The sequence below is a fragment of the Ambystoma mexicanum genome, chromosome 1q, assembly GCF_040938575.1.
Source record: "Ambystoma mexicanum isolate Mex_15411 chromosome 1q, UKY_AmexF1_1, whole genome shotgun sequence".
Classification (NCBI taxonomy): domain Eukaryota; kingdom Metazoa; phylum Chordata; class Amphibia; order Caudata; family Ambystomatidae; genus Ambystoma; species Ambystoma mexicanum.
In genome coordinates, this window is record NC_090922.1 from 216,720,410 (window position 1) to 216,792,498 (window position 72,089).

Sequence of the window (72,089 nt, forward strand, 5' to 3'; positions counted from 1 at the left end):
TTATTTCAGTTGTTCCCCTTAAGTTTTCTTCAATATGTATTTCTTTGTAGTACTCATTATTGTCTTTTAGATATTACAAGGCTTGTCTAACTTTATGTAAGTCGATGAGTTGTTGCCAAATTCCTTTGTCTTTTGTTGGTACACCATTTACTAAGATAATTAAAGATTGTTCTATTGGATGTTGCACTCCTAGAATGTGTACATTTTCTGTCAGATTTAATGGTAAATAAACTACTTTGCCACGAAAACCTTTCACCAATTCAGAGGGAGGTAATTTTGCTGTTTTTGGTTGAAGACGTATTATTGCTTGAAATGGGTGTACTGTTTGAATTATGATGCTCTCATATAAATTGAGTTGTTGCAGGGGTTTTGGTAGAGGAAATAATTCCAAATTATTTGTGATAGCATGTGAAGGAGTTTGGTTGTTGTCAGTTTTGTAGTGCAGTAACTGCAAAGTATTAAAGGGTCAGTTATTTGATATTTGTTTTCTGCTATAAGGTAGAGAGCTAATTCAAACCATTTAGAATCTTCATTGTCGTCTATTTTATATGTTATGTCGATAGTTTTTGTATTAGTTTTATACAAATTTCTGCGGCAACACACACACACATGGTTTGGTATTTCAGCGGATGTACTTTTAAATTTTTGCATTTCTTTTTTGTATGTGTGTAGTAGAAGGTTTCCATGTGTACAATTGTTGCTAGTTTGTTGTAAAGGTATTGCATTTCGTAAGTGGCTTTCACTTCTAAAATATTTTTTCTGCATATGGTCAATTTCTTCAAGTAGTTCTTTGGCTGTACCATGTAGAAGATTGTTATTTGAATTGGCTAGTGCTAATGCAGGACTTTAGCATAGTACAGTTTAGAGACTAGATTTCTTATAGTTGGATGATGTGTTGATATCATTTTGATATGATGGAAGGTGCTTTTGCAAATTGGTCCTGAAATGCAGGCTAATGAATGTCCTTGTAGCCCTGTGTATTTATGCACTGGACAGGTATCCATATTTTGCAGCAGTTTCATATTGTTTTTGTCTTTGCCTTTCACATATTGATTGAGAAATTGGTGTAAAGATTTCAAAGATTTTTTGGGAATGTTACACATTGACGTGCATGACCATTCGTATACCGGATGTTTTTGTCCAGTCGAATGGAGAGGTAATTCTGAGTTTTCAGGGGATATTTTTGTAAGCAGTATTTCTTGTTCCATTATGGTATTATTAATTTTTTCATAACCTCGTCCACTGCTATGTATAGCAATCGTATTTGTTTGCTTTTGTTTGGATGCTTCTTCATTAAAATATGGTTCTGTGTTTGTGGTGTGACTCCATTCACCTCCACAGATATTTAAGAAGTTATTTTTGTTGACATTCCGTTTACTGAGAAGTCTTTTTTGTAATTTACTAATTAGTTTTGTTAGTGGTTTCATTCTTTTTAACACTAAAATAAATAATTTTCTTTTGAGTAGGATTGCACTGTCTTGCACTGTCTATCAAAGCTTCTAATATTACATTTCTACGGTAGGTTTTAAGGGTTGTGTATGATTTCTCGCCTGTTTTTAGATGATTTTGAAGGACTCTGTGGTGGAACATTTTTGCGAAAATATTGTTTTTGGTATGTTTACTTGCCATTGTATCAAGATTTATAGGAGCAGTTTTAGTAGTAGTGGTAGCTGAATTCTTGATAATCGTTTTCTGTTTCGTTTTACATTTCGATAGAGGAGGCCAAGTTTCTGTACTTGAAGCATGTTTTGTTTTGCTAAATGACTGTATTAGCTGTTTTGTTTGAACTTTTTGTACAAATTCTGCTAGAGATGGATGCTTATTTTGGATACTTCATTTTTTCATTTGCTCTACTTCTACGTTGTTTTCTATGGACTTGCTTTTTGGTAGGCATTCTTTGGGGTCTGTTGAAAAAAATAAAGACGGTATGGGTTGGGTTGTTCTGCGATGCATGTGTGCTGTGTGCATGAGTGTCTGAGTATGATGGTAGAGATGTATGTGATGATGTGTGAAGGCTATTCTTCTATTTGTGTATTTGTCAGGGATGGCACTCTATTAAGAGTAGCACAAGACACCCAGAAAGGGTTTGGGTGGTTGTGCCAAAATAAAGTGGACATATAAGTACACACACAGCAGAGAGGAAAGAGAACAAAGAGTAGGCCAGAGTAGCAAGAGAAAAAGGTACAGAATGAATTCCCTCTTGGGGTGTATGCAGATCTAGGAAAAGAGTATTCCACGAACCTTAGGAAATACTCTAGCCTTCTACACAGTTTGCTATAACAGAGGCCCACGCTGTTTGCTCATGGCTTGGAACAGCAGCTATGGGTGTCTGTAATGTAGAAACGAAACAAGGGAAGGGGCAGAGGTTGACTGATGGGAACCAACAGACAAGCTCTGTACAAAAGGGTCTACAAACAGTACAAGAGAAGATACTACAGACAAATCCAGGAAAGGAGGTGATAGCAAACTAGCAGAAGGAAATGAAGGGAAAGTCGTGTAACAGGATAGGATAGCAGAGGACAGTAAGGAACAAGGTTGAGAGCTCAGAGGAGCAGGAAAGCAAATGAGCAAGCCCACAGGAGCAGGGCTGTAAGTTAGAGAGCCCAGATGAAAAGGGCTTAGGGCAGCAGAGTAAAGCAGGCTGCACGTTAAGGAACCCAGAAGGGCCGGGCGGCAAGGAGTGGGCCCTGAGGGGCAGGGCCGCTGACCGTAGAAGGTAGCAGAGGACTGTAGCGGGCTGCTAGGCCGAGAACCCAGCGGAAAAAGATAGGTAGTAGGCAGCGGAGCGTGATAAGCTGCAAAGTAGGAAGGCCAGAGGACAAGGGCCGTAGGCAACCGGAGTGAGGTAGGCTGCAGAGCAGGGAGCCCAAAGGACAAAGGCTGAAGGCAGCCGGAGTGAGGCAGGCTGCAGAGCAGGGAGCCCAGAGGACAAGGGCTGAGGCTGGAAAGCAGCAGAGCGAGATCAGCTGAAATGTAGAGAGCCCGCAGGGCAAGGGCGGAGGCTGGAAGGCAGCAGAGCGTGATCGGCTGCAATGTGGAGAGCCCGGCAGGGCAAGGGCGGAAGCTGGAAGGCAGCAGAGCGTGATCAGCTGCAATGTGGAGAGCCCAAAGGAGCAGGGCTGTGAGGCAGGGAGCCTGGAAGGCAATGGCAGGAGGCAGCGAAGTGTAACAGGCTGCAAGGCAGGAAGCCCAGAGGAGCTGGACTGAGGTAGGGAGCCCAGAAGGCTAGGGCTGTAGGCAGCAGGGTGTAGCAAGCTGCAAGGCAGGATCCAAGCAGGAGAGATGGTAAACAGCATACAAAGATCCGTAGAAAGACGCGAAAGGTGGAGGAAGGACTCTCAGATGCAAGAGGCTGAGCCACTGCAGGCAGCAGCCTTTATACTGCCTAGCCCAGCACAGAGGCAGGCTAATTGGTTGCACCTGGCTAAGCACACCTGCAGGCAATCGGCCACCTCCCTTTCTGTTCCTGGGCTGGTGGAAGCAGGGCAAGTCCCTAGGGCTTCTGGGGGGTGTAGTTCCTTTGATAACCAATAGGAACAGCCAGGAATCGATGCTTGTAGTCAGGTGCATTGTGGTATACGTAGTTTGTTGGAAAAAATAATAAAGCACCAAAGTCTTGTGAATGGGAAATAAAGTTCCCAAAGTAAATATAGATGGATCCAAGAGTCTGTTGTAAATAAATGATAAACAAATAGTCCATATTGAGCGTAAATGGATGCGCCCGTGGCGCAGGAGTGACAGTATTACTATACTGGTGTTCAGATGACAGTAGAAAGTAAGCTAGTGGTGAGGAGAAGCACAAATCCTAAATCTAATGTTATAGAATTAAAACAGTTCTTTGTTCTGCAATAATAACATTCTAGAGGCTGAGTTATGTCATTTGTGCGCCGAAAAATGGGGATTTGTGCAGCATTCTGCCTGCAAATCCCTGTTTAACAAATTGGCATTTGTGGGCAGAATGGTGCACTAATCTTTATTTTTGGTCCACAAATACCATGAAACAACTGCACGGTGTGTTTGAGTAACAGTAAGAATATTATGGTAGTATTGTACTTACTTTTTTTGTGTGGAAAGATTAGGTTTCTTCTGAGTTGTTGTTTGTACTTCGGATTCTGCTGCTTTTCAGGAGAGTGTTCTTCACTGTAATTGTAAAGCAAAGAAGTTAGTAATTTTGTGTGTATATAGTATGTAGTTTCCTTTGACTATGTGCAGCCTTCATATTTATTTTACATTATGTTACTTCAACATGCTATGCAAATAAGTAGAATAGAAAGTGTATGAAACACACTTAGTTTCTTAAGGCTGTTTATTGGATGTTAGGAGACAGGATAATGATATACTTATTTTGCAATTTTTATAAGGTAAATGGCAGATACTCTATTGAAAAGCATGGAATGTATGCATTTGTGAAGGTGTGGGTAATAAATCAGAAGGATGTGATGTACAGGTAGTGGTGTTAGTGCAGTTGGGATTTTTTTCAATGTTCGTGTTTATCTGTGTGGGTGTTTGAAGGTGCTTGACCTTATCCTGGCTGTGTGTAATTTTTTAGATATCTGTGTGTGTAAAAATTTGTTTAGATAGCAGACAGGTTTGGAAGTGACAGTTGATTATAGTAGATGGGAAAAATGACAATAAGTTCATTTTATAGGTTATACAGATTAAGTGACAGTTACTCTGTTTATATGCATTCATAAGATTTGTATTTGTACTGTGCAGAAAATATGCATACCTGTAGTTTGTATTCATGCATGTGGATATGCATGCAGCTGCAAGTAGAAATCTTGGAGACTTGTACAGTAGTTTTTGTAGTAGGTGCTTTCCAATGATATGAGACTTGTACTCAGAGTAATCTACAGTACATTTGAAGTGCTGAACTCTGATGATGCAGTTAGATGTAGAGGTCTTGAATGTGATTGGTGGATGGTTGTGTGACTGTTTAGCTGTATCCAGTGAGGGAATGGCACAGAGAGTGAAGTGGAAATGGTAGAAGGGCTGTCTAGGTTACGATATGTCTGTGGACATAACGGAAGTCCGCGGACACCGCAAATTACATAAGGGGATTTTGGGGTGGAGAGGCATGCAAATGAGAATGAGCAGAGGAATTGATTGGTCAGTAAAGTTTGGTGGGTGTGTTTTGTAAGAAGACAGTTTGTCAGAAGGTCTTTTTCCTGAGAGAAGAACAGTTAGCTATGGCTGTGTGTTTCAGAAAACAGATTGTCTGGATTTTGGGAGACTCATGGATACATTGGTTGGAGTTGCATGCACAACGCTGTGGAGTAGCTGCAGATCTTGGATTCCCTCATGTGGAAGTGCACTGGCATGGAGTACGTGGAATGAAGTGGCTAGACTGACTACCTTTCTGTGCTCGTTTGCAGACAGAGCACCATCCAGACATAATTATAATTCATTGTGGAGGGAACAGTTTGGGACATGTGTCAGGAATTTCTTTGCAATTTGCGATGAAAGAAGGACTTGGGAAGATCATGGATATGTTTCCAAATTCCCAAGAAACTTTTTCTCGTATTGCGCAAACACAAATGTGGCTGCGTTCTTCTTCATTTGGTCCACAAATGGAGAAAGCGAGGAGTAATTTTAATAAGGCTGTTTGTGCCTTTCTAAGAGATGTTGGCATGTCCTCTTTTCACAATGAAAATATTATGTTTCGTAGCACAAACATTTTTGGTAGAGATGGAGTCCATCTTACTTATGCTGGTAATCAGATTTTTCTGCTGAGAAATGTACAAGATGCATTGCGTCCTTTTGTGAAATTACAGCCAGCTTTTTTGCAGTAGGTGTTGATTTTTTTAAGTTTTTCAAATACAAAAAAAACCTCCCAGAGAAAAGTGCAATAATTTTGATAGGGCAACACCCCAAAATGTTTGATGTTCGTGAACTGTCCGCGGACTTCGAAAAAAAAAAAAACAGGAACCTGCTCAATTTATTTCCCACTTCTATTTTTTGACTGTGAAAGGTGGCTCTGAAAAGAGCCTTTTTTTAAATTTTTGTTGTTTTGTATTTTTTTTAGTTTTTTACACACGACACACTAGGAGAGGAGGGGAAAGGAGGAAAAGAGGCGGACACCAACCACAGGGATAAGAAAGGGCGGGTGGAGAGAGGAAGACATAGGGTGGGCCTTACTTAGGTAGTGAGCAGGTCTTCTCGTGCTCTGAGACCAGAGTCTCAAAAGCACTTCGAAGTCTCTCCCCCCTGCAGAGTACTGCTTTCGCAGTACATACACAAAACTGTGACCCTCGAAAGGTAAGGGTCATCAGCATTGTGAATGGTCTTTGAGGCAGCTTGAGCGATGCGCTCTCCCACAGGAGTGTCTCTTGTGGTGAGAGGAGCGGAAACAGAGGATGAAATAGAGGAACTCAACCTAATATGCTTGTTGCAAGGTACAACCTTACTAACAGGCCTACCGTGGAACGACTTTAGGTGACGCTTCATAGTAGTCGTACCAAAGCTGTACGAACCAGGCCTCCCACGACTCAGTACCATTTTGCACTTGTTGCAGGTGACTTTGTTCGCACGCGCCTTGGATACGTTACCATGATTGGTAAATACCCACCACACCCAAGAATCACGGCGAGTGCTGGTAGTAGGGACTTCCACTACCTCATCCTCATCATCCTCTTCATCCTCCTCTGCATCCTCACGCCTGTTCCCCTCTTCAGGCCCTTGGGGAGGTGGTGGTGGTGGAGGGGGTGGGGTGGTGCTGAGGCAGATGTAGCACCAGGTGGCAGTAGAGGAGCCATGGATGCCATCAGGATTCAGAAGAAAATCTTGAAAATTGGCAGCAAAATGCACCGTGTTCTGTAAGGTAGCCAGAAACACAATGAGGATGAGCTCTGGGGTGTGGCCTTTTATAGGGGTGCTGGTGCGCGGTTCGCTGACACCCGCACTGTCCACGGACAGGATGAACATCCAAAAAGTGCGCAAAAAGTTCTAAAATATGTAGAAAGTCAGGGTTATTGTCTGGGACATGTGCTATGGTGCATTTTTAGTATACAATACTGTGGATTGCCCGAAAAGGTACTTTTAAAATGTTCGGGGACCCGGACAGTGTCCGCAATTCAGGACACACGCTCAGCGTGGGTGCAGTCACATGATGGCGTCGCGAACATGTCCGCGAACGGAAGAGTTGTTCGCAGGACATCAAATGCACGGGAACTTTTGTGCGCATGCGCGAGGGTGTTCTACAGACAGTGTTCAGGTCCTGAAATTAATTAAAAGTGCGACACGAGCGACGCGAACACAAATGGACAGGCGCAATGTTCGGAGAACATATGGGTGTGGTTCGCATGTGCGTAGATGTTCTTTAGGCGGTACGGACAGGTATAGTGTCCTTAGAACACCTACATTTTGGTTAATTGGACATCCTGAACACCACGTGTGTTCTTAGAACAGTTTCAACTTGCCTGCGAACAGTACGGACAGGTGTGGTGTCCTTAGGACACCTCTGAAAGGGGCCCCTAGGGGTCCCTCGCGATATGGAAACAAGGCAATAACCATACACGAAAAGATACGCCAGACACAAGGTTCAAATTCCCAATGCTAGGGTTTATTGCAAGCAAAATAGTCCCAATTGGCCAATTCTGGTCTCACGCCCCGCGACGTGTATCTTCTAGACCTCGAGGGACGCAAGAGAGTGAATTACGTACATCAGTTACATATATACAAAATGCATATCATACAATCAGCTGTGTCATGTTTAACACCCCTCTTTATTAAGTTTCTTTGAACTTGGGATGACGATGGACATTTCCGACGGGTATGACAATTATGACACTTTCAATGTCTATTCTAATAACAATATGCAATTTAGAAAGTGTGGAGGCATCTTTTAGTTGTTGAACAGAACACGGTGGTTCTGTTCTTGGAAGCAAGCTGCACACGGGGGAAGAGCCACATTCCAAGCTTTGCTATCTATGAGGTACTATTCGTGTCCTGGGAGCCGACACGCTCTAAAGGGTTTTGCGAAGGGGGGCCGTGAGAAGAGCATAATTCAAGCCTTTAGCTGTTTTATTCTAACATATTCTACCACAGTACGAGACCGGCTGGCAGCTGTGAAATGATTAAATGCCCTGCAGCTCTCCCTCAAGGCTACAGAGAGGGAGCGTGGGCATTCCTTTCTGGGCTACTCATGAGGAGTTTCAACGAACTCCTCAGTCCCGCGGCCTTGCCCTTTTCATATTCAGACAACAATGTTAACAGTTGAGCAGAGTAAGCAGAATTCGCAAGAATTGTAAGCTGCAAAGCAGTTTAGACACAAAGCAATGAGCAATGGTTAACAAGCAAAATGGCGATTCTTGCTACGTTTAAAATGGCCGCTTGTTGGTCAAGCATAGCAGTCTGTATTTCTATAATTCTGTGCATAAGACGGTTGGCCTTCGGTCATCAAGATACGTCCGTCAACCAAATGAAGGGTATTCACTTTTCCAGATTGACAAACCCTCCTTTTGGCCGTATGCCAAACATCTTATTCATTTATTGCATCCTCCTCTGATGAGGATAAGTCTGGGGTATCTATGTCTAAACCTTTCATGTTATCATAAGCATCATCTTCATCATAAATGTCTATAGCCATGAATTGTTTTACTGTTTTTGTTTCATCAGTGTCTCTGTTATTCCGGCCATGCGTTTGTTTTCCTCTCGACACCATGTGCATACATCCCTTAGTACATCCATCAGGTATTTCAGTGCAAACTATTGGTAAGCATTGTATGCAACAGCAACATGTTATGAATATACCAAGTACCACCATTAGTATCGAAATTAGCTTCCATCCCCAGGACCACAACAGTCCCCACAACCAGGATCCTATCCCCCAACCCCCTTCTACAGTGGAGAGTGTGGAACTGAGGACATGTAATTTCCGGATTGCTTTAAATATCGTAGGAGAGTAATCATCTATATACACACAGCATGCAGTTTTTACGAGTTTGCAAACTCCCCCACAATCAACTAATATTATATCGAGAGCCATTCTGTTTTGTAGTGCCATTAGTCTTATTCCTTTTTCTTCTAACGTCATATTCAATAAAATATCCTTTATTGAATCTATTGTATTTTTTAATATTCTAGACAGTTTTCTTATATTATAGGAATTTTCTATTTGGGACAAGAATGGTATAAATGATTTGGCTATATCTATTGCTATCATTCCATCCTCGCTACTCCTTTGAGTTCTACCTTTTGTTCATCTGGCTACTTCTGCTGTTTCCAAGAGGAACACTCCTGGAAACAGTAGACCTAGGTAGCATGTACCTCCCCAGTTCCTAGGTAACCATGGATATGCTTTTTCCCCACATATAAAGTAAACAGGGTCCCCTACGTACACGGGTTCTATTTCGTGCTTTAAAACCACTGTGTTCAGACAGTTGCTAAATGTTCCTACTTTATAGGAACCTTTTTTCTTTAAACATAGGGGAGCAGTTTCAGGGCTGTGATCCACTGTATAGGCAGGGGGCACAGCATCTGTATTCCATTCATCCCTCATTCGAAATGTCATTACTGATGTTTCTTCTGCTGGCGGGGTTGGTCTATTCTGCCTATGTAATCTATCTAGTCTTGTTGTCTTTCGTGTATTTTTCCTCATGGGATCTGGTGAAAATAGGCGAGCTTTGTGGAATATGGAACAACCCACAGGTTTCATGATCACTTCCTCAAATTCATTCATATTACTCTTGTTCCATTTCCCAAAGAACATTGCACTCAACGATACTTCACATGAATAAACCAATGGTAACGGTTGTACATACCAGCCTATCCCTTTCCCACCGTGCTGTGGTAAATGGGCACAAACCCAGCAATCTTTTTTCTTTAAAACTGCATGGGTCATATTCATGATGAGCAACAATGTATTGTTGCCATATCCTTCTCTATGTCTTTCTTCCATTGGGGACAAAGTACCAGTGATTACATGAACCGGGCTTTCAGTAGCTGCTTTTGACAAAAGTGTTTCTAATGGGTGCGCGGACTCCAGGAACCATAGTGTAATAGCTGTTATTGTTGGTACTACCATACTTAAGAAACACAGGACCAATGTCCAAATCAGTACTTTATTCCTTTTACCATGCTTTTTCCCTAAATTTACAGTCTCTAAAACTATCATCTTTTCAGCAGGGGTGCAGGAGGAGGCTGAAATCGGTCTTGATTTGTTCTTCATCGTCCTTCTTCTTGCTGGCAAAGTTTGTCGCAAATGTCTTTCGTTCTTGATGCCAGAAAAGTTCAACGAAAATGTCACAGTTCAATTCTGCCAGCCCTTTCACAGCCTAGATCACTTATCCACTCCGAGCAAGATTAGTTGTTCTTTCTCCCACTGCTCAGACAATTTCTGAACAGTTCTTTATTGATAGAGTACTATGTGCATCCAGCTTGTCCTGCTCTGGCTTAGGACACATGTACTCTATCAGCCTTAGTACTTATGTGCGTCCAGCTTGTCCTGCTCTGGCTCCTGACACATGTACTTTATTATAAGCGCACAGAGGAGCCGTGAGTCTTGAATTGGCCGACTTGCACAACTCTCACACTTCTCTACTCTACGCCCCTGGTTCCTACTCCGTCCGTGAGTGGAACCAAAGGCAAAAGAAAAGCACCAAAGATCTGTGGATCACTTTGCCTGCCGAGGCCACAAATTATACCGCTTCACTCCTGGTATTGTATGATGCGTAAATAGTGCCATTGCACTTCCAGTATCAGTCTCAGTGTCAGCCTGCGGCACAATGATGGGTAGCGATGAGCGCCGTGGCAATGATGTAGTTTCTTTCTTTGGCTCTGGTGCGTTTGCAGAGACTGGCGGGCGCCAAAGGGGTTCACGCATTGTTTCTGCTCGTGTTTGCAATGCAGAGTTTGTGCCGCTCGGCAGTGATGTTGTTTCTGCTGGGTAATGTTGGGGAACTTTTCGCCCTTTCCCCTTTCTGGCAGCCTCCTCAGGCTCTGTTTCGAGTTTCACTTCTCGCTCAGGCTTTGTTTCAAGTTTCACTTCTCACTCAGGCTGATGCTGTGGCAGTGGACTGGCAACAGTTTCTTTCGTTTCCGAGACCGTTGTCTCTTTCTCGTCGTCTGGATCAGGCAAAGTTTTCAGTGAAGCTGGGAACCTTTTGGCATGGGTAGCATGGATCCATGCCTTGCGTCCGTCCACGCGAATGGCCGTCTGCGTCGCCAGCAACACTTGATAGGGGCCGCATCACCTGGGTGCTAATGCTGTCTTCCGCTCAAAGTTTTTAATCAGGACCCAACTTCCAGGCTCCAGCGCGTGTCCCGGTCCGGTGTATCGCACTGGTAACGCCTCCTGCACCTGCTGATGAATGAAACGCAACTTCTGCATTAAAAGGTCACAGTACGTGCTTAACACAGGATGCTCGATCTCACATCATTTTTTGGGCTGCGGTGCGCACCATACATTTGCCGGTCGCCCCATTATAATTTCATAGGGGGAGAGCCCAGTTTTAGCCTGCACAGACGCGCGCATGCACAATAGCGCTAGGGGTAATGCATCCACCCAACTCAACTTGCTCCCAGCACAGATTTTTGCTATTTTTGTCTTTAAGATACCGTTATGTCTCTCCACAAGCCCGGCAGAACTGGGATGCCTGGAACTGTGGAATCGCTTCTCTATTTGTAGGCCTGCACAGATCTGCAACACCACTGCGCCCACAAAGTGTGGGCTGTTGTCTGAACACAGGACACAGGGCAACCCAAACCGGGAGAAATACTCCTTCAACATTACTTTTGCCGTTGACATGGCAGTACAGTCTTTTAAAGGATATGCCTCCACCCACCTGCTAAATGCACAAATCACCACTAACACATATTTGTAGTTCTGGCACCTTTCCATTTCTATGAAATCAAAATGGATCACCTCAAATGGCATAGAGGGTGGGCCAAAACTACCTACTGGAGTCACGGTTCCCTTCGCTACATTGTGTTGCAGGCACGTAATACAATTCTGCACTAGCCTTTCTGCATTCTTTTTTATGTGCTCATTTTTCCATACTGTGGATAAATGCTGTACCATTTTCTTCGCGCAAATGTGGGAAGGGCTATGCGCTATTGTAACCATTGCAGTCACATAACAATTTGGCAACATCCAGTTCTTTGTTTCCTTGTCCACCCAACATCCTTCCAAATCTAACTCAGCAGAGCCCTCAGCCCACCCCTGAATCTCTTCAGTCGTGGCCTCAGCCTGCATTTCTTTGACTGTGGCAACTCCATTCTCTATCATACAAGGTACTTCCTCAGTCTGTACTGTCATCATTTTATTTCCCAAATCTGTGGCTGTTTGTTTCGCAATCCTGTCTGCAAACGTGTTTCCCTCTCCCACTTTGCATGTTACTTTTTTATGCGCCTCGCATTTTACTATAGCTAAGCGCTTTGGAAACGTGAGTGCAGACAACAATCGTACAATCAAAGGGCCATGCTGAATCCTGGCCCCATGTGATGTCAAGAAGCCCCTCTCAGCCCAGAGTCGGCCAAAGTTATGAACCACGCCAAAGGCGTACTGTCTGTCAGTATAAATATTCACGTTCAAATTCTCAGAGAGTTCACAGGCTCGGGTCAGTGCTATTATTTCTGCGGCTTGTGCTGAATTATATGGAATTATTTTACTTTCCACAACACTCTCTAGGGTAGTAATTGCATATGCGGCAGTTGACGTTCCATCAGGTAATTTAAAACAAGAGCCGTCACAAAACAACTCCCCATCTGGCTCTTTCTGCGGGATGTCGCTCAAGTCAATTCTTCCCTTTGTTTCTTCTTCAGTGACCATTAAACAATCATGGGGTGGTGATTCGTTGTCACCAATTTCTGCTATGGGCAGTGGCATTAATTCTGCAGGATTCAATGCGCTGCACCTCATAAATTGGATGTGGGGTGCAAACAAGATGAGCTCATATCTTTTTAGTCTGGCAGAAGTGAGGTGTTGCGTCTGTGTTCTATTTAATAGAACGTCTATAGCATGTGGCACCATCAGAATTAAAGTGTGCCCCAATACCATTCCTTACGTTTGTTTCACTGACGCAGCAGCCGCTGCGACGGATCGCAAACATCGTGGTAGTGTGCGCGCTACAGGGTCCAGCGCGGAAGAATAATAGCCGCACAGCCTATTTCTTCCACCTTGTTCCTGTGTCAAAACCGCCAATGCACATCTTTCACTCTCACTCACAAATAGTCTAAAGATCTTTTTATAGTTAGGAGTGCCTAAAACGGGCGCAGCACACAATGCAGCTTTCAATTGCTCAAACGCTTTCTGACATTCCTCATCCCACTGTAAAGGCATCACTGCATCCTTTTTAGTTAATTTTATCATCGGCTTCACAATCAATGCAAAATTACTGATCCACTGCCGACAATAAGAGGCCATGCCTATTACAGCTCTCACTCCTTTTTGAGTTTTTGGAATAGGCATACTAGAAATACTTTCTATGCGTTCTGGTGTTAATCTTCTCCCTTCTTTCGAAAGTAGGTAACCCAAATAAGACACCTCCTTTTGATTATACTGGAATTTCTTCAAACTTGCCTTGTGACCATGGGTCGCTAAGTGTGTCAATAGTAATATAGTACTTTCTTTGCAGATCTCTTTTGTGTCAGCAGCTAGTAACAAGTCATCTATGTACTGCAAGAGTACGCAACCTTCGGGTAATTCTAGCATGTCTAGCTGCTCTTTTAGCGCTCTGCTGTAAATACTCGGGCTTTCTGTGTATCCTTGTGGAATGCGTGTGAATGTGAATGATCGACCTCCTAGAGTGAACGCGAACAGATATCTACTGCTTTTATCCACTGGAATGCTAAAGAACGCGTTCTTCAAATCAACTACACTAAAGTATTCTGCAGTGGACGGTATCATTGTCAGTATTGTTGTGACATCTGGGACCAAAGGGAATTGTGGGTCTACCACTTTGTTTAATGCGCGCAGATCAATTATGAAACGATAGGGTACTTCATTGCCTCCTTTCTTGTAAACTGGAAGAATCGGGCTGTTGCACGTGCTACCTGCAATTTCTTCAATCCCCCCCAATCTCACCAGGTCAGTAACAATACTCTTTAATCCCTTCTCACCTTCAACAGAAATTTTATACTGGGGAATTCGTGGTAATGTAACACCTTCTTTCAAAGTTATTTTTGCTGGTTCTATTTTCAAGCATCCTACATCGTTATCATGCATTGCCCATAGACAGGTTGGTACTCTACTTAGCTCTTCTGGTAACGTTTCTGACATAAATTCCGTCACCGGTGCATCGTGAGGCCAAATCGTGAGGAACACCCCATCTGCCGTACAATGTATAACTGCCCCCAATTTTCTCAACAAATTTAATCCTAGCAAGTTCTCCCCACAATTTTCTGTCAGAAGAAATGGACACTGTTCCGTAAATGGTCCTATTGTAATTGGGACAGCTTCGGACATGGGGTTAATTACTGGTGTACCTGCGAACCCTACAGAAACATTCTTTTGCCCCGACAGTGGGATCTCCGGAACCAAGTGGTGGTCTATCGAACACTTTTGTGCCCCTGTATCTACAAGGAAACGGTGCTCCTTATTCCCGACTCTCATTTCTACGTAGGGTCCTCTCTGATTCACGGGAATAGACACTGGTTCCGACCCCTGCCGTGGGCTGTCCTATTGCGAAAATAACACATCGTCCGACGTGTAGTCACCGCTGCTGCTATAATACGTGTTTGGCTGTGTATCAAAAATATTCCCATTTCCCCCTCTGTGTCCTTCACTCTGATCATTTCTCTGTTGGCCCTGCCCACCCTGATTTTGGTTCGGAACACCTTGGTTCAATGCCTGGTTCTGTTGAGCTTGGTTTTGACCATAGGATTGGTTTTGAGTACCTCCATTGGTATATCCCTGCTGCTGCATGCTATTTCTGCTTGGGCCATTTGACCCCTGATGTCCTCTATGAGACCTTCTCTGGCCAAACCCACCTCTATTCTGTAGGTGCGGGCATTGCGCTCGCCAGTGTCCTTCCTCTTTACAGTACGCACATTGATTTAATCCCAATGACACCCCGTGCATATTATTCAAATTTCCTCTGCCTTGCGCATTTCCTCTACCTCTATTGTATCCAATTACCTGCTGCAGTAACACTCCTACTATCGTTCGCATCGCTTCTTTTCTCATCTCCAATGGGTACCCATTACATATCTCACTTACTTCCTTCACTGACGTTCTTTTCTTCGACATCCATCGCATTGTTTCCCCCACCCATGCCTGCAATCATTGTTTATCACCTATTTGTCCCGGTGCCGGCAAATGCTTTGCACCACCTGAAATAACTCTCAGCCACGATTTTTGCATATACAACCTCGACGCCTCCTTCCTACCTTTCTTAATACTCTCCTTACTATATTCAGGTGTAGCAAACATTTCAGCATATCTATCTTCCATTTCATTTTTCAGTTCAATGAGTTTGTACACATGTTTTCTTACATCCTCATCTCTTTGCTCACTGCGTGCTAACTTATTCAAATCTAACAATCGTTGTGGCGGTAAATTCCCAAGTATTTTTTTCCATTCTCCCACCAAAATTTCCCCCATGCATTCCAACACTACCTGTCTCTCGTTGCTTCTTCGGTACCCATACAATGAGGCCAATGCTGCCGTCCCATCATTTCCTTCTATGTACCTTTCTGCCTCTTGCTGTAATTCAATCTTTCTTTCTTTGCTGATCGCGCTTCGAGTTACCCGTACGAATCCTGTTCCTTCAGCCCCGCCTCTCGCCTCCCCGGTCTCAATTTCGACTTCGGGAGGTGCGGATGGGACAAGTGACACAGGTGGCATCTGTGAAGGGCCTTGCTGGGTGCTGGGAAATTGTGCGTCTGCGGTCTGCGCTTGTGGGAGGGCTCGAGCTGTGGGTGGGGCTTGGGTTAATGCTTGCGTGAGGGGAAGTGCTTGGGCTACAGGAAGGGGTCTGAGAGCTACTGGTTGGGCCTGCGGAGTCACTACAAGCGTGTTTGGTTTTGATCCTGGTTTTGGGCCTCGACCCGTATTAGTTAACAAATGTTCCATTAATTCGTCTGCTATGTGTAGTTCCCGCTGCGGGTATATTCCTTCTATGTTCATTTGGTCACGTCTCCCTTCCCGTCTTAGACTTGCCGTCCACTCCTCCTCCTCCTTTTCTTCTGCTACCTCAAGCTTCGTTTTGTGCCTACGCGCATGCTTCTCTCTACTCCTAAGTCGGAGCATTGCTTCCCTCCTCCAATCTTTGACAGTCTCAAAAGCTGCAGGTCGCGCTTTTTTCCTAATCAGCACCCTTTCTAGGTTATCTATCCTCGCAATCTCAAAACTGCCATTAATCGGCCACTGATGGTCCTGTTGCTTTCTAGTTTGCCTATGCCAAATTTCACAAAATATTATTGCACCCACACCATATTTTGCATACGTGTCATAAGCCGGCGTTCCCCCAGGCGGTGCACTTTGGCCATTTTCCAAGGACTGTCTACCGCAGCTGAAAAGCTCCGCTAAAGTGGACAGTACTCCAGGCATGTTTTTAACCTTCCCCTTGGTTATTATACTTAACCTGGACGTTTGAATTTGCAAAATCAACACTCTACCAAAAATCAGGGTTTTGTTTGAATCGGGGAATGACTCACCTGATAAAACAAGTCCCCTGTCCTGACGCAACCTCTCCCAATGTCGTGTCTGCGCTTCTCTGGCTTCTGCCTCGCTTCGGGACCCTCGCCTCCTTTGCCCTCTGGCCCGGTACGTCGATCAGGGATCAGATGTGTGCAGATCTGCGGAAGGAATCTCTCCTCACTTCTACAGGGCACCCCGTACACCTCTTGATCCCGGCTCGATCGTCCCATCCTCGCCGTTCTTCCGCCTTTACTCTGTTACAACGTATACGATAGGGCAAGTGGGGGAGGGTCCCTATTCGGGCGCCATCTTGAAAGGGGCCCCTAGGGGTCTCTCGCGATATGGAAACAAGGCAATAACCATACACGAAAAGATGTGCCAGACACGAGGTTCAAATTCCCAATGCTAGGGTTTATTGCAAGCAAAATAGTCCCAATTGGCCAATTCTGGTTTCACGCCCCGCGACGTGTATCTTCTAGACCTCGAGGGACGCAAGAGGGCGAATTACGTACATCAGTTACATATATACAAAATGCATATCATACAATCAGCTGTGTCATGTTTAACACCCCTCTTTATTAAGTTTCTTTGAACTCGGGATGACGATGGACATTTCCGACGGGTATGACAATTATGACACTTTCAATGTCTATTCTAGTAACAATATGCAATTTAGAAAGTGCGGAGGCATCTTTTAGTTGTTGAACAGAACACGGTGGTTCTGTTCTTGGAAGCAAGCTGCACACGGGGGAAAAGCCACATTCCAAGCTTTGGTATCTATCAGGGAGTCTTGGGAGCCGACACGCTCTAAAGGGTTTTGCGAAGGGGGGCCGTAAGAAGAGCATAATTCAAGCCTTTAGCTGTTTTATTCTAACATATTCTACCACAGTACGAGACTGGCTGGCAGCTGTGAAATGGTTAAATGCCCTGCAGCTCTCCCTCAAGGCTACAGAGAGGCAGCGTGGGCATTCCTTTCTGGGCTACTCATGAGGAGTTTCAACGAACTCCTCAGTCCCGCGGCCTTGCCCTTTTCATATTCAGACAACAATGTTAACAGTTGAGCAGAGTAAGCAGAATTTGCAAGAATTGCAAGCTGCAAAGCAGTTTAGACAGAAAGCAATGAGCCATGGTTAAGAAGCAAAATGGCGATTCTTGCTACGTTTAAAATGGCCGCTTGTTGGTCAAGCATAGCAGTCTGTATTTCTATAATTCTGTGCATAAAACGGTTGGCCTTCGGCCATCAAGATACGTCCGTCAACCAAATGAAGGGTATTCACTTTTCCAGAATGACACCTCCATTTTGATTAATTGCGGACATCCCGGGCACCGAGTGTGTTCTTAGAACAGTTTCAACTTGCCAGCGAACAGTACGGACAGGCATAGTATCCTTAGGACACCTCCATTTTGATAAATTACAGACATCGCGGACACCAGGTGTGTTCTTAGAACAGTTTCAACTTGCCAGCGAACAGTACGGACAGGTACAGTGTTCTTACGACACCTCCATTTTGGTTAATTGCAGATATCCCGGACACCAAGAGTGTTCTTAGAACAGTTTCGACTTGCTTGCGAACATTACGGACAGGCATAATGTTCTTCGAACACCTCCATTTTGGTTAATTGCGGACATCCCGGACACCTCGTTTGTTCTTAGAACAGTTTCAACTTGCCTGCGAACAGTACGGACAGGTATAGTGTCCTTAGGCAAAGTACAGTAATAAAAGAAAAAGAACTATCAGAAAGTGGTGATAACCCTACTGATTATCTTCATGCACAGAAACCATTGCTGTCTTTCAAGCCTGTGTCTTCCCTTATGTATATGTTTCATATGATATGACTGGACCCTAAGAGAATTACTGTAAGAACATACTTGAGAGATAACTCTACAAATATAGTACCTTTTCAATTGTTATTTCCTGCCTGTTACTGAAGAAAACCATGTGCCCTAGATATGTCAGTAAAGGAATAAAGGGGGAGCCAGACATGTGATGTAATGACATTTGTGATGTCATCTTTGATGTCCTGGGTGTTAGTCTTAGCAGTGCACAGTGGTGGCGCGAGTTATGGTTGTTTAATTTACCATAACTGGCGAATTTCAGGGGTTTTTCGGTTTTACTTGGAACCCTAACATCCCTTTAGCAAAGTTTTTTTTACTGAATTTCATAGGTTTTTAGTAGCACAACTTAACCATAACGTCCCTTTAATAAAGTTTTTTTACTGAATATATATATATATATATATATATATATATATATATATATATATATATATATATATATATATATATATATATATATATATATATGCAGGGGGTTAGTACAGTATAAAATGGATAAAGGGGGGGTGCGGGAGGTCTCTCCCGGCATATATATGGGGGAAAAGAGGGTTGAAATAAAAACAAAAGTCGACATTTTGGGGGGTGCAGTAAACGGGGCACAGTAAACACATAGATCCGTATCCGCTAGATCTTTTCCTCTGGGCTGCGGAACCAGGCAGGGGTGCCCTCTTTCTCCCTTGCAGTTTACGTTGGCCATAGAGTCTGTGGCGATCTGATTAAGAACAGACCTAAACTGGTCTGGATTTCAATGCCCATTAGGATGGGCAGTCAAAGTCTCTCTATACACAGACGTCCTCTTGTTATACATGCGAGACCCACTAGACTCCTGTCTGACAGTGACCAACATCCTCTGTGATTACGAGGCTTTCAGTGGACTTATGGTGAATTGGCATAGGCCCAACTCTTTTCTGATACAGTGGGAGGATGGGGCTATCCCTACTGGATGTCCCTACCAAATGTCAAGGCTCGGCTTCACACATCTAGGTATGCAAATCGTATTAAGCCTTACCAAGTTCATACCGAGGAAGCTCTCCTTCCCCTGTCACTGACAGACTTCTTCAAGACATTACTCACTGGAAAAACCCTTTTGCTGAACCTGATGGGAAGGGCTGCCCTGTTCAAAATGTTGACATTACCCAGATATCTTTATACACTTCAGAATGCCCCGCTCCCAAACCCCAAATCGGAATTTGATAAGATAGATGCAGCTCTCACAGAATTATTGTGGGGCGGGAAACAGCCTCCATTGCCCTAACTAAATTGCAGTGCTCAATGTGGGAAGGGGGAATAGGATTACCTTACATTCAACGAGACTATTGGGCAAGCCAACCAGCAATGGTCAATGACTGGCTACATGGGGACCCTTGGCTGCCACACATTAAAGCTGAATTGGGCTGAATGACAGGTCGACAGGCGACCCAAGCTCTGTATGATGGATGGGATGGGAACAACCCACCTGATATTACCTAAAACACTTTACGGGTGTGGAGGGGAGTACACCACTATGTAGGGTGGGGGACAAGATCCCCCTATCACAACCCTTGTGGGGTAGTGCACAGCTGCCGAAGTCAACAAGATCGGCAAATGTATGCGTTTGGTTCAGTGTCATATTCAAACTCTTTCAGATGAGGTAAGAGAGGGTTGTCTAGCATCAGACGATGATCTGCAAATCGTATTTGGGCTGTCCAACAGTGAACGTTACCTCTACATACAGTTAGTGCATGCCTTAGCAACACAGATCCGGAATTCTCCGCAATTCCCTCAGTTATCTCCTCTGGAGGTACACGTCCTTCCAGAACGAATTGCTACCAAGGTCACATCTACCTTATACCAGGTAATCACTGCTTTTGGCACCAAAGAGCTGTGTGGCCTCAGGGTACGATGGGAGAGGGATGTGGGTGAGCTTGAAGCTCAGGAATGGGTAGAGGCTTTGTTGTTCCCCAGAGAAATCGGAATCGCAGCCAGGTTGCAGCTAATACAACTCAAGATACTTCATAGGGTGTACTACCTCCCGAACATTGTTATTTAAATGGGGAAACATTGACCACGCTAATTGTCTCTGATGTGGGAGAAGTGAAGGGACCTTCTTTCATACTCTTTTAGAATGTACCCAGGTCTGCTGCTTCTGAAACAAGTGTCTGGACAGGCTAAACATTGTCCGGGACACAGTTCTTCCAGAAGACCCGAAACTACTGTTGCTAGGGATCTGGGGGGGGGCCGCATACAGTCACTATGAAAAGCTTTTCCTATCTACCACAATAGGCTTGATAAAACGTACTATAGCGGCCAGATGTGGGGCTGCAGGCTGCCCACGATTAAGCACTTGGATCTCTGAGGTGGATATGTGCATGTCCCTGTATAAAACAGTATGGAATGCACGGGGTTGCCCATTCAAAGCGCCGAAAATATGGGGAAAATGGGAGGAGGAGGGTTGAGAAATAGTATTTTGGTTTTTTACTCTGCTGTCTCATATCTATATCCTTTGGACCACGAGAGCGTGATCGCAGATAAGTAGTTCCGTACATTTACTTCTGTTCTGAGTCCCATACAAGATGTACCCAATCACGTTTTGTTATGTTTGGTTTTCTTGTTTTATTTAAAACCAATAAAAAGAGGTTTAAAAAATAAAGTTTCAATGTCCATCATGCAATATTCCCGATAAAAAATGTACATCACAAAAAAATACATAAAATATTCAATTTCCAATAAAAAATGTGCAAAAAGGAATACAAAACAATCTGGCCAAATTCATCCAGTGGATTTAGGATGCAAGCGTTTTCTGGACCAAGCACCCATTAAGTAACTTACAACATGAAAAGACGCACCTGGGTCTTTTGTGGTTCTGCATAAACTAAGGCCCTCGGTTAGGGTTCTAACTCCTCACATGGCCAATCAGGGCTTCAAGCATCTTTTCCTGATGGTCAAAAAAGATGGGTAAGCCTGAAGAAAGTGATTAGCACCTGGTTTGCTGTCATGACAATATGCACTTGTGTCCCTATAATCCTCTTTCCACTTTGCCATTAAAAAAGCCATCAGAACAATCCATAAACGCCATTTAAAAAAAGAATGTTCGAATATACTGTGATTCTGTAGTTTGTTAATAAGGTTAACACCTTTCATTGTCTTTACAACTCAGATTGCTTTGAGCCAACTTACTCCCTCAGGCTTCATTTGTTTGCTTGTCCTGTATCAAGTCTCAGTAGGCACATTTAATATCCACATACTGCCTGCCTCTCTTACGCTGATCAAGCCAAAGGTGTTGTACATTTACCTCAGAGAAAATGTGCTTGATTGACTTGAACTATGGGTCTCAAACAGCCCCAGTTTCACTTACAACGTCCGCTGCCACTATTCCGTATTTGAAAAGGGCCATATTTGCCAAAAAAAACACCCTTTCTAGGATCAATTTTACCATATAAAATAAATGTGGGCCCACTTGAGAACTGTGAGATGGATCGAGTCGTGGCACCATCCTGCAAAAACAGGTCAAAGCGTAGTAATTTTAAAGCTGACAATAGTAGGGAAGCTTCACCCTAGCAGCAGCATAGGACCTTGGCGTTTACGGATCTGTGTCCGAATGCCATCTACAAAAGGCTAAACCTGCAGGACCTTTTGTAACGGTCCTCTGCCGATCCCTTTCGGGTGTGTCCCCCAACCCAGAATGTCCCTCTGCTGCACAGCAACCACTGCTCTCGCCAACCTACCTGCCACAGGCTCTTGCCTACGGCTGCCTGCTTCCTGCTGTCTGGATAACGCAACCTCGGAAACTCGTTCACCCTGTTCTGCAACCTTTTATGCCTCAGGCTTCTGTGGGTCCTGGCATCCAGACTGCAAATGGTTTCTACTCAGTCATCAACACCTAGGATTAGCCAACAAGGTCAATTGAAAAAGTGATAACCCAATGACTGCGCCAACACCCTATAGCGATCCTTGGCATGCCCACAAGTTCAGAAAACGTCATACATTTCATATAAATACTGTTGGCTAAATCCACCACATTTAATATGAATCATTCTTGATTTCTGTATGTAAATTAGCCCCTGCCTCAGCTGTGGGCAATTGCTTCTCAAAATATTAGATTGGTTGAAGTCACTAAGTCTGACACTCATGTATAATATTTCACATTTATTGTTGGGGGGTTGAAAATAAATGACAGTGTGGAATAGGACATAGTTGGAGGAACCCATTTTCTCGTACTAGGCAAGACTACCTTTGAGCCTAAAGCAATGGACTGGGTGAAAGGAAGGGGCAGTCACATTCCAATATTAGGAAAGGACGAAAGGCGAGGCAAATGTAGTGTAGATTTAAATATGAGTTGATGACCCCAGGGCAAAGATTCGGATCATAGTTGGCAGGCCATCCCGAAAAATCACTATGCTGCAGGAATTATTTAAAGGGCAGATATTTGCAAGAGGGAGACGGCTAGCAGGAATGCACAACATGACATAATCACAGTAGCCAGATCTGAACAGATCATAGCCCACGGAGAGGTGGAAAACAGAAGTCTGTGACACAGTAGTGTTTCTCATGGACTATAATGGGCTTCCAGTAAAACCCGGAGACGCAGATTTCTTTCAAGATGTGGGCCCTTATGACTTAATGCTCTTCCAGGAGATGTCTTTTTCTTACATTGTCTACAAAAATACAAAGAGTCCCACAATACAGCTTCTCTTCCCAAACTACCCTACATTTATGTTCATTTTTTATGATGAATAAATAGGGACCATTCAATGTAAATGTTAAGTCCATTCCTTACACTGTCTAGGGAATAAATCCATTTCTTTTCGGCCTGTCTTAATTTCAGATCTCTGTTACCCCCTCTAGGTTGGGGAAGTACCATCTCAAAGATGAACCAGTATATGTCATCAACCCCATGGCCAACACTCTTAAATGTCTATGTATATTTCACATGTTCAATTCTATGTTGGTTCTAGAAACACATTGTTGAAGTGTTGGCACAGCCTTGGTGCCCGTAGAAACTAAGGAGGGCATGAATAATAGTGGTGGCTAAAATATAAAACATAAAAATAACCCACATAGAGGCATAGAAAAGGTTTCTCTGGAAGTATCAGTCTCTATGCCAGTTGTTAAATATGTATACACGGATATATGTGGTTCATGATGTGTCTAGACCACAATGATGTGTTACTTTTAAGAAAATTCAGTTGTGAATGTGATGTGTTTTTTGATAGACATTAAAATATGTGTATATTTTTGATAAGTACATGGTTTTTCGCTTGACTTTTTGGGTAAGGGGCGAGCACAAGCAAGTTGACATGCATCTATGGTGACTCATTCTGATCAGCAAGGGAAGGAAGCTGTATTGTGGGACTCTTTGTATTTTGGTTCTCACTGTCCTCACCCACACAGCCCCTAAAAAGAGGACTTTTGTAGCTCTTTGAAGTTGATGAGATTACATGGTCTACATACAGGGCTATCAGCCCCAATACGTAAATGTAGTAAAAATGACCATGTATGTCTGTGTGGAGTTTCCTCACCCTAGTATTCATCTTAAAGTTCCCTTGAAAACAAATGCCGACCTGCTGGTGGTATCCCGGGTTAATGAAGGCATAGTTTTCAAAGGTCTGATATGGGGCATCCCTAAACCTATATATTATGTAGGCATTAGTAGCCCGAAAATAATAATTGATGATTTGAAATCGACCAAGCAGCTGCCTGACCTTTTTGGTAGGGGTGCCTGGTATCCCAATTGACTATGTATTTGTTTTCTGCTGTATGATTCTCAAAACAGAAGGAGCTTCACATTATGGACCTGCTAGGAAGCGATCCTGCTCCCCCGAGCTTCCCTATCTGTGAAACTGAAGACAACTAGGCTTGGTTGGGTCTGTGGAGGGCATTGGAGCCCTCGGAGCAGGACCCCAACATTTTAAAATAAGAGGGTTCAAGAGCTTTTGGAAAACCTTGCAAGGATACAATCAGTTGGCCTCTGCCCCAATGAGATTGACTCCTGATTACATCACCCACTACTGACACATTTTTGAAGATTTACGTGAGCAGGTCCAACACATATAAGAGGATAGTGTGGTTATAGCTGGGCTGTAGGGGAGTTAACCAGTACCCCAAAATTCAATCTAAGGTGTGAGCATTCAAAAAGTAAAAATAAATAAGCTTGTACCAGATGTATGAGGAATGCAACTTTAGAGTAGCACACAAAACAATTCAAGGGCAAACTATTTAAGTAAATAGACTATCAGGAATCAAACCCAACTCTTGGGGGAACCCAAATAAGTGAGGTGTAACCCTTAATGTCCCTGAAGATGGATGAACTATATGGTGCACATTTATGGTTTTAATGGATGTTTAATACATCAGTAACATCACCAGCCAGGCTCCAATCATGTTTTCATCGTTATTATTTAATAGACTGAAAAATGCACTCAAACGAGAGCTAGAAACATCACTACCAGCCAGAGTTTTCCATAAAATTGAGCATGGCACTCCATTGAAGGAAGTTCTTAGGTCCACAAATACAACTTGTTAGTTAACCTTTTTATAAAGGACAACATTTTGAGAAAGAATGATCAATTCTGAAGCTCTACTCAACCATGCTGACCCTGCGCAGAAATCCGGCCTGGAGGTGGGTGATGGTATTGCCTTCCTGCCTCCATGTATAAAGGTGTGTCATCAATACCCTGGATTATATCTTGCCCACCTAACCCAAGAGCAAAATCGGATGATAATTAGCTGGACTCTCTCACCCAACTTTTTTATAGAGGGATACGATTTCTGCCTTGGACAAAGAGTGGATAAGCAGGGATGAAGTAGTGATTGCATTAAACAACTGTACCACAGAATTGCCACATATACTTGGCTCCTCCTTAAATATGTCCACAGGGGATGGGGGGCATGGCCTGCAGCCGTATGATGAAGACGTTGTGAGCTTGGGCTCCTGTGCGGCCCGGTGCAAATCCTGTGTTTAATATCCTTATAGCCTTCTAAAACTGAAAGATACATTCTTGTGGACCACTGTGGCTTCCTCCCCATGGTGGAGATCGAGTGGCGAGGTCGAGATCAGTAAATTATGGCGAAGTGGAGAGGATCAAAAGACGACTGACACCAACAACCATTATGACGGGGTGCGCCTGACCAACGCTAGAGGTTCGAAGAGCAGGTGCTGAACTGATACACGAACAGAGACAAAGGTGAGGCCCCGGACTCTGCCCTGCAAGAGAGTGGGAAGGACTAGAGCGGAGAACCTCCTCAGAAGTAGTGGATGAGGAGCGGCGAGAGGTTCGCTGCAGAGAAGGCAACAGCCGAGAACACAAGGCGCATGCAGTGGTCGGTGAGGGTGCATCTGAAATGAGAGGAAGCTTTGCCTTCCCACCGGGGAGGGCACAGGACTGTAAGTTGGTATTGTGGTGGAGGAGCCAGCCCCAGAGATATGGCGGAGGCAAGTGCGTGGAGGGGGACTCTACCCTTTCCCCGCAGAAGCAAGCACTGAAGCTGAGGAACCTGGGTGCTGTGTCTTCCAAAGCAATGGCGGAGAAAAACAGTGGGTTTGTTCACACGTAGTCCGGCAGGGGTAGTGTATCACACAGAAAGGACTGCTGAGGGCTCCTTAAGCAGGCCTCATGGCACGACCGTAAAAAAGCTGGTGAAAGTTATATCACACAGCCCAGACATGTGAAGGACTGGAGGTGCTGTCGAGCAGGAGACAGTAGCAAGGGCTAAGAAGGCTCAGAGGTACTGTGAATGTGTGAGGCAGTGGCCCCTTGGACAACCGTAACAGGCAGACCCCTCTCCCCTTGGAGGGGGGTAATGAAAAGCTGGGAAGGTGCCCATGATTAAGGCACCCCCAAAGAATGATCAAAGCAAAGCGGGATATGGAAGGCTGCAATCACTTGGAGGACCAGTGGCACAAAATCCCCTCGGCATGGACAACTGAGAGGATTAAAACTCATCCCACAACATGTGAAGGGATTCAGGTACAGGAGGAGTGGGGGTGCAGATCTTACAAACGACCCACTATTGACGGAGGCCATAATGGTTAGGGGCCAACAAAAGATGGGCCAGTACACGGGCGTGCAAACCTAAGCCAGGAAAATCCAAAATGAAGGAGGCGAACACAGACAATGGGTGCCCTGATATTGGAGGGGGGATTGTTTGTTCGTCCATGCTTTATTTCAGTCATTTTACCAAAAATAACACAACAGTACCTACTCACAAATTATGCGATGATCTTGCAGATCATTATAAGTATAAAACCACTAACATACACCGTATCATACAAAGTAGACCAATCAACGCACTGTGCTCCATGGCCTACCTATGCCAGGACCACAAAACAGGCTGAAAAGCTTCACCCACATTTCAAGAGAAAAACTCCTCAAGCTGGTGAGTGAAAAAAAGCAACAAGGCAGGCTCCCCAATGGTCCCCTGCCCACCAGACATCTATAAATCAATCTTTACACAGGGAAAACCATCGGAATTCTACTTAAACCTTTTCAACCCCTCACTCTCAACAGGGAGAGTACCACGAGCATTCAGATCTGCGTACATCAAACCACTACTCAAGGACACAACAGGTGATGTGGAAGACCTCTCAAACTACCGACTGATCTTAAACATTCCCTATCCAGCAAAACTAATAGAGACCTATGTCTGAGAAAAAACACTGGAACATGTGGAAAATCACCAACTACTGGACACAATACAAGTCGACTTCAGACACATAAGAGAGACAGAGACTGCAATACTCTCTATATGGGACGACCTAAAGACCAATGCAGACTCCAAAACGAACTCTGCGCTGATACTACTCAACCTCTCTGCAGCATTCAAAACAGTCAGCCATAACATCCACTTCAAGAGACTGAAAAAAATAGTGCTCACTGACACAGCGCAGCTCTGGATTAAATCTTTCTTGTCTGAAAGAACCGAAACAGTATGGAAAAAACCATTCAAATTCGCAACGCAAGGCAGTACCTGTGGAGTACCACAATGATCCTCACTATTCCCACTCATCTTCAACATCTATATGGCGCTACTAATCAACCTCATCAAAAGGCACGGTTTCACCTACTCCAACTACGCAGATTACACCCATATCAACTACAAAAAATCGGCGATGAACAAGAGGTGAACAGAACGCTCAAGGAACTCTATCAATGCATGAACACTAACGACCTCAAAATCAACACGGGCAAGACGGAAATCATGATTACATCCAACAGCCAAGGAAGCAACCAGTACATCCCATGGCCCACTGAACTGGGAACAGCAACCACACCATCCAAAGTTGTAAAAAACCTGGGACTCCTAATGGACACGAGCTAACCCTAGAACCGCAAGCAAATGCAATAATCAATAAATGCTTCTTCCACCTACACACAATCAAAAAGATTCTACCATTCCTCTCCTCCATGCACAAAACACTGGCCATAATCTCCCTCACCTCCAGGATTCACTACGCCAACAGCTTATACCTTGGAATGCCGGACTATTTACTGAAGAAACTGCAACCTATACAGAATGCATCGGCCACACTTCTCCTCAAACTCTCACAAAGGGACCACATTACTCCGTTAGCTACCAGTCAGAAAACAAATCACTGAGATCCAGTGATGACATCCGCCCAGAAACTAAACCATACACAAGGAAAACACTTGGTGGATCAGCATTCTCTTGCCCAGCGTACAGCTTTGGAACTCCCTCCCCAGAGAAATACAAACCATAAAGGATCATCTAAACTTCTAGAAACCTGGCTCTTCAACTCAGAACGGGACGAAAATGAATGAACAACACCCATGAAATGAACACATGACTGAAAACGACTGGGGAGTAGGCTGGACCGGAGTGAAGTGCAGGGAAGTAGAGAGGTGTCTGAATGGGAAGGAGGCCGCGATGTACCCGTCCTGATAGAGGGTCAAACCAGAAACAGGTTAGAGAAATGGTCCTGACTTAATTGAACCTCAGATAGAGGATCCTAGATTTTAAAAAAAGAGAGAGATAGGTGTCCTGCACTGGAGAGAGAGAGGTGTCCCACTTGAGGAACCCGTGGGGGTGGTGGTAGCTGCGCACCAGTGTGAGCTAAAAGGGAAGTGTTATGGGCAGTACATAGTCAGTAATCTGGGGTAGGAAAGGTACCACCACTGAATAGCGCATTGAGGACCCACGTATCTGCACATAAAGTAAGAGTGGTAAGTGTAGCACACCAGAAATATACGGCAGGGGAAGAGACACGGGCCACAGACAATGAAAACTGTGTGGGTAGGATAGGTTACAGCCACTAACCAACCCTACTAAAAAACTCAACCTTCTGTATAGACCTTTCAAACTCTGAACTAAGCGAAACCACATCTCTAGAGCACAACAATCCGCCCAAACTTCACCACACCGCAACAACAAAACAAATCACACATAGGGCCTCATTATAAGGCTGGTGCTCCCGTAATGAAGGGGGCCGGTGTGGGACCGGCCCCTTCATTCCGGGAGCGCTGATTACGAGCTTCCCTTCGCGGGACCCGGATCTCACGCCTGGTAAAGCCAGGCGTGCTTTCTGGATCCCACGAAGGGAAGAGGGAGGCAATAATGGGCCAGATGTAATCTGCCCATTATTACCTCCATCCCCATTCCCATTGAGCCCTATGGGGGCTCAAATGGGAATGGGATGGGTTCCTGCAAGGAGGAATTACCGGGTCCTCCTATGTCGGAGTAACCCGGTAAGTACCCATTGCAGGAACCCGGTGATAGAGCCCGGAACGGAGGCAGCCATGGAACTAATAGCTCCATGGCTACCTCCATTCTCGTAATGAGGCCCATAGCCTCGCACCACAGCACATTACTGCTACAACCGAAAAACACACCTACGATCAACGAACGGTGTAAACCGAACGGAAGCTGCCAACAGCACACCTGAGCTCCCTTGCTCTTTACCCCAGCTCAGTCCTACTAACTTACACCCCCCACCCTTACCTTCTTGCCTTACAGAACTGCCAGAGTGCCAAGGGACCAAGCAGGTAGTGACAGTGCACGGTATAAGAACCTTAAACATAGCATAACATGACATAACATAACATGAAAACCAACAAATAAAAACATTGAAAGCACGACATTGAACATGATTTAAAAACAAAGGAAATCAAAGTAATCTACAGCTTAAACAGTCATAGTATAAACATCATCCAATTAGTGAAATCAATTTGCATGTAATCAACAATAAGATCTACAAAAGTGCCAATGTGCATAAGGTGCATTCTATATTACAAGACGCATAAATATGGTCTATGTAATAATCATATTCCTAAAAATATACAACAAAGACGGTTGTCACATAAGCATCAGACGTTTAGTTGGATCATTCTGTTTATGAGAGACAATATTCAGCAACAAAGATCTTCTAAAAGTGCCAATGTGCATAAGGTATATTCCATATTACAAGACTCAATAAAGGCAACCCTATGGTGGTCAAATGCATGCCGTTCAAGATGGAGGTCCTTTCATTAAGAACGCACCACAGGGGAATTAATCATGTGGGCCCTATACTACCCTTTAGACCCATCCTGATGCCTTTGAGCTATTTCACAAATGTGGCTCTTCTTTGCCAAGCCCTGAGCAAATACCACCCTCCTGCAAAGGAAGCAATTGATCTTTAGCTGCTAAACACAATATCATGGCCTAAGCGGGAGTATTGATTGAGTGCAAGACGAAGAGAGGTTTTAAGGATCCTTTCCTCATATCACTGTATTTAAGGCACAGCAATAAGAAGTGGACCATGTCTTCACTTGTGTCCGGGTAAAAATCGCAAGATGAACTGGTATTGGGCTGCAACCTAGACCTCAAAGCAGCTAAAGGAAGTATGCCCAAGCGAGCCTTGGAGAAAGGAGATATCATCTGCTTCGGGCACATTTGATCCAAATAATCTTCATAGCCCTCATTTTGCTTCAGGGACCAATATCTGTGAAACTGAGACGACGTCAACAGTCTCCCTCCAATTTCTACTTCCCTTGTAGTCACAAGGGCACGCCGAACATTACCCTTAGAATTACTATTAATAATATTCGGATTAGACCAATAGTCAAAAAGGCCAAGTGCTTGGAGTTCATTCTTTAAAAAAGATAACCATGGCAAAATCATTGCTCCTTCCTGGGTCATTACACCCCCTACTGCCCCACAATATGTAAGTACATTCCTGTTAGTCCACAGCCTTATCCAACAGAACACTGGTTTTGCCCAACACACTTTTTTTTTACAGGCTGTAGATCTAACTCAAAGGCAATCTGAAGATTTGGCACAGGGATGGGTAGGCCCAGGAGGCTCTTCAAAAAGTTATTTTTCTGTAACAGACAGATAGGAGCAATTAGACCGGTCCCACAGATCGGCACCCAAAAGGGGTTCCTGTTGTGCCTGAGCCTTATATGCCTCTACGGCCACACGCACAGCCCCACCAGCGTGTTCCATGGCAAATCTGGCTATAGCGCCACTCTACCTGGCTTGGGTATGCCCTGCTTTCTCCACTGCTCCCTCCATGTGCAATCCTGATTTACTCTTAAGCCCAGATAATTGTACGTGTGGACCTGCTCCATTTGAGCTTTCCCCAGGGCAAGGTTAATTCTTGGCAATTTTATTGTCCTATTCCCCTAAAGACCATGGCCTTGGTCTTCTAGTGTGTTGATTATCAGACCATTTCCCGGCAAAAACCCCAAAAGATGTCCAGCTGGCGATGCAGTCCCACAGGAGTCAATGATATTAGGACTGCGTCGTCTGCAAACATCAAAACCGGGATCCTGTCTGCTGCCATCGATGGAGCATCAGTAGCAGCTTTTGGGAGATTGGTTATTACTCCATTTATAAATAGACAGGGGGGGCAGGACAGAGCCCTGACGCATCCCCACCTCAATGTTCACCCTTCTTAACATTGACCCATCAATACCCCAGCAGATCCTTGTACAATTGCCCACGTGTAGCTTCCCAATAGCATTTAATAGCTCTTTAGGAATGCCCAGTTCCGTCAAGGATGACCATAGCCTTGCTCTTGGGACAGTATCGAATGCTGTCTTTAAATCTATAAAGATGGCATGAATAGGTATTTTTCTCAGGGTACCATACTTATCACAAATCAGGCATAACATTAAGCACTGATCCACCAAACTTGCACCCTTTTGCAATCCCGCCTGTAGTTGATTCAGGACCCCTGTATCCTGCACCCAGGCCTCAAGATGTCTCAATTTAGCCTTAGTGAAGATTTGGCCCCTGCCTCAAGAAGGGAGATCGGCCTATACTTGGCTGGATGGTTTCTATCTCCCTTCTTGAAAATGGGGACTATAATAGCCTAGGTCCAGGACACATGGGCCCAGCTCAATGATAAAACTACATTAAAAATCTAGTCAAGTATGGTACCAGAACAACAGATAATTGGCGAAGAAATCATATCCGTGCCCAGTGTCTTTCCTTTTTTTTGACTCTCCAAAGCTAGCTTAACCTCCCCTTGCCCAAGAATCAGTGGCAAGTCACCTTGCTCCAAGGCAAGAATATTTCGGTCGGCTACCCCCAGGCTCTATTCGCATCATATAGGCTCTCAAAATTATCCGCCCAGATATTTCTTTAGAAATGGCTCCCTGGATTAAATTATGCTTCATGGGTCATCCTTTGCTAACTAACTCCCAGAACTCCTTCATGTTCCCATTTTTTTATTGCCTTCAGCAATGACTCCCATAGGCCCTCCTGGTATTCTACCTTTTTTTATATGATATGATAGTTTATTTATATTGCGCCCATACACAAGTGTTTCAGGTTGCAACAAGACAAGGGAGGGCTACAAGGGAGGAAAAAAAAAACAATGATCTTACTAGGCCCAGTGACATTGAGAACGTGCAAGTGCAGGGGAGAGAGAAGCGGGAAAAGTGCATGGGGAAGAAGAGGAATGGAAAGTGCTGAACATGTGATGAATAAACAACAACAGGTAGAGTGGCCAGCAGGTGTCAAGTGCAGTAATTAAGCACAGACAACCGGTGTAAGATAAGTGCAGGTAAGGGGACTGTAGGGTTGCAGATACAGACCCAAGTGCAAGGGTTGCTGTGAGGCAGTGTGGAAGTGCATGGGGGTGGGCTGGTATCTGGGCCTCAATACAGAGGGTATCCAGGAGCCCAGTGCAGAAACAGACAGAGATCAGCATGGCAGAGGCAGAGAGAAGGCAGAAGCAAAGAGGAAGGTCTTGAGGTGCTTCCAGAACAGAAGAAGGTTCTGCTCGAGCTTCAGAGAGGCAGGGAGGCTTTTCCAGAGGGAGGCCCCAGCCGGAGACAGAGATCTACCCCAAACTCGTTGCTTGGAGAAGTGACTGACCCTGAGGGAGTTGGAGGTAGAGGAGCGGAGAGCTCCAGTAGGAAAGTATTTCCAGAGGGAGAGTTGAAGGTATTGAGGACCCAGGCCAGAAGGCCTTGTGGACAATGCAGCCACTGGGAGCCAATGTAGATATTTCAGGGCTGGAGAGATACGATCCCTGGGCTTGAGGCCAAGGACAAGTCTTGCAGTCCTGTTCTGGATAAGTTGCAAAGGGAGGAGAGTTGTGGCAGGCAGATTTAGAAAGAGGCTGTTGCAGTAGTCTAGACTAGAGAGAACCAAAGCTCTAGAGACAGTGAGCTTCTAGGGGAAGGAAAGGAAAGGAAGAATAATTTGGATAGCCCCGGGGTGCCAATAACAATAGAGAACATAAAGGGGGATGAGGAGGGACGAATCATAATGGTATTGGGTAATGATGAAGGGAGGGAATGCTGAATTGTTAACTCATATGCCCCAAATGAGGACAGCGAAGATTACTTCCCCTCAGTGTTAGTGATGGCTTGTAGGCACCTATAGAGGAAACAGAGATCTTGCGCACTATTAAGTCTATGCAAAGAAATAAAACACTGGGGTGTGAAGGGTTTCTCGTAAAATTTGTCCTCAAGTTCTCGGAAATGCTGGTACCACAACTGAAAAGTGTATATGACCGCGCTTTTGAGGTGGCGGTCCTCCCGGAAACAATGCGGGAAGCATTGAATATTATACTCCAAAAGAAGGACAAGCCCACACATCATTGTGAGTCGTATCGTCCCATCTCACTACTGAGTGTGGATACAAAAATGTTGTTCAAGATCCTAGCAGCAAGATTTTCGAGGGTAGCTTTGGACTTGACACGTCATGACCAGTACGGATTTGTAGGGGGCGTAATACCACAATGAACTTGCAGCGCTTATATCACGTGATGGATCTGGTGAAGCGGTCTGCCGCAGATCTGGCATTGACCTCATTAGATGCTGTGAAATCGCTTGATTTGTTGTAGTGGCCGTGGCTGTTTAGGGTGTTAGAAGCATTTGGTGTGGATAATGGGATGATGAGGTGGTTGAGACTCCTGCATAACAGCCTAATGGCCCAGGTAAAATCATGATCCTGGGTATCTGACCAGTGGTCCTTCGGGAGAGGCATGCAATAGGGTTGTCCGGTTTCACCAATACTATTCATGTTGGCACTGGAACCCCTTGCCTGCTATTTTAGGAAATATATAAGAGAGATGGGGATAGCAGCAGGGGGCATGACACATAATGTATTGTTGTATGCTGATTATATATTGTTACACGTCAGTAACCTGTTGACTAACATGCCGATTATTAGAGAGGGGCTGGTTAATTTTGGGAGACTGTCAGGGTTCTCAATCAACAAGGAAACATCAGTGCTGTTCTCGCAGGGGTGTCTACGGACTCGGGAGAGGAGATTCCTACCAGACTGAGGGGTAAAATGGGAGACGGAAACATTCACATATCTGGGGATTCAGATATTACATGAGATGGAGGAAACATTTGTTCATTATACAGGAAGGGTGCTATCATGCATAGGAGATGCAGTGAAATTCTGGAGAGGTCTACAGTTGTCCTTGATGGGCAGGTTTTCCGTGTGCATAATGGTGGTTCTCCCGAGGCTACTGTATTTCTTTACGAATATCCCCTATGGGATTAAAAAAGTCTTCTTTGGACTGGCCAACAGGGGGCGCACGGGTGATGTTGTGCCCCGTCTGAGCTCGCTCATCAGAGGTCCTGCGAGAGGTCTGAGCGCCCACTTCTAGGACCCCCCCACAGCTGAGACTCGAGACGAGGCTTTGGGAAGGTGCCCCCCGCCAGTGGCAAAAAACCCGGAGCGAATCGGTGGAGTTTTCGCCTTACACCGACCGACTGAAGTTCTCCCCCGTTTCCCCTTTGAAACAATATGAACGTGCGGAGCCCGGCGTAGGCCCCGCCTTGCTCCCAAATAAAGGCTACTTCGAGTGACTGGAAGCGGCAGCGACACAACACATACTGCTCCTCCCCCCCCCGCACAGTTTCGAGCGGCGGATCGGCAGAGATAGCCGCGGATATTGGAGCACCGACGGTGAGCGGAGGTGCGCTCCCGGTCTGCGGGGAGGCCCCATCTGCACGCGGCCCGTGCGCTGTAGCGGTAAGGGGACCCACAAAGCTGCAGCGGGGCGGCTCGCACCCCCGGCGGATGAGACACGGATAGTTCCTCGGATTTGGGAGCCCGAAAAACCGCACTACACCCCCCACGCCCTCTTGCCAGTGCGGACGGCCGCGGGTGGGGTGGGGTAGCACCGCAAAGCCGTGGATCCCCATGAGATCCGAGACGAAAAAGGACGAGCACCCCTGCCTGCAGTAACGGGTCTCACCGGTGAGTGCACAGCTCGGCAACATGCGTCGCAGACTGCAGGCCCACGGACAAGGCCTCTAAGAGACATCCATGGGGGAAAATTGAAAAAACAACCCAGACCCACGGGACGGACTCCTCTACATAGAGGTGCGCCCAGTTACTGTGACAATTGGCAAGCTGAGGGTTGGGCCCCCAAACCTTGGGGCGTGTGCCCTCCTCGATTACACTGGACATCTTGCTTCAGCCAACCACATCGGTAGGTAGACCCCTCACACGGCGACGAGTCTCTCCTACTCCTGATAAACAGGCAACCCACTCATTACGCACACAGTAACCGAGGTAAGGAGCTACAAACCGTGCACCCAGAAAACCACACTGCGACTTAGAGAGAGTTCCCTCTGCCGACCCTCTGGCGCGCTACTGACTAGTTCCAGTACTATTGGGACTCTGCCTAACGGATCACAGGCCTACTTTAGATCTATGGACGTTACACAGAAATTGGCCAAATTTCAGTGTAATCAGGTCTCTGAAGCACCGCCCCTGCGCGAACCCTCCACCATGGCCTCCAAAAATCCAGAGGCTGCACTGACCAGAGGTGACATCGCTGACCTCCTCTCGGAAATTAAAGGGATGAGAGCAGACATAGGCAATAAGATCGACAAAATCACAAGCAGAATTGACAAGATGGAGGAAAGAATTGAGGAGGTTGAGCATAACCAGACCTCCTCAGGCATCCTTGAAATGCAGGTCGACCACCGCCTTATGGAAATTGAGGGCAGAGAGGAGGAACTCCGGCTAAAAGTCGATGATTTAGAAAACAGAGAGCGTCGGAACAACATATGTGTCTTTGGTGTTCCTGAGGTGGACGGAGAATCAGAGACACACCTCAAAAAGACCCTACATGACATTCTGAAACTCCTGTTTGAAGACGATGGAATAGATGCATCCAAAATTGACAGGATCCACAGAGTCGGAGGAAAACCGGGTAGCCCGAGGTCCATCCTGGCCCGGTTCCACAATCATGCAGACAGAGCTCGGATTCTAGATAAAGCCAGGCTTGCACCGCAGATTTCCCTGGAGGGGCCAGGCATCACCATTTTCCAGGACCTGTCCTCCCTCACACTAGCGCTGCGAAGGAAATGCCAACCAATTACCAAGTTTCTCAAGGATAAAGGTGCCAGATATCGGTGGGGCTACCCATTCTCACTAACGTTCGAATGGGACGGCACGAAGATGAAACTCTCATCAGAAAGAGACATTTCCAACACCATCACTGAATTACTAGGCCCCCAAGCAGATGAAACTCCCATCCCGACAAAAAAGAATGCTGAAGAAACTTGGCAAACTAAAGGCCCTCGAAGACGGAGAATGCAGGGTTCCAGGAAATTTAGGAGGATGAACGCCTCATCAGACATGGAACATTGACTTCTCCACTATTTTGAACATCCACTATGAAGAGGCAATTTGAACGACAGAAGCGAATCGGGTGATACTTCTACTACGCTGACTCCCAAACTGGACCCAAGTAAGAGGTTGGCGGGCGGTGTCATGCGAATTGAGGTACAGGGTGGGATCAAGGGGGGGAAATGATTGAGATCTCGACTAGACCTGGGCGGAGAGGGCCATTTTCGAGACTCTGTTAGCCGGTAAGGGAGGAGGCCTCTTTCCCTCAGGCATCGAATGACTCGATTGGGGGGGCTCGAAAGTTTAAGTTATGAGGTGTTTTTATTGAGAATGGACCGATTGTTGTGCGGTTCGATAACAGTTGGGTGATGTCAAACCAACTGCATCGAACGCTGCGGGAGGGAATGTTTAGGGGTAACCCTACAACGGGACACTTTTTTCTTGGTGGGAGGGTGGGGGTTTGGGGTAGAAAAGTTGGACTTTTACAGGTTCCTTTTACAGAACGCAGGATACATTTGCAAACAGATGTCGACCTAAGAGTACTCACTCAGTGTGACAAGGAGCACATTTCGACCACATGGCTACGAGATTCCACAAAATCAACATGACAGGCACAGAGAATAGCGAAATCTTCTTCAGTAAGCCCTGATGGCAACCACGCATAACATGGATCAACTACGCATAGGCACACTGAATGTTAAAGGCCTAAACTCCCCTACGAAGCGTTCCTTGGTTGCAAGAGAATTTAAGCGCTCCAAGATTGACATCTTATTCATCCAAGAAACACAGGAGTGGGGATAGTAATTCGTAAGAACCTACGTATATCGGTCCAAAGCTCGTGGGTGGACACAGAGGGAAGAATGGCAATCATTACAGGACTCATACAGAACGAGTCTGTCATGCTGTCCACGGTATATGCTCCCAACCAGGGTCAAAAGAAGTTTCTCCACAAAGCAATTGAAAAAGTGTTTAATATGGCAAAGGGGCAAACGATCCTTGGAGGAGACTGCAATATGTGGATGGACCCCGCCCTAGACAGACAAAGTGAAACACACACACCTAAACCACCACGCCCGGCTGAGGACACTGATATGAAAATAGCGCTCTCGACATTTGGGCTGACTGACAGTTGGCGTCATCTCCACCCCACAGACAGCGGCTTCACCTTCCGCTCCATTCCCCATGGAACCCTCACACGAATTGATTACGTGTTCCTGTCCGAAAACCTACTACGAGAAACCTCTGCTGCAGAAATATGTCCGATCTCGTGGTCAGATCACGATATGGTATTGACAGAGATACGATGGGTGTCGCACATCCCCCAGAGCACAAAATGGAGGTGCAACGACTCCCTGTGGAAAGACACGGCGTTCAGAGATGAATTTGAAAACGAAATTAAACAATTTTTCGTCTCCAACGACACTGGGGAGATTTCAAAAACTTCGGTATGGGAGGCAGCAAAAGCAACATGGAGAGGTATACTTATTAGAGAGGGGTCCCGCAAAAAGAGAGAGCGAACCTTGATCGAAGAAAATATCAGACAGAAATTGAGCGCACTAGAGAAACTGGCACAATCAAACCCACAGGAAAGAGCGAAATACATCAATGAAGCCAGGGAACTCAGAGAAGAACTAAAAATACTAGAAGTCGGCAAAATTACCCAAACCCTACAGTATTTAAAGCAAAGATTTTACGAAAAAGGTGACAAGGCTGATGCACTTCTAGCAGCAGGATTACGCGCACAGAGAGCTGAGAGGTGGGTGAATGTAATAGAGAGAAGAGACGGCACACTCCTAGACACCACCGAAACCTCATCCCAAGGAATTCAGGAGGCGTTCGCTTTTTTCTACGAAGACCTGTACACTTGTGACCCGCTATCCCCGCCGGGTGCCATAGAAGATTATCTTAAAGAAGTCAAGCTACCATCGTTGACTCGTGCAGAATCGGAGGCGCTCGATGTCCCTGTTAGCGAAGAAGAAGTCGCCGACGCTATCAAGAGACTCAAAGCAGGGAAGTCTCCAGGAGACGATGGATTCACCCCTGGTTTCTACAAATCATTCACTGCGTACGTTGTCCCCTTCTTAACAACACTCTTCAACGAAATCTTTGAAACAGGCAAAGTGCCCCCCTCCTTCGCACAAGCACTCCTAACGGTTATTCCAAAAGAAGGCAGAGACCCGAAATTATGTGAATCATATCGTCCCATATCTCTTTTGAATATAGACGCCAAAATATACGCAAGGGTCATAGCAGCCCGAATGGAAGTCCATTTGCCGCGACTGGTGAATCCGGATCAGGTTGGCTTTGTGATCCAAAGACAAGGGGCAGACACCATGAGGAAAACACTTCACCTGATACACGAAGCACGGCGCATGCCAGGAGACCCCACCCTCTTGTCACTGGACGCCGAGAAGGCCTTTGACAGGGTGGACTGGGACTTTCTAGAAAAGGTACTCATCGAGGTGGGACTTGGCCCGAGGCTGCGCCTTGCTATACAAGCTTTATATTCATCCCCGCAAACATCTGTCTCTGTCAATGGTGGCTATTCTAGGTGGTTCCCCCTGGAAAGGGGAACGAGACAGGGATGCCCACTCTCAGCCATCCTGTTTGTCCTCTCCCTCGAACCTTTGGCGCAACGGCTAAGACAAGACACCGGGGTCCGAGGGATCAGAGTCGGAGACAAGGAATATAAGCTGGGTCTCTATGCCGACGATATTTTGCTTCATCTCACCTACACGCTCGAATCAATCCCGGCAGCTCTAAATATTATTGAAGAATATGGACAGATGGCAGGCTTGAAAATCAACACCGGGAAATCTATCCTGCTCCCGCTTGACAAGAGCAGAGACGATGAATTGGAAAGATTCGCCCCACTAGAAATGAAAGTGAGCCTGACCACCCTTCGATACTTGGGCATCAATGTCACCCGAGATCTCGATACTTTGTACCAAGCTAACTTCCCGTCCATGTCACTAACATTGCAAAACGATATGAAAAATTGGGCCAACCTCCCAATCTCCTGGATGGGGCGCCTAAACGCCATTAAAATGGTAATTCTCCCTAAGATCCTATACCTGTTTCAGATGCTCCCTATAAAAATGCCTAAAGAATTCTTCACTGAAATGACAAAGTCCCTGTTGGCTTTCCTTTGGCAAGGTAAAAAACCGAGAGTCCCCAAATCCCTTCTGTATCTCAAGAAAGATGACGCGGGAGTGGGCCTCCCAAACTTAGAATCATACTACAGAGCGGCTCAGCTGCGAATATTAATCCCTCACCTGAGACAACAGACGGACTCACATTGGATAGCTTTGGACAATTTTCATCTTCGTCCGTATACTGTTGGCGAATGGATATGGGTTCCCGGACCACAACTGCGAAATAGTATCAGAAATCACCCGATACTTGGGACCATTTGGTCAAGCCTGAAACCAAATAAGGACATGAAAGGGATTACAACCTGGCCCTCTCCCCTGGGACATCTTTGGGTCCCGGGAATATGTGATGACATATCCGAACCACTAAGTTATCAGTCGTGGTATGAAGCTGGCCTAGAGCGGGCAGGCCAATTGTGGAGAAATAAGGCCTTCATAACCATATAGGAACTCGAGGAGGCACTCAATATAGGTCCTCTATCAGTTTTCCAATATTTAAAACTAAAAGGAGTAATGTCACGAGAGAAGTGGAAGGACCAGCTGCAGAGGGACCTTACGCCCTTTGAAAAAATTCTGGACACCTGGACGGGTTCCAGAGGTTTGATAAGCATCATGTATAACGCCCTGATGACAACCAATATAGCCCCCTCAACCAAACTGAAGAACAAATGGGAAACAGACCTACGCAGACCCCTACACGACGAGTTGTGGCTGCGCATGTGCAGGCAGACAGCCAAATCATCAATATCATGTCAATATAAACTTCACGCGCTCAAACTCCTCCATAGGTGGCAGTACGACCCGCTCAGACTTGCTAAAATGTACCAAGGGGTCAACCCGCAATGCTGGAGGGGCTGTGGCCAAGACGCAAACTACTGGCACATGTGGTGGGGCTGTAGCAAGGTACAGGCTTATTGGGATGAAGTCCTCAGTTGGATAAAGGATCTAGATGATGAGGATAGAGAGAAACATCCCATACTGGTCCTCTTTGGCTTAATTGAAGAAGACGAAATGATCATAAAGGCCCCTAAGATGATCTTGGGTTTGCTGCTGGCTGCAAGAGCTTGCCTCACAATGACATGGAAAAGACCATCCCTTCCCACTAAGACGGAATGGGTGAATGTCACACGAAACATCTTCAGAATGGAGAGTCTGACCGCTGCTCTACACGGACATAGTACCTCGGTAGAAACCGAATGGGCAGACTTCCGTGCACAATATAGTACTTGAAAATTGATGTGTGTAATGCCTTGTTATGATCTCATAGAATTATCTGTTGCATGTATAAATAACACGTTGTTCTCATTTCCCTCGGACACTCGTGCCTACTGTTGTCATCCGAACTCTGTAAAGAACTTTAATAAGTAACAGAAGAAACGTCCCTGTTCGCATCTGGGACGCAAATGAAAGGGGGGGGGTGATTGTTGTTTGCGATGTTCTCCTTTTGCTGTTACCAGCAGATCACATGCCACACTCTTATATGGTTTCTTTTGTATTCAGATTATATGTTCATTTTCCGCGCACATGCTTGCATTGAAGAGGTGTCACTGTTTTACCTGTAAAAACCAATAAAACTGAAATTTAAAAAAAAAGTCTTCTTTAATATGCTGGATGCAAAGATTGAGGAATTGTTGTGGAACACAGGACGGAGTAGAGCAGTCATGATATCATTGCAATATACGTATCATGAAGGGGCGCTAAACCTACTGGACTTTCAGCTCTACTTCATAGCAGCACAACTGGACGCAACAGGAACCTCTGGGGACACAGCAGAGGGAGAGATCTCTAGACTTATAGGTAATATGCCGAGACATAAGCAAGGGGTTGAATTGTTATGAGGTCCCATGGGGGGGGGGTAAAGGTTCTACGAACATCTTCCAAGTTATATGGGTGATATGGAGGAAAGTCGCATAGGGTACTCAAGACTAAGGGATTATATAGCGCAGGATTACCACTGGAATGCGATGCGACCATCCTGTCGGCAATGAAACAGATCGGGTTAACGACCCTGCAGGAAAAAGGATGCACTAAGTTAGGGGACTTTTTATGGGTGGGACCTTGATGACATTCGAACAATGGAGAACAAACTATGGCATCTCAAAGGGGCACTTTCTATTTTATGGAAGGATGGTTAGGCGACTAGTATATTTATGGGAAAGTAAACCAGAGGAGCCGGAAGAAAGCCCATTGATGACTTTAATCCTGTTGGGGTGCAAAGGGAAGGGTATCATAGTTATATAGAGCCTTAGATGGAGAAAGCCCACATGTAGATCTTCCGGTTAAGTATAAATGGGAAAGGGAAGTAAGCTTTTCAATATCGGACCACAAATGGTCTCAGGTCGTTCCCAACAAGTGAAGAAGGTGTCCCGTAATGCACAGTTTCTGTTGATGCAATTTTATTTTCTACACAGGGTGTGCATGACCCTGGCAAAGCTACACGCCATTAACCCCTCTCTATCACATGAGTGCCCACGCTGGGGTGGGGGACAGGTGGGATTTTTTCACATGGTGCGGGAATGTTCTAAAATAACTGCATACTGGGAGGACATAATGACCTGACCTACTGCGTTGTTATGAAGCAGCTACACCCATACACCATCTATATGTTTATGAGGACTGATCCTGGGAAGAAAAGAGACACAAAACCTAGAGGGAAATATGACAATTCTTATTGGTATTAGCAAAGAAGCATATAGCCATATCTTGGAAGACCCCACATGGCCCACAGATCTAACAATGGTTGGAAGAAGTTCACCGATGGGGGTTGGTGGAAGCATAGATCCTGCATAAAAATAGGGCCCAAGGAGGAGGAGGAGGGGATGGCACTAGACTGCAGCCAGTTGTTGTATGAACTTGCCTCCTCCCCGGACTTGTAAACCCCATAATGCAGCTGAGTAATGCTCAGGCTAAGGTGGGAGGGGTGGAAGTTGTGAAGCAAGGCACGGACAGAAGGGATTTAACTGAAAGAGGAACAGATTGTTGGATTGGGTTGAAGTGACTAGGAGGAGGAGAAGGCGCTATTCTGGGGAATCTGATGTATTGCAATGGTGGAGGGAGGTTATTACAGCCGATGTATTTGTGTATTTGGAAAAGTTTGTATTTTGTAATGTTATTTACATGAAAATGAAAAAAGAGTTTGTGAAAAATAAATATGTCTATGTTGTGTTCCATATGGTAATGTTTTGCTGTTTACTTTTACTGTGGTGTTCCAGAACCTTAGGAGTTCTGAACGAGTTCACTGTTGGGAAGACAAGCTGGGTGCAGCGCCTGTTTTTCCCTCTGTTAACTTAAACAAAGTACCTGTTTATTTCCTCATCCGGTGTCCACCTGAACTTAACACTGGCGACAAGGAGTTTTGAAGATTCACCAGGACGGCGGTCCCGAACGGCGGTCTCTCACATGAACCTATTGCAGTGAGGCCATCTCAGGGGTGCACTGGTCGAGCGGCCGTCATCAAAGAAGATTTCACGGCAACAGGTGCTGCAGGCAACCGGCAATCAGGTTAGGAAGCGAGCGCTGTGCGGCTGAGGAGGGAGGAGGCCAATATCCTCACATTACAGATATTCCAAATTTTAATAGTCGCATGTTTGAAAACTATATAGTTGCCATAGGAGGTGACAGATTCACTGCTTCCAGGAGGAAGGCTTTGTTGCTCCATAACCTGGGTCCTGAAGGGCGCTGTATTTTTGATGGATTGGTTGCTCGACAAGAAGAGGGTGCTGGTGACGTTGATGAATGTGTTATGGCTGTCAAACAGATAGAAGAGCACTTCGAACGCAAGAAGAATGTTACGGTTGAGAGGCACACATTTTTCCAGCATAGTCAGGACAGTGCAGAGCCTGTAGAATCCTATGTGGCCTCTTTGAGAACATTGAGCCATACATGCAAATTTGGAGACCCTACGGATTCATTGATTAGAGACCAGTTGGTTAGAAGCACCAACAGCAAAATTGTACAGGAGAAGCTTCTGGCCAAAGATATATCATTAGAACAAGCTGTGGAACTTACACGCAGTATTGAACAGACGTCACAATACATGAAGGAAATGAAGGTGGAGAAGCAGATGAGACGAGGTGTTTGTGCAGTGGGCCCAAAGAAAAAGTCACCCGGTCCTAGCTCGAGAAAGGAATGGTGGAATCAGAAGTGCAACAAGTGTGGGAGCTCCAGACACTCAGCAAACAATGCGACTTGCCCGACCAGATTTGCTGAATGCTTCAAGTGCAGACAAAGGGGCCATTTTGCGAACATGTGCAAGGAGTCCTCCATAAATATGGTGGATCAGAGAGAACACAGTGACATGTGGCAAATAAACTACCCATCAGAGTGACTCGTGCAGTCCTTTCCAATCAAGAGGGTTTACCATGACATGTGTTTGAAATTTCGGCGGTGTCAATCGAAACAAATGGTCCGGTGGATGACTTTATCGTGGATGGGTGCAGCTTGAAGATGAAAGTGGATTCTGCATCACCATGGACCATATTATCTGAGGAGACACTCAAACACACACTAGGCAAGGAAGTACAGGATCTATCACCAGCCAAGGTGCAGCCTTGTGGCTATGGGAAAATGGCCATTGATTTGATTGGAGATTTTCAGGGCCAAGTATACTATAAAGTAAGGGAGTGCACAGCTGACATTTTGGTTGCCAAGAGGGGTGCTTCGCTCTTGGGGTGGGAAGAGCAAAGGAAATTGGGTGTAAGAATCCAGGCAAGTGCGTCAACTCCTGTCACCATAGCAGCGGTGGATGATAAGTGGTCAAAGAATTTCCCAGAGGTGTTTTCTGAAACTTTAGGAAAACTAAGGGATTTTGAGCACGACATCAAATTGAAACACAATGCTCAACCATTTGTTCTCAGAGAAAGGCCAGTCCCATTAAGAATGAAACAGCAACTTCATGAGGAGTTGGACAGTCTTATCCAGAAAGGGGTTATGGAACGTATTGAAGGAACTGAGTGGCTCTCTCCTGTGGTCCTAGTAACCAAGAGCAATGGGAAACTGAGGTTATGTGTTGACCTCAGGGAACTAAATAGAAACATATTGGTAGAGAGACATCCATTGCTGATCATTTCTGAGACTCTAGTCACACTTGGAGAATCCAGTTGGTTTTCTGTTATCGATCTCTCGGCAGCCTATCATCAGGTTCCACTGTCCAAGGGCAGCCAACATGAAACAGCGTTTGTCACTCCTGAAGGGACATTTAAGTACTTACGCATGCCATTTGGGTTGGCTTCGGCTGCCTCAGTGTTCCAAAGGGTGATGGAGGAAGTGTTGAAGGGAATAGGAAATGTTACAGTGTTCAAATATGACATACTGGTGTTTGCTGGTAGCGAAAAGGAACACAATGTGGTGTTGAAGTGTTTGCTGGATGTTTGCTGGAGAGATTGAAGGAGGCTGGTCTCACTGTACAGAGGAACAAATGTAGGATTGGGGTGAGAGAAGTGGAGTATTTAGGGCACAAAATCAGGGCAAGGAGGTTTGCCCAAGTTTAGTTTGGTAGATGGCATATGTAAAGCTCCTGCGCCATTAGATAAGGAGCAATTAAGATCTTTCATGGGTATGGCTGAATTTTACCATAAATTTGTCAACAATTTTGCCACCATATCTAGTCCATTGAGAGATTTGTTAAAAAAGGGGTCAACTTCAATTGGTCAGAGGAGTGCCAAGAGGCATTTGTAAAAATCAATGCGGGCATCAGTAGTGCGCCATCCTTGGGAGGTTTTGTGTGTGGCAGGAGAACGATCCTATCGGTTGATGCAAGTTTGTTAGGCTTGGGTGTCTCATTAATCAAATTGATGCAGGAAAGGAGGGGCATGTCATCACTTTTTCATCCAGACCATTAAGGGGTGCCAAAAAAATTACTCTGTGATTGAAAGGGAAGACCTTGCTGTATTTTGGGCGATTGTACATTTCAAGTTCTTCTTGTGGGGTCAAGAATTTGTGGTCAAGACTGATCACAAACCCTTGGTGAAGTTGTTGGGCAGTGGTTGTTGGGCGGAGGGTTCTCCCAGAATTTCCCGGTGGATGGTTGGCTTACATGGATACAATTTCAGGATATGCCATGTACCAGGCAGAGAGAATGTTGTAGCAGATTGTCTGGCTCGCCTGCCGAGTGAAGTTGTATCAGACTCTATAGGAATGATCTGAGAGGAGGACATGGTTATTGCCAATGTTGTGGGGAGTGCCATCAATGAGGAAGAGTGGAAGGCTGCAGATGATGAGGATTATCTTGGCTAAGTTGAAGGAGTGGACCGTTGAAGGGTGGCCAAGGAAAATATGGAGCAGAAGTTTGATCAGTTTTTTTAGGTCAAACATGAGTTAAGTCTTTCTGAGGATGGCAGCAGACTTAGGAGAGGGTCTAAAGTTGTTCCTCCTGCAGGTGTTAGGAACAGTTTGGTTGAATTGGCTCATCAGGGACATCTAGGTTTGGGAGGAACAAAAATATTTCTTAGACAATCTTTCTGGTGGCCGAGAATGGACAGTGTAGTGGATGGTAAAGTCAGTTCCTGCAGGGTGTGCCTAATGGGTGATACGAGTAAGGTTGTGAGAGAGTGTCCTCTTGCTCCGGTCCAAGTTGCGATGGAACCTTGGAGGAAGGTTGCTGTGGGTCTAATGGGTCCCAGTCAGGGTTTGGGGGATTGATTCAGGTTCATTGTTTACCATTCCAAATGGTTAGAGTGGAAAGCTTTCAGAGAAGCCACCACAGAGGAATTGTTAAGTTTTTTTGAAGATGTGTTTTTCAGAGAGGGTTTTCCCACTGAAATTATTACGGACAATGGTGTGCAGTTTTGTTCGGTGAAGATGAAGGAATTTCTGAAGTGTTTCAGGATCAATCATTTGCACACAGCTTTGTATCACCCCAGAGCCAACGGATTAGTTGAACGGGCCAACAGGTTTCTCAAAGGGGGAATACAGTTGGCGCCCAGATCAGGGTTGTCGTGGAGGAAAGTCCTAAAAGAGATGGTTTGGAGTTATTGTGTCACACCTCATTCCAATTCCATAGTGTCACCATTTGTATCATTAAAGGGCCGTCAGCCAGCCACTAAGCTGTGCCCTGGTTTGCTTGGTTTGGCAAGATGTGTACAAGTAAATCGGAATGAGGTGATGAAACTGATAACAGAGGCTCAAAGTGTGTATAAGCACAGGTCTGATGTAGAGGAAAATGTCAAAAGTTTGTAGTGGGCTGTGGGGGATTTTGTTTTGATAAAAAATCCCAGGTTTGGATCTAAGTGTGTGGAGAGCAAATGTACAGGGCCCAAGAGAATTGCAGCTGTTCTTGACAGTGTAGTGATTGTGGAAGGAGGTGAAGTGTGGTCAAAAGGGAATTTGGTCAAATGTTCGTCAGTTATGAATGATGAAGTGTGCTGGGAGAAGGAGAAAGTGAATGTGGAGATGGAGGAAGGTGAAGAGCTTGAAAAAGGAAATGTGGTAGATGTTCATATCACAGATATTCCCAAGGGAGAGGCATAGAAAAATGCCTGATCGCTTCAAGGATTTCTATTGTAATTATTTGTGTTTCTCTTAACCTTTGTTGCTATATTAGGAGGGAGATGTGTTGTGCTCCATATGCTAATGTTTTGCTGTTTACTTTTACTGTGATGTTCCAGAACCTTTAGGAGTTCTGGAATGAGTTCATTGTTGGGAAGACAAGTTGGGTGCAGCGCATGTTGTTCCCTCTGTTAACTTAAATAAAGTACCTGTTTATTTCCTCATCCGGTGTCTGTCTGAATTTAACAGTCTACAATGACTTTATCAGGGCATGGTGCTTGGTTACATATCTGATGACCTATTTCCATAAGAATCTCACTGAGTGTGGATTCCAATTGTACTGCATTACCCCATGATTTGTGCATGAGAAATCCCTATTCTTAGAGTATAAATCCCTGTAATGATTCTTCCAGCCATCCTTGGTAACACTGCTACGTACCTATTTGGCAGTATCTTCCAGAACATGCTACTGTTTTTTATTTGACTTCCTCAAGAAGTGTTTTCCATTTACCCTCCAGATGGGCCCTTTTCTTGCTCTCTAAACATTTGTCATATTTTCTTCTGGCAGGCGGCATTCATCCTTTACCCAACTTATATACCTGTAAATATTAATATTTGCTTGTAAGCAATCAGCATTCGATTATATATCTGTTTTTACAACTTTCTTTCTAACCATGTGCAAGTTTATTTTTTTAACCAAAGGCATTATTGAAGCAATAATATTATCATAGGCTTCCAGAATAGATTCAATAGCAAGAGCAGGATTGGCCAAAACATTATCTTGTATGGGAAGTAAACTAGAATACATTTTGGGAGTTATTACACTTAATTTTAGAGAATCACATTTAATAACTTGCCTAGCTATGCCAGTGATTTCAATTATGTTAGTGTAAGACAGACCATCAAGGAAACACTCATTTGTTCACCAATCTATTTCAATGCAAGAGGATGATGATTGCATTAAAAATCTGGGGATAATAGAAATGTTCTCTATTCACAAACATTCTGAAAGATTACTGGTACTAGTCCCACTGCAGTATGCCAGTGCAGCAGGCGGTCACCAGCAGCCCTAAGGGATGACTATTGTATGTAGTATTGAACCCAAGGCAGATCCCCCTATCATGAGACCCACAGAAAACCCAACAGAATTAATGCAAATATGGGGATTCCTGGGACGCAGAAGTAAAACAGAACCTCTGAAACGTGAAAACAACTTTGCCTATACTGTGGGGATTCTCCCATTCTATTAGGAAAAGCACTACATGGATCACTCCATCCTGATAAGTCGTTTGGCTGCTGCTGGGATATCTGGCTCTGTTTATGGTTTTGTTCCTTTCTTTCAGACCGTTCCCAGTTTCTTTCACTTCAGCCTTTTCTTTCTTCTGTTTCTGTTGTGTGGGGTTCCTCAGGGATCGGCCTTATCCCCTATCCTCTTCAATATTTACATCCAGCCTCTTGTCGCTCTTATCTGCTGCCATACCCGTACGCTGATGACACTCAGACTTGTCCGGCTGGATCTTTCCCACCTGGCCAATGCCACTCAGTTGCAAGACTTTCTGTTTGCTGTGGGATGCTGGATGAGCGAGAATTGGCTTTAATAAAATGGGGTTAATTCTGAGGTGATGTATATCGGCTCTACTGCTGTCACGTCTCTATGGACTCTGTCTTTTTGGCCTCCTTCTTTTGGCTCCTTTCCTCTTGCTGTTCCTGTAGTTAAGAATCTTGGTATAAAGCTGTGTGCTTCTCTCTCTATTTCTTCCCACATCAGCTCAGTATGTCAAGTTGGTAATTTTCAGCTGAAGATACTCAAAAGAACTCTGCAGTTTATTCCCCTCCACCTACGGGCACCGGTTGCCTCTGCTCTCCTCCTTAGTCGGATCGATTATTGTTACTCTCTTTATTTGGCCCAGCGTGCCTATCTGCTTAACCGCCTCCAAATTCTTCAGAACTCAGCTGCCCTCCTTACCACGGGTTCTTCCTACTGGGGCCATATTTCCCGAGTTCTTAGTGTTCTCCACTGGCTCCCTGTGGCTAAACATGTACATTTCAAATCTCTCTGTCTGGTGCATAGAGCTTTCCATGCAGTTGGTCCTGAGTATTTACAGCGGAAGTTTCAACCCTTTGTTCCTGGCCGGGCCCTGCGTTCTAGGGCCCGCTTTCTTCTTGCCGTCCCTAGGTTTCGCTGTGCTCGAATTGGCAGCCGTGCTTTCTCTGTTAAAGTTGCAATGCTGTGGAATGCCCTACTTATTGCTGTACGCTCTGTTACTGCTTATTTGCAGTTTAGAAGGGCTCTTAAAACTCTGCTGTTCTGAGCACCATTCCTTTCTCCTTATTAGTGGCTCAGTCCTAGGGCCAGGTTGCCTTTGGTGTCGGTTGCACTGTACCTTGGTACGAAAACTCTTAACATAACGTAACATAACATAACACTACAAGACCTACAATGTACAGACAAGTAGTCGAGGCTACCAACAAGTCCCTCATGAATACACCATCATCATCAAAATACTTTAATTCTGTACAAGGCCACAAAAATATGCAACCATAAAACAATAATAATTCCAGTATAATTAATGTCACGTGTTATAAAAACCAAGCAAAACAAATACAATGAATATCAAAATATTTATGCTTTATATGTTAACAATTAGTTTACATATTCAATGTCTTACATAGATCAAAGCAAGAAACATCCAAGATTGGATCAGTGAGAAGAGATGACACTCTTTAGTACATATTCACATTTTATTAGTCAAATTTAGCATATGAAAAAAACATTTTCCACAGTATAAAAAAATTCATAAACACTTTTTCATATCAACATTCATAGCCACATACAAAGCTCATTCTTACATTCACACACAATATATCAACACCCATGATGTTTCATCTTTCATTGGGTTTTCAGTATACAACTTCATTGCCTAAGTGCCTTAATAGACCCAGTCCCTAAAATTAGGTGTCATGGTGTATCTAACACCAGTTCTTTGGGTCAGGTATTTGTCACACAGAAACGTCGACACGTGTTTCGGTCGGAGACCTTCCTCAGGACGTGAGGCAAAGCAAAGTTCTTCGCACCGATTCTTAATACAGGTGGGCCAGTGACCAATCTAAAAACAACCATAAAAACAGAGTGTCATCCCATTTTATTTTATAAGGTGACTATTAGTGTCACAATGTGTTACAGATATCTTGACACATTCGAACCCTACTCACCCCCAAGTTCCAAGTCGAGGGAAGATGAACGGGATATCGGAAATTAATCCTCCACTAGCCTCAGTGCAACTACTGAGGAAGGTCTCCGACCGAAACACGTGTCGACGTTTCTGTGTGACAAATACCTGACCCAAAGAACTGGTGTTAGATACACCATGACACCTAATTTTAGGGACTGGGTCTATTAAGGCACTTAGGCAATGAAGTTGTATACTGAAAACCCAATGAAAGATGAAACATCATGGGTGTTGATATATTGTGTGTGAATGTAAGAATGAGCCTTGTATGTGGCTATGAATGTTGATATGAAAAAGTGTTTATGAATTTTTTTATACTGTGGAAAATGTTTTTTTCATATGCTAAATTTGACTAATAAAATGTGAATATGTACTAAAGAGTGTCATCTCTTCTCACTGATCCAATCTTGGATGTTTCTGTACTATACCTGAAGGATCAGGGTTAAAGCGCATGTCTACCCCTTTATTTTTCCCATAGATCAAAGCAAGACATCAACAATATAAATACAATATGCATAAATAAGGCTAAAAGGATCATACAAGTAAGTTGGGCTTCCTGATGGAATATCATAATTTTTCCTTCCAGTATTTAAAACTAAAATGAATAAACAAATAAAAATGATTGTCCAAATTAAATAGATTTTATCTTAAGGTATCATCTGTATTTTTCTAATATCCTATACGTTATACATGTAGTCATTAATTAACCAATCCAGCTATGAATGCAACGGCAACTTATGCTTTAGATGCCAGTATATAAGTATATTTTTTTCTGCTTATCCATGCCGTGTGCAAATAAGTAGCTACTGCCAAAATTAGTCTTTCATTGTTTGTATTTCATAAGCTGTGTTATCCCAATGAAATTTTGTAAATATTTAGGTCGAAGAATTTGGGTTTCAAGTATAACTTCCTCAGATTCATACACATAGGACATAACAGCATGTAGCGACTCTCTGATTCTCTCTGAAAAGTGCAGTAAAAACATTTATCTGCCAAAGTAACACCCTAATAGAAAGTGTGTGTGCCTACAGGTAAAATACCACAACTAAACTTGAAAAATAATGAGTGAGCCATATTGGGTTTATTAAGCCTAAGTATTGTTCATTGCCTACTCAAGTTATACAATCCCAATAGTATCTAAGTAGGGGGAAGTGTAAGTTCCGATTAAAAGTTCTTCCTGTTTCCTTTTTAACGAAACTCAGATTGTATGGTCAATTTACTGTTGGATTTGATCAACCCCGGATGTGTCCAGCAGTTACTATGATCTAGATTGAAAACTAGTTCTTGTACATGTTTTGACCAGAGCAAGCAACTAGCCCTTCTTGCTGTCAAACATCTTTTAAGGCCTCTCTTTAAAATATAAGTGTCTGCATAGTCCATACTCTTACCCAATGAAGCAAGTGTTTGCGTCTCACTTCAAAGCCTATATAACATAAACCAGTCTCCTCATGAAGGGGAATCATAGGGGTACTTCGTTTACAGTGACCTCTCATTTTTTAACCTTAAAGTGCTCCCAAATTGCATTAGCAGCTTGATGGGCTTGTAATTGATAAGTATCAATAGTTTGCTTCAATGCCCCATTACTGTGGTCTCTTGCAAACCTGGCGAACGCCGTACTGTATCTACACACGGTAAGGTTCAACTTTAGCAATTGTTCTACACAGCTTCCTGAACCCATGAACCTTATTCCTAAATATTCAAACAAATTCACTTGTTCGATAAATGAGCCATTCATTTGAATATTTGATTTCAAATGCTCCTTTCTTGGGGGACAAAAGACCATTGATTTAATATTGGTGTAATTCACCAATAGCCCATTATTATTACAAAATGCCACAAAATTGTCTAATTCTTTTCTAAGTCACGCACACTAAGACTGCATTATCTGCAAACATCAATACTTGATACTTTTTGATTCTAGGGAAGGGAAATTAATCGCTGAACTTGGTGTGGATTTCCTGGTTCCCCTCCTTCTCATGGTTTCCCCTGCTTCCTGTGCTTGCTAGCCAGTGCAACACCTGGCCACTATCACCACCTGGAAATCCTTGTGGGGATTGATCCTCATGGGACATATGATAGAAACACTTAACTTCAGAGGCACTCCCAGAGCAGCCTTGCCCGGGCAGCCATCTAAGGGCCTCAGCAAAGGGCACTTCCCTAAGGTACCCCACTGCCTGTTTGCACCTGTTCACCCGGGGTGCCGCAGCCAAGTCTGTAAACTGTCAGCAGAAACTTCTAGGTAAGGGACAACAGTTTTTGTTATATTGATTTAATTTTAAGTACATAGCTGAAGTTGAGTGTTTAGAAGCTCGCTGCCTATTTAGAGTATAACCTCTCTATTGATGTTAGGTGCATATTTAGAGCATCGCCCCTGTTTTGAGGGTGTAGCCAATGTATTGCACTTAGATGATTTTGAGGATAGCCAATGTATTGCAGAGGGTAGCCAATGTATTGCACTTAGAAGAATTTGAGGGTATAGACAATGTATTGCACTTAGAATACTTCTTAGGGTAGACCAATATATGGCATTTAGAAGAATTTTGAAGGTGTAGCCAATGTATTGCAATTTAGAAGGCTCCTTACGGTAGCCCGTATGTTGCACTTAGAAGAATTTGAGAGTAGCCAACGCATAGCACTTAGAAGTTTTGAGGGTTTAGTCAATGTATTGCACTTAGAAGAATTTTAGGGTGTAGCCAATGTATTGCACTTGGAAGATTTGTGAGGGTAGCCAATGGATTGCCCTTAGAAGAATTTGAGGGTGTAGCCAATGCGTTGCACTTAAATGACTCTGTTGTGTAGCACATATATTGCACTTAGAAGAATTTGAGAGTAGCCAATGTATAGCACTTAGAGGTTTTGAGGGTAGCAAATGTATTGCACTTTGAGAATCTTTGAGGATAACCCAATGTATTGCATCTAGTAGAACTTGAGGGTAGTCTATGTATTGCATTTAGCTAAATTGGAACTATAGACAATGTATTGATTAGGGCACTGCTCCCCTCTGAATCCTTCCTCTGTACTTGAAAGTGTTATACACTTTGAAGCTTGCCCCTTTACTAATCACCCCCGCTATTCCCCTGCATACCTCCCAAATACCACACACGCCCAGAGGTCCAGCTACACTACACACGAAACACACAAAACCACACACCCACCACAAAAAACATCCACAAGCAACAAATAAAGCAGACGCAGGACCTTACCCCACAGGTACAACAACCCAGTGCACACAATCAAAGCACACTTAGAAAGCTGGCACACAAAGATGCCAGTTTCTCCTGGTTCTGCAAGCATCAACAGATGAGCATAACTTCTATCCTTTGTCCCTTATTAACTCACCCCTCCCTCTTTTTTACAGAGCCATATGAGTGCCTGGAGACTATACAAATAGTAACGTGCGGAGAATAAGTCAACTTAATATAACATAGCATAACACAGCCTCAATTGCACTATTTATGCAGAGTGAAAATAAAGTGGGTGCCAAAACGCAGCCCTGGTGAACTCCTTTTTCAACTAGAAAGGAAGCAGTTATTTCACCCCCAGGCCCGATCTCACTATTGCCTCATTGCGGCAGGATAGTAGCCAAAGTGCATTGTACAAAGGATTAGGAATCTCCCAAACTAATCAACCTTTCCCAAAGTTTACACCTTGGGATTTCATCGAACACTCTTCGATGATCAATGAACACAGTACATAGCTTCCTCTTCCTCAGTATGCCATACTTTTGGACTAAGAGATTAAGCCTGAAGGCCTGCTCTATAGAACTTCCTCCCTTTTGGAACCAGGCCTGCAGAGGATTAATCAGGATATCTCGGTAATCCATGTTGTTAGGTTTTCTAACAATGTCCTATCGAATACCTACCCGGCTGAGTCAAGTAACGAAATTGGATGAAAATGTGCTGGTTCGTTACAATCCCCTTTTTATACAGGGGAATAATCTCTGCACTCCTCCAGGAATCTGGTATATTATATGTGGCGATAATGGCATTAAATAAACGTACCAAGAGAGGTTCCCATATTAATGGCTCTGATATATCAAGAGATCTATGGGTAATCTGCCTGGGTGCACGTCTTTGTTACTCATCTGGGCAAGTAATGCATACATTACTGCTTCAGCCAAGAAGATAGAGACTACATATCTGAGTCATCACATGGTGATGTCTTGATTTCCTATGATTAGGAGTGACCACAAGCCTCTTATCTCCACCTCGTTTGAGGCTGTGAAAACAGACCCCTGGTCATCAGTCACTCATGTCACAACTCTAGGCCCTGTCTCAGCACTAAAAGACAGGTATGCCCAGGTTCATGTGCTCATCAACATGATTAAAGATATACAGTCAGAAATTCTAAAGTTCTTAGACTCAAAGAGATACCACTCTGATGTGTTGCTCTGAATTATACACTTGACACAGGAGTTATAATGTTAATGCATTTAATATGACCCCCTATCTTCTGGGGGTTCTTATTCTCATTAAAAAGCTAAAGCAAAAGCAGAGATAACATAACATCACACCTATGAACAAGACTGCCATGTAGGCAGAGAGCATGTTTCAATGTGTAAGTAACAGAACAAATGGTGGTTTTAGTTTAAACGCATGGGTAACCTTTACCTCTTATTAAGCTACACTAGACTATAGTATACGCCATCAGTCTCCATGGACCCAGAAAGCATCCACCTGTCACGCATGTTTAGAGTGGAGTGTGCTTCAAATGAAACAGCTCCTTCTGGGGTTGATGAGTTCTGCTTAGCTGGGACTGGCTGTCTCGCTCGTATGCTGCTGCTGCTGCTTTGCACTGCTCCCCAGGCCCTCCGGCTTAAAATGGAATAGCAAGTTTGCTGGGCTCCCCTCTCTCCTTTTCCTTGTGCAGGGCTATATATATATCAAGTACAATGGTTATATCCGCTGTTTGGAACAGTGAGAGAGCTAAAGCTAGCGTGTCACTTTGTTTGTTCGAGGTAGAACTCATATGTCTAACTATGTTAGATGTTTTTTTTTGCATCTCAAAGTGGGATCTCTGGACCAGTTAGTAAATGCCTTCACTGTATTCTATGTCATCTGTGAAGTTCTACAACATCACAGCATTGTATGCTCCTGCAGGCGATCTTAGCCGGCTGTCTGTTATCAAGGGATATCTTTCTTACTTGTTACCCAGTGTTTTCCATTGTATCCTATGGACCTTGACTTTGCGAATGTGAAAGATGCTTCTGTTCGTGTCTGTGAATTTCCTGTTCTTGAATCCTTATCAGATAACACTTAACTGTGTCAAGTTAAAAGGCTGCTATCAGATAACACCTAATGGTGTGAAGTCAAACAGGCTGCTAGCTGACAGCTTTGTGGTCGGCCGATTTGCCAGAGCAGAAAACACACCATTTCCCGGTCGTTGCCTGATCTGTAGGACCTAAACACACTTGTGCAAACTTTGTATGCATTATTACATTTTATGTTAAAGTGTTGTGTCTGTTTAAAGAACATCTTTCATGACTACAGGCCGTATGAGATATAAAAACCTGTCTTAAATTCATGTCAGTGATTGTTACGCTCACCTGGCTCCCACAGAGGCGTCGATCTGGACTGGACTGCTGCGGCCTCCACCAATGTGACGCGTAGCGCTGAGATGACGGACTGGACTGGCCCACCTAGCTTCGTTTGCTTGGCCCGTAGGAATATTCTTCAGATGATTTGAAAAGATGAGCTCTCCATCCTGCATTGAGCACAGGGGCGTGTAGATAACCAGTTGCTTCACTGGCTCGAAGGAATTGGTGAGTTCCAGGACAATATTGACTCCGATATTCCCGGCAAGATGCCATAAGTATGTAGTTCGTAAGAGTTCAAATGCCTGACTTTCACTCTTGTCCGATTCCTTGCAGGTTGCAGCTTGACCCTACTGAAGAGTTTCTCGTGGCAACCAGTAATGTTCTGGTAAGGATTTGTAATAATAATGTCCATATGTAACCTGTTGCTTTCTCCCTTATTCAGGCGCTGAGAGAAAGTATGAAGTCTCGGGGAATAATGCCTCCGGCGGTAAAATCAGGTAAGTCTTTTGTGGTGAGGAGGGTTCCCCTTGTTAGTCCCTTGTTTCACCTTGCTGTCCTTTTGTTTCCCCTTAGGGGCCGGGGTTCGGCGAAGATGCAGTGGAAGCTGCGCCGACCTGTGAAGAAGAATACTACCCCCGGTGGTAAAATCAGGTAAGTCTATGGGGGGTATTCCTCTGTGTATTCCCTTGGCTCACCTTGCTGTTCTTGTCTTCTCCTTAGGTGCCCGAGTGCGGCGGGAGCATGCAGGAGGATGCGGTGAAATGTGAAGATGCGGCGAAGGCCGGTGAGTTCAGCGCGGCCCTGCAGCAGGCGAGGCGACGCGCATAAAATAACTTCTTTCTTCCAGCTCGAAGGCGCGATGGATTGGGAATTCAGGTAAGGTATTGCTCTTGTTCTAACCTTTTCTCCTTCTTTCTCCCTTTTTCTAGGAGCTCCAAACTCGAGGCGGGCGTGGCAGAAGACTGGATGCAGACTTGCAGGCACGGTGAGCGTTACGCTGCTGGATGCAGAATAACGCGAAGCGTGTGCTGCTCTTCGGGCGTGGTTTAAATAGCCTCCAAAGTAGTCCCAGGTAAGTATTCCTCCCCAGCCCCACCCGAGTAAAAAATAGTCCCTAGGTAAAATAGTCCCTTCCAAGCCTTGTTTGGCTTGGAGCTCTTGCAGCATGGTCTGCATCAGGTAAGTTTGCAGCATGGTCTGCATCAGGTAAGTTTTAATCTATGAGCCTGGCGCCTATGGCGCCAGGACTGACTCTCCATATGAGCCTGGCGCCATAGGCACCAGGACTGCACCCAAATAACCCATAGCGGGGGTTGTTGGGCTTGCTTGGGGTAACTTGATGCCTGCTTCTGGGGTTGCTGGACTTGGTCTGGGTCCCCAGGGGTAGGCATCATGACAGTGACCCACAGTTGGCAACAATAGGATGATTATCCACAAATTGCCTTGTTTCCCTGTAAAGCTTTTAAAAAGATTGGTACCATCTTTGCTCAGCAATATTACCATGCTGTATATTGGAGGTATACTGGAGCACCCCTGCTGCAGTCTCAACCCCTCCTGTTGCCTCCCAGTCGCTTTGCAATGCCCTTGCCTCTCACTTCATTTCAAAAACCCAGGACATACTGTCCACCCTCTCCACCCCACCCCTCCTCTCCCCTCTCCATCTGTGCTTGCTGACCCTACTTTAGCCACCCCCCCACCATCCTTCACGTCCTTTCCTCTTTTCTCCCCTGATGAGGTCGCTAGACAAGTTCGATCAATGAAAGCCTCATCAAAACAGCTTCATCCCGATTCCTCTAAAACCACCAAGGACCAGATTGACACCCTCGCTCCGGCCCTTGCTGATTTTTGCAACCACTCCTTTGCCTCAGGATCCCTCCCCTCCCCTCTGAAGCACTCTCTTGTGCATCCTCTTCTCAAGAAACCCACAGCTGATCCTTCTTGTCCAGCTAACTATCGCCCAATTTCCATTACTGCCTTTCTGGGCAAACTCCTGGAAAAGTTGGCCATCTCTCAGCTTAACCTTCATTCCAATTCTGTTGGCTGTCTCCATGACCACCAGTCTGGCTTCAGAGGTGCCAGAAGCACGGAAACTGCTCTCCTGAACATCAGTGAAGATCTGCTCTCCAACCTTGATTCTAACATTCCCTCTGTCCTCATACTCCTCGATCTCTCGTCTGCCCTCGACACGGTCAACCATACCATCCTGCTCAACCGTCTCTGTGAAAGCCTAGGTATCACTGATCAGGCTGACCTCTTTCCTCTCTGATCATCTATCTTCCTCTCTACATGTGGTGTTCCCCAGGGTTCTAACCTCTCGCCCTGGCTTTTCAACCAATACCTGGCAACTCTCGGACACTGCATTGCCATTTTCTGCTCAAATTGCCGGTGCTACGCTGACAACACTCAACTCATTTTCAGGCTGTCCTCGGCCACCTCCTCTCCCTCTCTCATCTCTGATTGCCTAACTGCCATTCAAGATTGGTGTGCCGCCAATCATCTTTGTCTGAATGCCAGCAAGACGGAGATCCTCCTCATCGGCACACCTTCACCATCCTTTCCCCTCACTCTCTGGCCAGCTTCCCTTGGCCCTCCTCCTACCCCCACCTGCGAGGCTAAGAACTTCGGGGTCATCTTTGACTCCAACCTTTCCTTTCTCCGCCCACATCTCTGAGGTCTCTAAAAAGTCAAACTTCCTACTGCACCTCCTCAGAGGTTATCTGTCTTTCCTCTCCTTCCCCAGAAGCTCATGGTATCCCACGCTCTGGTTCTCTCTAGGTTGGACTATTGTAACAGCCTCTTTCTAAATCTACCTGCCTCTACTCTCCGCCCTCTGCAACTAATCCAGTACAGGACTGCGAGACTTGTCCTTGGCCTCAAGCCCTGGGATCGTATCTCTCCAGCTCTGAAATCTCTCCATTGGCTCCCAGTGGATGCAAGGATTAAATTCAAAACCCTCTGTATTGTCCACAAGGCTTTCTGGGGCCCGGGTCCAAAATACCTTCAGCTATCCCTCCGCAAATACCTCCCCTCTCAAGCTCTTCGCTCCTCTACCTTTAACTCCCTCAGGGTCAGTCATTTTTCAAAGAAACTAGCTGGGGGTAGAGCTCTGTCTTTGGCTGGGGCCTCCCTCTGGAACAGCCTCCCTGCCACTCTAAAACTTGAGGAGAACCATGTCCAGTTCCGGAAGCACCTCAAGACCTTCCTCTTTTCTTCTGCCTTCGCTCCCCTTCCCCCCTGCTGACCTGTTCTCTCTTGGCACTGTGCACCTGGCCACCCTCTGTCCTCCGGGCCCAGGTACCTGCTCACCCTGTCACTCTCCCGCACTGCCTCCTGGCCACCCCTTGCACTGGGGTCTGTATATGTACCCATACAGCCCCGCCCTTTTTCTTCCTGCACTTATCAGACCTACCCTGTCTTCTGACTTAAACCTAGCACTTGCAAATTGCTGGCTGCACTACCACTGTTTGTTGCCTTTATTATTTATTTATTTATTTATTTATTATTATTTATCTGTTTCTCCTCTCCTTCGCACTTTCCACTTCTACACCTTCCATGCACTTTTCCCCTCCCCCTCTTCCATGCACTTGCGCGTTCTCAATGTCACTGGGCTTAGTAAGGTCGCTGTTTTGTTCTCCCCTGTTCCCCTCCTTTGCCTTGTCCCGCTCTGAAACACTTGTGTACAAACGCGATAGAAATAAAATATCAATATCAATTGGAACTTCCTATCGCTACTAGTTTCCAAAACGTAACACTATCTTTACCAATTATCACATCCATGAGTTCTGGCCATATTTTATTTTACAGTTGCTCCTAGAAATTCGAACATCATTAGGGTAAGATATCGATGTATTTTTAAGACATCCCAAAAACTACTGTTTTACCAGGTTACACTCTTTATCACACCACACGTTGTTTCTTGGGCCTTCATAGCAGCCAGGATAGCAGGCTTGGTCACTGCCCAAGTGAATTTAGCCACAATAACCTCATAAACTGAAATGACACCATCCACTGGTAATTCAGGCTCACACAGTATACTTTCTAGAGCCAGTAAGATTTCCTCATACATTTTAATTGTATTTCCCCTTGCTTATTGGTATCCCATTTAATGGACAATTGTGAATGTTCCTCTATAGCAAATGGCATATTGGAGGTATTATTCTCACTCCTAAGTTTGCTAGTGCTTAACTTATTTACTATTAGCCTGAGTGGGCGATGATCACTATCAGATCGCTTTATTACGTACAAATATCTAGAGAACTTCCAGGATCACAAGGCAAGTAAAATGTAATCAATATTGCTGCTATTGGGACCATTGGCTATGTCGCAATTGCCGGTCTATCTCCAGCGAAACTGCCTAGTGCAATCCAGGAATTTGCTACTTCTAGGGCAAAGTTGAGCATACAAATCATAAAGGGGGAAGGAAGGGAAGACAAAATGGAGAAAAACAAAGCATAGTAGAGTAAATAAGATTGCATGGGTATACAGAATTTTTAGGACATGTCCCAATGGTGTAATTGGAGAAGAAGATACATACAACCTCTCAATAACCAGCGCCCTTCTGGCTAAATCCTTCCCCCTTCATGATTTTTTGTTCTTTACGCAAATGACTTTCCTTTTAATTTGATTGTGATATACTGTGTCTTGATATGACCACTATTGCTTGTAACTTACAATGAACTACGCATTTACTAATGTTAAGCCTTGAAAAAGTCCTCATGGTCGAAACATGTGTTGTCTTAGTAATGCTACTCCATGATTTTGGGAGCACTGGATAACTGTAATGACACTTAAATATTACATTCTAAAAAAGAACATTGGGACCAGCGTTGTATGATTGGTGTTCACACTAACCTTACAATAATACGAATATTGTTTACAATTAAAACATCTATATTGTCACAATAAAAGTTATGAACTGCCACAGTGTCCACTGGATGTCAATCGCTTTCATCTGAATTGCCTCTACTTGAATTGTCTTGGTTTGTATTCAATGAACTTGTTGGTGCGCTCATGACATTTCAAGCATTGGTCAGGGTGCCATTTTACATCCGTTTTCCATGATAATCTGGGCAGCCCTTCTTTTGATTAGTAAATGGTTTAGACAAAAAGGGTCTTGCTCTTAATTCATTGTTACAGCGAGTAGGAGGATAAGATCTAAATTCTATTGAGTGTAACCCTCTGGCTATCAACTTCTTTACAAAGACTATCTTTACATAGTCAACAAGGGGATTGTCTAGTTGTCTATGTCTAGTACAGTTGTCAATGTCCCCTCTTACAACAGAATGACACCCTTTCCTATACCTTGTCCAACATATGGAATTATTGATCAAAGCATCCTGATATTCAGTTGTACCTCTATTCAACCTAGTGTTGGGATGTGCATTCAAATTGCTGCACCTCTGAAACGATTTAGATTGCAGAAAATATATCAACACATGGGGGACGTGTAGAGGGTGGTGTAGAGGTGAGCGAACATTTTATGATTTTATGGGTGGAGGTGGCAAACAGGAGAAAAATGGGTTGTATACGAATTGTACGAATGACAATTGTTCGAATAATAATTGACCTTCTGCACAACTGGCCGAATTTAAACGGTCAATTAGGATATATATGTGGGGGAAACCCCCCGCAGCCCCCCACCCAATCCAACCCCCACCCCAACGCCCCACCCAATCCCCTTATATTATTATTACCCCAACCCAACCCATTATATATATAAAAATGATCATACGGTCAATTGTGCAGAAGGTCAATTTGGACCCCTGTTATTCGAACAATTGTATCATTCGAACAATTGTAAACAAACAATTCGGTTAATACCGAAAAATGTAGTATGGAAATGTATGCAGGGGATACTAATCATTTTCTTTGCAATAGTGTTATGTAGAAAACATTGCATGTGCGGGACATCTATACCCTGAACTAATACTGCATTTAAGAGTAGGCCTGAATCCGTACAGTCTGTGTTGGAAACACAGAAGAATGAGGCCCTTTCTATTGCTTAATTATCACATTCCAATTCCCAGGCACGGTAGGGAACACACACAAACACTCATATATAAATGTATCAAGTTAAACCTTAGAACAATTAGTAAGGAATGAGAGTAGTTCGATTGGAGAAGGGCTGCAGCCCGGTACAAAGACCATACTCATGGGAGCCAGGGCAGAGGTATTCAGCTGCCGAAACACAAGCTGAGATTTAGCACACCAGTGCCCCCCATAATAATGACACCAGCGCCCCCATAATTATGGTAATTCTTTTTGAACTACCAGATGCTTATGAATACGACTCTTAAATCCTTCATGAATTGGATGGACTTGTGCAACACCAGGCCTATCTCTTTTGAGGAGTAGCTGATACAGGGGGGAGCAGAGAACAGCAAGTTCTGGGATTTATACCAGGGTTAGCAAAAGGCAATGCCAATACTTATAAGATTGAAACGGGGAGGCATGATGAGGGTGCCTGCTCATCTGGGATGAGAAAAGAGTTGCTTTGTTTGCAAGGACCAGGCTGACCTCGAAGTTATCTGCCGAGTTCATGTTGATAACCAGGTGCACATCTTATGGTTAGGAGTAAAGACAGGGTGGTGCATTTTAAAGTCTAACCAATTACCTTGCAGCATTTTGAGGTGAAAAAGTCCTTACCCACTTGTGAAGAAGATGACACAACCAATCGGAGAGGGGGCCTTACGTGAATATTAGCATGTAAATAGGCAGTAGCCAATGAGGGTGGGGGATGAATATTGTATATTGTATATTGTATATTGAATTCGTCATTCATGACGATTTTTACGTTTCTAATGTGATGTCTGCTTTGATGAAGGCTAATGATGTTTTCCCTGAGACAATGGCTACCTGTCTCCCTGAGGTTCTTCTAGATGTCCCAGAACTAGCCTGCTTAGTACTCTGTGGGTGCTATGAAATGGTGCCTCCTTCCACCCATTTCTACCTGTTCTTCTTGCATGCACAGTCTCACCTGACCCTTCCCTGCATTCGCCTCCACTAGTCTCTCAGGCGTCCTCCTCCACCACCTGTACTCACCCAACTGTGGGCCACACTAGACAACTCCCACGCTGCTTCTTAAATACTCCTCCAACTCTCAGGATTGGCTAACTTACCAATGGCTTACCTAACACTCAGGCGGTGTGACAGAGGAAGGCTTGGAAGAGCTTTAAACCCTGCTCCCTTTTCTACTTGGACACGCTGCATTAATGAGTTTCTTCTGGTGCACAAGTTCCTCTCCTTTGCTGGTTTACTGTCGTTGTTGCTTGGATGTCTTGCAGCATGACGCTGGGGCCTGCTGCCTGCCCTTTTCTATGTTTTTAGGGAAAAAGAGAGCGCTTTGTAACAAAGAAAAAGGACACGGATAGAGGCTGCTATATTTAGTGGGTCTGGGATCTCTCTGTTCAGTATAAAGCGGGCGTGCGAATAAGAAGTATTTGTGGCAGAGGCCTCATGGTTCTGGGCTCCCCTCACCCGATATAGAGGGGGTGTTGGAACAAAAAGGTAGTTTTTATTGTGATTTTTGTTGTTTATTTCGCTGTGACGAGTATAGGCCAAAGGAGGGCCTGATGTGTTGTGTGAAAAGAGGTTTGTAAGTAGTAAATGGATGTGGGTGTGAGGAAAATGTGAAAGGGTGTGAGTATTGAGTTAAGGGGTGGATCGTAGAAATTGGGAAAGTGAAAAAGGGGGAGGGATACTGAGATGGAACGTTTTTTTGGGTTGTGCGGGGGTGTTGGCAATATTGTATAACAGTGACACAGAGGCGGCTACGGTGGAGCTGGCAACCCTGTTGGAATATATGTGCAAAGCACTTCCCTTGTGTCGAGAAAGAATTGTCAAATATCACAAGGAATGGTTGGCAGAAACAAAAGGAGGGATGTACAAGCCCTGGTCAGAACAGGGAGCAGAGATATATTAAGTCACATGTACACTTTGTTGGAGGCCAAGGGGAAAAAATTGAAAAATAGAAAGGAGCTATTATAGTTATGGAAAATGGTGGAGGATTTGGAAGACGTTTCTATAGATCCCCTTAAGATGGTGAGCAAGTTGGTCACCCCTTGCGACCCGATAACCCCTATGTCACCTGTTCCCAGTGCCCCTGCCCGCCATGAGCCAGTTCAGTGTCTCCCGTTAGGATGTAATCCAACGCGTGCAATGTCAGGATACACAAACCCCACATATGTTTCTTTGGCCACTATAGCTCTCCCACCACCCGTGCCAGCCCAATATCACAACCTCCCAAGCTCTACAGTGTCTGCCACTGCAAGGAGTATAGCACCGGAAGCAACTTATACAAAACCACAGAAGGCGTTAGTAGACACGTTAAGAAAAGTAGAAGGAGAATTAGCCAGATTAAATTTGGACAGGAGAGACGGACAACGTGTTCCGGTGGGAGCAGATGAATGGAGAGCGGGAGATATTTTGTTTTGAATAGACAGCACTGCATATAGAGAAGGAGAGAGAGGAGAGGAGGAGGCAGGCCGAAAGCCTGGACTATGGTATGGTATGATCAGATGATGAGTATGACCATACGCGAGGGGGAGATGAGGAGTGGGATACTGTAGATGAGGTGGAAGAAGAGGAACAGACACCTGTTATTTCTCAGCGAGTAGAACGTTTGTGGGGACCCAGGTTACGAAACAGATATGGACATATGGCAGTGGCTAAGAGATCGGTGATGGGAAAGAAGAGAGCAGGGAAGACAGTAGGAGCACAGTTTCCATTATTACACAAGGGACCAGGGAAAGCACAATACATACCATGTGCCCAAATGAACAAAAGTAATCTCATAAAGGCACCCCTGTCTCTCAATGCTGGAGCAAGTAAGTTGATATATGCTTTTAAGAAGCAAACGGCCGGTACAACTGTGGCTGTAGGGGATTTGAAAATCCTATTTGTTTCAATACTGGGGGATCAGGCTGACGACATATGGGTTAAGGCTAGGTACCCGGGTGTGAAGGTGGGTGACAATAGTCATGACACAGCGCACTTTAATGCCCTTAGGCCCCAAGTGTGAGTGGCACTATGGTGCACAAACCAAATAGGCCTGATCTTCAGTCGATCATGCAGAGGACAATGCGAGATGATGAGGATCCTGCTCAGTACATATTACACATAAAGGAAATGTGGAGGGCAGAAACAGGAGATCCTTGGGACTGAGCAAGTCCATTCTTTTATTTCATTGTGAAGAGAGGACATCTGAAAATGGCACAGAAAGCACTAGGCAAAATATTGGGGATTGAGGCAAAGGTCTGGGCTGAAATTCTGTCTTATTGTGCATAACTGTAAACGGTTGAAAGAAAAGGAGAAGGAAGCAGCGCAGCGAACGCAAGTGGAGGAAGCGAAGCTGGTACAGAAGAAGTTAGCGAAGGTTGCGTTGGAAGGAGCTGTAGCAACAGTACAGACAGAAGCACTGGTAGAGCTCACGACGATTCAGGCTGATGTGTGAGCAGCACCTGTGTGGGGAGGTGAAAACGATTGAGGTGGTGGGTACCAGCCACATTATCAAGGGGAGTTTCCAGGGGGCTTTCAGTGAGGAGGTTTTCAGGGTCTCGGGAGGGCGAGGAGGTTTCAGAGGAATTGGAGGAGAAGGAGCAGGTCAATGTTGGACATGCGGGTGAATAAGCCATTTTTCAAGAGAATGCCAAAGTAGGCAAATGTTGGCATATCCCCAACAACAAATGTATCCTTATCCCCACGGAGGTCCAGTACCATACCCCTAATCTTACAGACAGACACCCCCTGCAGTTTCTTATAGTGCACCATTGCCCACCACCCCGCCTGCTCCCTCACCATCATTTCTGCAGTTATCTGCCCCATGATCCAGCAACATGCCACCATATGCAGTGCATCAAGGACAACAGCAGGGTCCTCAGATACCGAACAGTAACGCATTACCTAATGGTACATTGACGGACTATCGAGGAGCCACAGTGGTTGGAGGAAATCCCTTGGTTTTTTCAGGAACAAACACATGTCCAGATTAGGACAGCCCACAGAAATCCTTAGCGTGCCCAGTCCTGTCGGTCACTGCTGACCCAGAAGTGGAACCCCTGGTGGGTGTGGAGATAAGAAACCATTCATTTTTATGGTGGACACGGGTACAACTACATCATGCATTAATGGGGGGGGATTCCCTTTGTCAGGTGAGGTAATGAATCTGCAGGGCTTCTCTGAGGCAGTTCATTCGGTTCCATTCACAAAAAAACTACCTATTAAGGTGGAGGGTAGAGGTGCGTGGGCCTCACTGTTGTACTCTTCCGCGACCCTGATCAATTTGTTGGGTAAGGACATCTTGAGAAAGCTCAAGATGACCATCTCGTTCACTGAAAGTGGTGTGGTGTGTTCAACGCTTGGTATGTGTACCGTAAGGGTAATGTTGACCTTACACACATTGGGTATTGATTCAGCTGCAAGAGGAATAACAGTGGCCCCTGATTATTTCATATATGATATTACAATACTCCTTAGTGCACTTCCCCAGGTCGCTAATAAGTACTGGCGAGTACCTTCCACATTTTTGTTTAGGCCAACCCAACTTCAAGAAATAGTTGAAGGAATAATTATCATGCTTGACATAGAGGAGTTCTAGTGTCGAAAAAGAGGATTGTGTTAATAGCAGTGGATTCTGAAAATGGGGAGTGGCGTACAATTTTGTGTATTGATCCTAACATACCATTGAATGAAGTTTCAGATGAGGACCTTTTTGAGAATAAAGAGAATGGGGGGGGGAGATAATATTGGAAGTGTGTGTGCCCTGTGAGATAATGATACAATATAGGCATATTTCCTGTTCCATGTTACTTGTGGGGAATGCCCCCTCTTTTGCTTCAGAAGACTTGTCTCAAGTGCCCCTGACAAGCTGTGAATGAAAAATCTGCATGACATAGGGCTCTTACGGAGTGTTGCGCCAATACGTATCACATTAAAACCAGGCTTTGTGTTGCCCAGAGTTAAACAGTACCAATTATAGAAGACAGCGGAGGAAGGGATTTATGACACCACAATGGCTGTTTTGCATCAGGGTATGATAGTACCATCCAAATCTCAGTGTAACGCAGCTATTTAGCCAGTGAAGAAATCAAAGGGGGCTAGCTGGAGAATGATTCAGGACTTGCACCCTCTCAATGATGTAGTGCAAGCAGAGTGTCCTGTTTTTGCAAACCATGCTACAATATTGTGTACTATAGTTGAGGCAACCCATTTTACTGTAGTGGATCTGAAGAATGCCTTTTCCTCAGTTCCTTTACATCCAGACTCTCGATACCACACAACATTTATGTTTGCCGGAAGCCGATTCCAACACACAAGACTTCTTCAAGGGTACTGTGAGTCCCCAAGCATTTTTTATAGGGTTTTGTTACGCTCACCTGGCTCCCACAGAGGCGTCGATCGGAACTGGACAGCTGCGGTCTCCACCAATGTGACACGTAGGGCCGAGATGACGGACTGGACTGGCCCACCTAGCTTAGTTTGTTTGGCCCGTAGGAATATTCTTCTGCAAATGGAGAAAGGGAATTAACCACCCGTGGAGTTGAGCATAAATCCCCCCACCCCCGCTGTTCTCCCCACAGATCACCTTTGATGTCCCCTCTTATAGTCTCACCTGATGGTTTGAAAAGATTAGCTCTCCATCCTGCATTGAGCGCAGGGGCGCGTTGATAACCAGTTGCTTCACTGGCTCGAAGGAATTGGTGAGTTCCAGAACAATATTGACTCTGAGATTCCCGGCAAGACGCCGTAAGTATAAAGTTCGTAAGAGTTCAAATGCCTGACTTTCACTCTTGTCCGATTCCTTGCAGGTTGCACCTTGACCCTAATGAAGAGTTCCTCGTGGCAACCGGTAGTATTCTGGTAAGGATTTGTATTTTCCAACACAGTTCGATAAAATAATGTCAATATGTAAGCTGTTGCTTTCTCCCTTATTCGGGCGCTGAGAGAAAGTATGAAGTCTTGGGGAATAATACCTACGGCGGTAAAATCAGGTAAGTCTACTGTGGTGAGGAGGGTTCCCCTTGTTAGTCCCTTTGTTTCACCTTGCTGTCCTTTTGTTTCCCCTTAGGGGCCGGGGTTCGGCGAAGATGCAGTGGAACCTGCGCCAACCCGTGAAGAGGAATAGTACCCCCGGCGGTAAAATCAGGTAAGTCTATGGGGGGGTAACTAATATTCCTCTGTGTTTTTCCTTGGCTCACCTTGCTGTTCTTGTCTTCTCCTTAGGTGCCAGAGTGCGGCAGGAACATGCAGGAGGTTGCGGTGGAATGTGAAGATGCTGCAAAGGCCGGTGAGTTCAGCGTGGCGCTGCAGCAGGCGAGGCGACGCGCATAAAATAACTTCTTTCTCACAGCTCGAAGGCGCGATGGATCGGGAATTCAGGTAAGGATTAAAGGTATTGCTCTTGTTCTAACCTTTTCTCCTTCTTTCTCCCTTTTTCTAGGAGCTCCAAACTCGAGGCGGGCGTGGCAGAAGGCTGGATGCAGACTTGCAGGCACGGTGAACGTTACGCTGCTGGATGCAGAATAACGCGAAGCGTGTGCTGCTCTTCGGGCGTGGTTTAAATAGCCGCCAAAGTAGTCCCAGGTAAGTATTCCTCCCCAGCCCCGCCCGAGTAAAAAATAGTCCCTAAGTAAAGTAGTCCCTTCCAAGCCTCTTTTGGCTTGGAGCTCTTGCAGCATGGTCTGCATCAGGTAAGTTTGCAGCATGGTCTGAATCAGGTAAGTTTTAATCTATGAGCCTGGCAGGGGTTGTTGGGCTTGCTTAGGATAACTTGATGTCTGCTTCCGGGGTTGCTGGACGTGGTCTGGGTCCCCGGGGGTAGGCATCATGACAGGTTTTACATGAGGATTTTGGGAATATTTATGTGACCAGTACTATTATCCAATATGTGGATGACCTATTGGTGTGCAGCTTTACCGAACAACAGTTCAGGGAGGAGTCCATTGCCTTGTTACAATTGTTAGCTTACAAAGCATACGAGATGGACAGAGCAAAGTTGCAATATTGCCAGCAGGAGGTACTGTATTTGGGCCAGCTGATTTCAGTTCATAGCAAAAAAGTGACTTCATAAAGCGCTGCACTGTTGCATGCTAATCCTCAGGCAATGACAGTTAAAGACATGCAAAAATGTCTTAGTCTGTGTAATTACTGTAGGGCATTGATTTTTGACTATACGTCATACACTCGACCACTGCTGCAGGGCCTCAAAGAAGCAAAGCGGACAAAAAAATACTATTATTTGGACTGACAAGATGGTTATCAGTTCCCAGGAGCTGAAAGATGTTTTCTCCGCTGCTCCTGTCCTAGCTACTCCTGATTACACTAAAGAGTTTTATCTTTTCTCACATTGTAATTGGCAGATGATGACAGAGGTTTTGACACAACACAGCATCCTGAGTCCTAAACCTTAAGCGTATTACAGTGGCATGCTGGACTCTGTTATGCAAGGACAGTTTCCTTGCAAACAAGCATTGGCTGCAGCTGCCTTCGCCACTGAGAAGTCAGCCGCTATGTATGTTAAGCATGCAGTGTTTGCGATATTGGAGAGTTCTAAATCTACATCGACTACACAAAGGGCTTCTGCATATGAAGTAATTCTTTCAAGCCCATTCATTCACATTGTTCATTGCAAAACAGTGAATGCTGCCACCTTTTTAACAGAATCCATTACTGACGATGGCGAGGTGCATGATTGTGTTACTTACAAGGGCTCTGAGTATGACATTCCTAAAGCACATTACTATGCCTTAGATGATGGAGAGGTGTTATTTGTTGATGGGTCATCAACTATTGATCAGGAGACTGGTCAGTGACATACTGGTGCAGCAGTGGCAGCAGTGGTTTGATTGGTTTACGGGGAGTACAAGGTTTTTCTGCAGCAAAAAATTACCAGGTCATTACTCAGTACAGGCAGCAGAATTGATCACCCTCATTGAAGCACTCGAGGCGGTGCAAGGGTGCCAAGTAATGATTTATTCTGACTCGGCTGATGTTACAGCCACATTTAGGGTTGTCCAGATGGATGAGGAGAGGGTTTTGCAGGACAGATGGGTCTCCGGTGCAGCAGCTAGCCCTTTTGGACCGAATGATTAATGCTCTTTCACAGTCCACACTTGTTGCAGTCATCAAGTGTGCCATCCATACAAGTGGCTGAGATTTCATCTCCCTCTGGAACAAAGCAGCAGATACAGCAGCAAAAGTAGCCACATACTTGCCAGTACCAGAAATTCCTGAGCATCCAGCACTTGTAAATATGCAGTTTTAATTCCAGGTTCCATATACTGCACTCCCTCTTACTGAAATTGAAATACAAGGTCAGGCAATGCAAAGGGAGAAGTTGTTATGACAGAGAAGTGGGTGTGCGCAGTCCCCAACATTGGTGTCGAGACAGGTTAGTACCGGCAAGGTGGTGATACCCCAAGAATTGGCTCTGGTGGCTTTGTTTTTATTTTATTTTTTTATTTTGGTTGGCTGAAAAATATCAACCTTACAAAATTATTCACAAAAATTATTCACATTACAATAATCATTCATCAGTGTTAACAATTAAAAAATAATAGACAATTAAAAATTGAGTATAACAAGAAAATTCATGAGTGCATATTTCAAAGTGCAATACCATAAACAATTTCATATTGAAAACAAAACCCCCAAAGGTATATGCAGCAAAAAACATTACGAATAGCAATTTAGAGCTCACAATAAACAGGAGGGAATAACTGCATTGACAAATTGGACTAGTGCAATTTGAATAGAGGTTTTAGCATTAGACAAAAGATAAGCCCAGATTTCCTCACTGGGTCGAGGCAGAGCAAGAGGACTGCACATCTTAAACAGTTGTGTCCGAATTACCCTCAAAGCTTGACAGTCAACACCCAGATGTCGCAATGTTTCAATCTGACCAACATCCTTACAATACCGACAATATATTTCATCTTTGGAAATGATCCGTCTTCTTCCCAAGATCTGTCTAGTCACACACAGATTCAATCGAATGCGCAACTGTTGGGATCTAATATAATTAGACGGACATACGGTTCCATGGTGGGTCATTTTTTGTGAGGCCGCACTAGGGAATCACTATCCACATAAACCAGGTATTGACTGCGAGTGTGAATCCAATCTGCCTGGTAAAGTTTTTGTCTAGCTTTGGTTGGATTCATTAATAGAAGATTAAGCGAGATGTCAGCGCTGGATAATGCTTTCAATACATAGTTATTCCATTTTTTTCGCAAAAACAATGCAAGGGATGAGTAAGTGATTTGCAAGAATACCCAACATATTTGGTACATTGGCACTTATGATACATTTTCTGTACAACAAGCAAAACGTCCAAACTACTTGATTATACAAGGACACAGTTCCCAATTCATACCTAATCATCGGTAAGGGGGTACATTTAGGGAGCTTTGAGACAGTTTTCCAAAAACTGGATTCAAAATGATCCCAGAAAGCTCTCTCCTTAGGAATTCTTGTTTCGGCTCCATAGCTAGTAATGGGGACTACTTTTTGTCGGTAAAAACTTAAGATATGGTTTAACGTAAATTTCCCATATCTATACAGCAGTATGTTTGCTTGAGATGTTAATGAGCGAACTTTCGCATCTAAAAGTGCCAAATAAATGTGTTCATTTTGCCACCTAGTGAAGGGGAGGCCCAGATATTTGTATTGGGGGACTTTGGCTACCTCCTGATCTTGTAATGTCCACTTATAACTAAACGACTTCTTTTTAGCATTAGGTACACAAGTTACTACTTGAGTCTTGTCAAGATTAATAGTGAGATGATTTTCACTCACATAGGTCTGAAATTTGTCCAACAGATTTTGCAACCCACCAGGGGAGCATGACAATAAGACGAGATCATCCGCATATAAAAGCCAGATGATTTTCTGTATGCCCAGTTTAGGGGCACCAGAAATGGCATCTGCGAAATTCGCGCCCATATCAAGCAAGAACAAGTTGAATATAGTTGAGGCCAGGACACACCCCTGTTTAAGTCCTCGATGAGTTGGAATAGATGCAAACAATGTTGGATCCAAGGACAATCTGACTTGGAGAGATGTGTCTGTATGCAGTAATTTGATAGGGGCAAGTATGGATCCTGGACAACCATAGTGCTCTAGCTTTTTAAACAGCAACTGGCGATCAACAGAGTCGAAAGCATTGCTTTAGTCAACGAACGCTATGTATAAATTTTGTCCACGTTCAGCATACTTGCTCTTAATCAAATTAAGAAGGAGC